The sequence below is a fragment of the Homalodisca vitripennis genome, chromosome 5 (assembly GCF_021130785.1).
Source record: "Homalodisca vitripennis isolate AUS2020 chromosome 5, UT_GWSS_2.1, whole genome shotgun sequence".
In the NCBI taxonomy this organism is placed as follows: Eukaryota; Metazoa; Arthropoda; class Insecta; order Hemiptera; family Cicadellidae; genus Homalodisca; species Homalodisca vitripennis.
The window spans coordinates 154394494-154466582 of NC_060211.1; the positions used below are offsets into that span (position 1 = coordinate 154394494).

Sequence of the window (72089 nt, forward strand, 5' to 3'; positions counted from 1 at the left end):
TAACATAATATTAATAAACTTTTATCACTTTTAAACATTTATTTTACGTACGATGTACATTTCGGAATCATTGATTCCATCTTCATCTACATCGTACGTAAAATAAATGTTTAAAAGTGATAAAAGTTTATTAATATTATGTTATTACTAAACATCTAGTTTAGATCAGTTTGTAAATCATAATGTAAGGGATGTGTTGTCCATAATTTTATTTAAAATCTCACATTAAACAGTATTAGATTAAATATGATGTTAACTTAGATTAAGCACGATAAAACTTTCATGTTATTTTAATCAACTTAGTAAAGTCTAACACTTACAGGCCAGTAATATAATTACTAAAGATAGTAAAATTATAGACACCTCACCAAGGTTAGTACTACGGCCACTAAAGAGAATTGGCTAGTGCGTGATAATTACTTCGGTAATGATCTGTAATTAATTCCATAGCGTAATTGGTTGACATGGCCTTGTATATATTTTAAGCAACTATGTTGAAAATTATCAGACAACTCTCCAAGTTTAGGTAACTTTGGAGTTTATTTTTCAGTTTCAATTGAACTCATATTATTGGTGACTATAGAAGCAAAGTGGACGACACTCTCTTTAAATTTTCTCCGCAATGAAGTATACCGATTTATCCATAGCCATGTGGTAAGTAATTACAAACTTATTTGGTAACAACAATAATAGTACGTGACTACGCATTAGTTTACCAACCGCCTGTTGTCACTAAACATCTCTATACATGAAGAAACTACGTACTGTATGCAATTTGCACACATAAATGTTGATAGTAAATAAAATTACCATTTATCTCCCTTATTACATTTTATAAATTAATGTATAAACAAACCCTCCACTATTGGATTTTAAATTGCAGGTTGGTTTAATTGGCAGGTTTAGAAAATCAACTAAATATTTATGTAGTGGGATAACATGTAGTATTTTCTTACTTTTATACAGTGAAAGAATTAAATATACTTATCATAATTTGCTATTAAATGTTAATTACAGTTCATTTCTTTAACACCCTTGTTAATTATTGTTTGATATTTTTGTCTAAGTAGTGACTCCTGTTCCACTTATACAATTTAGTATAATTTGTTAAATAGTTTTACTCTAGACATCAGGATAGTTGTAATTTAAATTAATCTATTTTCAAAGAGTCTTAAAATAGGCAGTAAACTTCAATTTTATATAGATACGGTAACAGTTAGTGCTAGTTCAGGTAATAAAAAAAAATATTTTTCTTAATTGTGCAGTTACATGATGTAATCTGATATTGGTAAATTAAATTTTTTAAATTATAATAATGATGAAGATGTATTATAATGTCTATTAAATAATGTAAAAATAGAAAAAATAACAGTAATGTAAAACAGAACACTTTCAGCAATTCAGAAGCATTAAATCCTATTATAGAAATTAGAGATAAATTATTATTTACGGATTCACAGCTGCCCCCCTCTCCACCTCATCCACTCAACGCCCAATCTTAACCCCGCAATTAAACATCTGTTGTGCCGAGGTTACGAGAAAAACAACTTGATTTATCTTTGAAATCCGTTTGGCGCTTCAATTTTCATTCAGGCCATTTTCATTAAGCGAGCATTAAATTAACATTTATTTCTAAGCCTTTAAAACTTTTAAATAGACAAAGCTGTGATTTATAATACAAGTTTAAGATTGGTTATAAAAACAGTCAATTTTTTATTTATATTTTATGTCTCGTATTTCATGTCTTCTGAATGTTCCATCTTGGTCAGTAGTCAAGAACTTTGCTCTTGGTTGTAAAGACCAGACAGTCAGTCAGTCAGCCTGGGCACTTGTTTAGTCCATTTACCATAATTTATACCGCATATATTCCCTTCCTGCACGCTGTGGCTCTAGTAGAGAGGGTCTGGGACAATCTGGAGGGCAGCCACACCCAAGGAATATTTTTTGCAGGTCCAGATATCCGAATATTGAACCTTTCACGAGCCATTTCATTCAAATAAAGATTCTCTCTTTCTTGAAGTTCATGTCTCCTTATTGAGGATTAAAATTGATTTTGTCCTAAGGTGGAACTTTAAATTGATTGATCAGGTTTACGGTAGGCTTGCCAGGGTACTCTACTGCCTTTGGTATATATCAAATGTATTAAACAAAGAAACGTTAAAGATTGCATATTCCGGTAAAATTTACCCTGTTCTCAGCTGTGGAGTCACGTTGTTTGGGGCGTCTTCTGATTCCTCTTGGTTCATAGTGTTTGTATCAAAAAGGGTGCGTAGCATTATCTGTGGCATCAGACAAAGAAACTCTTGTAGAGCATATATTCGCAAACAAAAAATCTATACTGTGACATCTATATTTTACATATCCGTTTGTTTTTAAAAAGCCCTATTTACTCGACATTCCCATGAGTATAATATAAGAAAAACAGTTTTATAATAAATACTCATCTAAGTAATGTAATAATATTGATGGTATATAAATATGTAATATTATAAAAAAAATATAAATAGCACTGCCATTCAATATACTTTATTAAATGACATATAAGGACGTAAGAGTAATGGTTGGATTACATTAAATTGTATTATTGATTTTTTGAACAATGAAAAAGATAAACGAGTTAAATCATTTCTTTTTTAGTGCGACATGAGCTGGTGATGTATTATTGGTCAGTACTAATGTATATCCCAGTGTAGTTAATGTTGGGTAACGATGCAACGCTGCAGAACAGGGTAATATATTTACTGTTGTTTCACAGGCGTTATAAGATGCTGATTAATTATGAGAGGGTTTAAAGTTTACAAGGTATATTACATATATATATATATACATATATATATATATATATATATATATATATATATATATATATATATATATATATATATATATATTATAATTTGTATCTGGTAACGCGATACCTCTAATTAAAATTTTATCAATAAATCAAAATTCAAAGCTTTTTTATACCAAGGGCAACTTTGTGGAATGGAACTAACTCAACTTATTAACTTCAGCACAGGACAATTTACATACGTAGGTAAATTTACAATGATCTATATACTCAATAATAAAAATGACACGTTATTGAGAGTATAGATAATTTAAGTTGTATATTTTGAATAACTTTATTTTGTACAAGACTATTTTAGGAAGCATATTGTCATCACAGTTTGGTGAACCTTTTCTAATTTTTATCCTATGTTACTGTATATTACTAATATTCTAACCAAGATGTACATGCTCTCCGAATCGTTGTAAAACCAAAAACAATAGATATGCAAAATAACTTATAAGGGGAAGTGTACAGTTCTTAGGTTAATCAAACAAAATTCTAAAAATTAAAATTTTATAAACAAAAAAATGTATCAGTGAAGGAAATTGTGTTGTTCAAAATTCGTAAAAAGCGTCGTAAAAATATGCAAAATATATTATTTACAGCGATCACAGCCACGTTAGTCCGTAAAGAACACCGGTTCAACAAATGGCCTACAAATCCGTCAGAGGAAGTGATAATGCTCGAGGCTGATCAGTGGCCTACTGACAACATGTCAAGTATTCGTTTGACAGAAATTGGAAATCAATATAAAAGGTTCAAGTTATATAATATATATTTTATGCCTGTCGATTTCGGTATTTGTAATATTGTAATATAGTTCATAATGTAAACATGTACAGCATAAAACATCGTAGTACGTGCTCCTTAACCTAGATCAAACTTTTTATTCTTCTTCGTGAATATTTTTGGTTCCATTCTGACAATCATGCCTCTAAATTTCAGGAGTCAAGATGCAACATCATAAGATTTCATATTTTGTACTTAAGGGGAAGGTGAACTGGAGCAAAACTCAACATTCGCATTGAATCAGCCCTTCCCACCATAACTGCTTTATGTGAAAGTGAATTAATCATAAAACTATCTTAATAGCCTCATTATTTCAAACTTTACTACGAAAAAAAACAATACTGTGGTGAAGAACGACAAAAGAAGATGACACGAAATCTTCAAGCCCTACCAGAGTACCAAAAGTGCTTTTTTTAACTGATCAAGACAATCATGAAATTCCTTTACAACTGCTTCATTCCTTGCTAGGCTTTGATTAGGTAACTCTATCACACAGAATGAGCAATATAGCTAAGACAATATATCTAGTTATTTAAAAAGCTAGAGGTAGTACTGTTCTGAAATGCTTATAACAGATTCAGATACGTAATAAATAATTTTAAATTGATTCCTAATAATTATTGTTCTCAAATCCAGCACACTCTTTCATATTGATTACGTTTGTAACTATACTTACTTACTTACTATACTGAGTGACAAATAACGCCAACAAATTTCCATGGTTAGACATGCACCATAATAGAATTCATTATTATATTAAATTTCATCCAACATTTAAAACCTATAAATGAGATAGATATATCTCAAGTTAATTTTCAACATGACAGATTTGAAATTTTCTTCATTAAGTTATTTTTCATGGCAAGGTTCAGTAAAAAAAAGTCTTTAATAAGACAGTTAAGCCACGGAAGGTACCACGACGCAAGGGAAATTGTTTAATATTTGTTCCAGTCAATGATTGTTTTATTTTAACTCTATAAAAAATACTTTTACATGTTTAAATCTTGTATGATTGTTACCGTCAGATCTTCACTAAAAGGTAATCATTATGTACAGACTTCTTTACCATCTAGCATACTCATATTAATTACTATTCAAATTAGTCGAAGGCGAGCACTAAAGCATAAAGAATTTACTCTATAATGAGTCAGTATTACATTATTAAGTCAGTCTTTAAACAATTCTAGTAAACACGTGAGTTTCGTCATATATTGTTGTTTCTTTATCGTGCTTTTTTTATATCTATTTTAAGCAAAATGCATTATAAACATCTTTATACAGGGCTTAATTATTTAAATTTGTCTTAAAGGTGATGCAAACTTTTAAACTGAATGTTTTACTCAGGATATACTGATTAACTATGATTATATTATAAGTTCACTTTTGGTGACTTCATTACCATATTTTGACTACTTTACTTTTTGCACCCTTAAATTAATATCTTAGTATTTGACATGCGAAGAAGTGGATCGCAGTGAATAAGAACATGTAAACAAAGGATTCTTCTATAGCGATGACAGATTACCGTAATCCTATCATCCCTTCTAATCATATATAATCAATTATGAAATATGAACAAATAAGTTCAAATTAATCTTCTAAACCAGGACACAGAGTGGAGAACGACCTGCTGTAAAACATAATATAAAACGGAAGCTATGGACTAATTAGACCAATTAAATTAGAACGTTCTTCTTTATTAAAAGTAAATAAACGCGCTGCGAAAAGTCCTTACATGTTACAAAGAGCAGATGGAGTACCACCACCATTCTTTCTGACACTTAAGGACTGTTTTGTTAAAGTTCCAATAAAAAAGGTCTTAAATAGATGTAACTCTTGTGGCAAGAATAATAGGTTAAAATGTGTACTTGAGCGATCAGTAAGAGTCTAAAATTATGATTGATTGAATAAGCAAATCCAAAAGAGGATTACAAAATTCCACTCGCTTTTCCGTCTGTCCAACGATAAATTATGGGCTGAGCGTTAGTATCACTCTTAATGAGGGAAAAATTTTATTTCGTCTGCCCGCAAAAAAAGAACAGACCTGTAGTCTTGAATTGATGGAAAACAGTAGTTTTTTTATATATGAGGAACACCGAATTTGAGGATAAAGCATGTCAAATCCGTTGAATTTGCATTGGTCTCGTGGATAACCTAGATGGTAACGAGAAAATACAGAGTAAATAAATTTGTAAACAATCTAAGTATAATAAAAATTTCCTAATACGCCCAACACCATTTAATAATAACTTGGTGTGAAAAGTTTTATTGTTGAGACACTGATATGAAGAAGAGTGGAGGGCTACAAAATAAACTATAGACTTTGTAGACATATAAATGTTGATATCAGAATAAATAAACCTATTTCTTTTAAATGATTTTACTTAAATCTTCAAGTAAATATAATGAACAGTGAAATAATATCTATTAAGATATTACTGAACAGGAAAATAATGTAATGTTTGAAATGCAGAAGAAAAAGAAGACACTGATAGAATCCAGGTACTAAAAGTAGGGAACAGTAGGCTATATTCCTACCCTATTTATTAAATGAAGTAGCTTCAATTTTGTACTTTAGTAATTTTATGTGCCTGATTGATATTATTTAATTAGCTTTTACCAGTTGCGTAGTCAAATATCGTAGCCCTGTTCAAATCAATATCTTGTTTCTAATCCATAATGATTAATACAATTGTTTAGTTTTTATATTTTAAGGTTTCGTGTCATTAAAAGAGTGCGTAAGTTAATTAAAAGCATGTAGAGCAGGAGACCTGATTCGACCTCAGAACAAAAAGTAATTAAGAACATTGATTAAAGGGAATGTTTTAACGAGTCTGTTATTGATTTTTTAAGCGTTTGGTAATATGAAAAATATATTCAATTCTTATGAAAACCTACTGAAACGAAAGGTGATGAAACAGTGTACTATAAATCTACTATTACTTACTAACCCAATTTGCAAATAGTAACCTGCGAGTATTGTGGCTACAATTAATACGTAAATGTGTTTACTAAAACATTCTTAACTTTTCCTTATTAACTTTTTTATTTGCAAAGTCCATATATCCGATAGCTAAATAATTAGTTACTAGTTTACTGTTTTGTAAATAAAAAAACAAACCCAAGCACCTAGGCAATAATAATCTATGTTGCAAAATAATGAATCCAACGTTACCTAATTATACATGAATTGAATTCTTATTTCCTCTGGTATTGTTAAAGTTGTGTGGTACAATATAACAGTAGTGTTTAAACTATTTTAAAAGTAGAAATAGAAAAACTTCCTAATGGCTTACATGTGCTAACTTGTAATCTGGTACTTCTAGTCTCGTGATCACGCTTCTGTCCGTCTGTATATCTGTTTGTCCACAGTTCCGCAATTTAGTCTCACAAGGCTTAACTCGGCGACGAGTTAGAGGCTGTTTCTGAAACTTTGTACGAAATGGTTTCTATAATAGTTTAAGCTACTCCACACTTTTTGGCATTTGTTTAAACCCATTAAAGTAGAGAAAGATAGTAATTAGTTTCTTTTATACCTTAATTTCGCTAACGAGTATTATTATAATTATTTACGGCCGGCTCTCTTAGCGTAATTTAAAATGCTAATTATATATATTTTTAGTCTCATTACCTTAAATATTAACTTATATATTCTTCATAATCTTTGTTAAAACGGTTAATTGTATTTTACATATTAAACTATATAGATTATTAAGCTTATAGGATTAAGAAAAACATTAACACTAACCAAAAGAGCTATCTCCTAACTACACAGAAATTTACAGTTAAACTCTATCCTGTAACTGTCAACTCCAAAATTAAGACCATACTGGAAGTCTTGGAATTCCTTAACAAATAGAATTTACAGTTGACGAAACCTTCTCTTAGTTCCAACCCCAAAATTAAGGCCATGCACAACTTTGCAAATTGCTTTTAAGTCATTTTCTGTAGGTGACCACTCATTCAACATACAAAGAAACTGAAACATTCTTGACCAATACACGTAATTGAAACTTTCAATAAGGCGCCTGAAAAATATGTCCCAGTGGCTTTCGAAGCCGTCATAGCTAAAATGCTGAGGCTTAAAAAGGAATAAAAATATATATTGTTCTAAATTTCTTCCATTTCAGCCTTGAAGAGAGAAAAAACTGTGACATAAATATATTTTTATAACACGTACTTCAAAACTCCTTTCTGTGAATCAAAAGTGCAAATAAATGTAAGCCATGATTCAATTTGATTATATACGTAAAACAACTGAGAGCCTTCAGAGATTTAAGATACCAATAGAACGATTACTTGCCTTAATTCATATAACGCCGTATATTAACTATCTTCAGTCATATTGATAATAATATTCCAGGGAAGATGTGAGTTAATCTATTTGGTATTTTTAAACCATGGTCTTTTACAACATGAACCAGAAACTATATATATATATATATATATATATATATATATATATATATATATATATATATAAAGTTATAGTAAAATAGATGTAAGTGTATATTAGATAGTAACGGTGTGAAGTATATATTTAATGTAACTAATTATAGTTTTTAACGTTTTATTTTTTATTGGAAGGCGTTGACATCTGTTCGTAAGTTTTGAGTGATAATGCCGTCCTTATTTTTGTAAAAGTTTGCATTCATTAAATTAATTTTAGTCCTTGAAAATAGATGAGGTATTATTAGATTACACTTAATTTAATTCCACATTTCATTATTCAACAGTTAAAGATCACGGAACAAAAATAAGTTGCTCTTATAGTATGATTATTTTAAATACGCATAAACTTTCCTATTAAAAGATAGGATTTCAAAACAGTTAATTAATCGGAATTCTGTCTCAAGAAGAGGAATGTAATAAGTGAACAAGAACCGAGATTGCGTTAACATTGTTTACATGCTTTACTGCCTTCATAAATGTTTTCAAATTCAAGACATTACAAAGTTACCTGTGGGGAACTAGAGAAATTATAACATGCTCAAAATTTAATTAGTAAATTAGGTTTAAAAACTTTATTCCAAATAAACGCAACATCTAGAAAAATTTATTTCTACTACATTTTTCTGTAAATAAGTAGTAAAATAGTTTAAAAACTTTTGCTTTGATAAGGTTTTTACATTAAATACACCATAAACCATTTAAAAATATGAATCAGAACAACCGAAACTCATTGAATAAAACTATTTTAGCCGCGTTCCAAGTTGCGAATGTATAGTCAAGCACGTTTGATGAACTTGTGTTCTGTTAAGTCGTTGAGAAATTGCACAGTGCAGTGTAGTTATATTTTTATGTAGCTGAATGTTATGGAAGTTTTGGTTCAACAGCAGCTGATCGGTTACGATTGTCTACCATTCTGGATATGGAATTTTTAGTAAAATAACCTCACGATTTGTTTCAAATACCATAACGTGACAGTATTTAACGCAGCTCTATTTTAACTTAAAATCTATGAATAAAGATATGTTTGTAGAAATTTCATTTTTGAAATGAGTAAAGTATGTCGGAAGCGTTAATAAACCATAATTCACAAAAGGAGGTGCAATAGCTGCTCGTGGCTAAAGACAATAGGGATTTATAATTACTAGTAATGTTGCCGGGGTATTCAGCATTCCTACAGTACAAACAGTTCGGTCATCAAATAACGAAACAAATAACTACTTCAATACTATGGATCATAGTGAGTTACATAGAACTATTTGCAGATTCAAATATGTTTTAAAAATTTAAATTTTATGTTTAATTTTTATAAAAATCTGATCTCTTTTCATGTTACAAAATATTTAGTAACACGTGGTCATTTTAATTGTTTAAAAAATACCAGCGTGAAAGCAGCGAATACATTTTTCTACTTACTTTAGATTCTACGGACATACACAATACTACCATAGTAAGATATACCGTAATAAAATACCTTGTAAATTGATAACTTCTACCATAAACGTTTTCTCAATAAAAGCAAAAAAACATGTACTATTTTTAAATTTATTAGGATCTAATTTATGTTTTGATTTGACAATCTGACAGATAAGTTTAATCGCTAGGTACATAAAATGAATCAGATAACCAATAATGTCTTTATTAGTCAATAGGAGAAGACCTTTCCGTTAACTAAAACTTTTTAAAATCTTACCGTATCAAATTAAGCTGATGATAAGACAGATTTAGTAAACAAAAAATTCTAGACGTAATTTCATGCAAAAGCCTACCCCATTTATTTAAAAATATTCGTTAAAAATACCCAAGTGACTGGAATCATATACTCCGTTTTGTCTTTGAACGTTCCCAGGAAATCATAAAATGAAATCATATGGTATTCAAATTTAAAATAAAATATTAAACTGTCAAATTCCCTGTTTTAAAATGTCGAGGGCGAATCTATGACAGGGGTTGGGAATACTGCTGCTAAAATTATATTTTAATTATTATTTATAATACCTATTAGGGTTTCCGTAATTCAAATTGCTTCTACCACGGTGGAAATCAAAATACCAAATTCTCAGAACGATTTACCTTCTCCAGATAAATTGGAAGTGTCAAAGTAAAATTAAATAATCTCATTTTAGTCTTGGCAAAAATTCCTGAGAGCCAAGTTTGTGCCAGATAGTTAGACCCTAGCTATAACTGTTAATCTCGTAGAAATATTCAATCTGTTTGTTTTGTCCGAATTCTTGGAATGTGCCAAACGCAATTTCATATCTTTACGATGTTACATTAAATGTTACTAATACGTAGCCGAAATCTGCTTCACCACAGTTAGTAAATAAAATATATTAGAATAGGCAATACCGAAAACCTAAAGCAGTAATGTAAGTTAAATTCCAAATCCTAAAAAGTTTATCTGCTGGTTATATCAGAGGAATTGAAAGTTACAGCAATATTCTTTAAAGGAAAGAATGCGGACATTTACAAGTTCTTAGAAAACTGTATTATAGCTTGTAAATTTACGTGACATGACTTTTGCATGTCTATATAAAATTTACTTTGACCCAGTTATTAAAACTTTCATAGTACCCACTTCTATAGCTTAATTTTATAATAACAAATATAATGTCTTCACAGATATCACTGTTTGAGATAATTTGCTTAAAACCCTTAGAGATTGTTCACTTCAATGTGTGATGACAACTCAACAGAATTAACCACTTTTTCAAAATTAGTATAATACGTGCAACTTTCAAACGTATCCTTTAACTTAAAGACTGCGGATATAAAAACTAAAACTAAGAGTAGAGTATTTAAACAGTGTTGTCTAAAATTAAAAATACTCTTAAACTGTTTTTGTATTATTTAACTTTTTACTGTGAATTTAAACATTGGTTGTAAAAATTTATAGTTTAAAAAATATATATTTACTATTCATTTTCAAGTATTCCAGAAAAATAGTCATATTTGAATGGAATTTGTGGATTTAAAATGAGCTTAATTTGGAGTGAAACTAAAAACATTTTCAATATTGATTAACAACAAAAATCTTTCACCAATTAGTAGTAATAGAAAATCTTTCAAGCTGGATATTTTTTTTAGTTTTGTTCTAATATTATCAGTTTTCTAATTAATATTGGCATGGATTCAGAAGTTTTAGACTAAGGCTGTAACATGTCATTTTTACAGGGGGTTTAAATAAGGCTTTTTTTTATTTTTTTTGAGAGGAAAATATGTTTTTAGTTCAATGACATGTTATGATTTTTATTTCTTCTTCCCCCTACAATCATTCTCCAGTAGCCCAACATGAACGCAGGAGACGTCAGCTGGCGGGGTCCGGCTCGACCGGGTAAAGCGGAGTTTCAGGATACATCCGCCGGAGTTCGCTTCAAGGGCTGAAGCGCCTTACAGCGGACAAATCCAGTACTACAGTACGTAAGTACGCTGTGCCTGGCTTCCTCGCTCTCTCGGTCATCCTCGGTCGCTGTCCTCTCGGTCGGGTGCCTAGCAGTCGGAGTCGGAGTCGCCGCCCCCACGTACGCCACGATAAGGTTACAAGTAAGTAGGTACTTTATTTACCTGCCAAAACACGCTTTTTACCTGAACTTGCCTAGTCACTAACGATAGGATAAGTACATGACATTACGTACTTAAGCTGCTAACAGAATATAATTATAGATATAAAGTGTAGCAAGAAAATAGATCAGTACGAATAGGATTAGATTCTATCACTAGTAAAGAAGAGTTTGAATTTAGTTTTACTTAATTATCGTTTCTTTTCGAGGGCCGCTGGGTCGCTTGACGTACGTTGGCACCGGCGTTCCTTAGCTTCGAGCTCTAGGTGAGCTAGGCGCGATTCCGAGCAAGCTCGTGTTTACATTTAGTTTTTATTTAGTTTATCGTTTTCTTTTCGAGGCCACTGGGTTGCTTGACGTACGTTGGCACCAGTGTTTCCTGAGCTTCGGGCTAGGCGTAATTTAATTTAGTTTTTACTTGTTTATCGTTTCTTTTCGAGGCCGCTGGGTCGCTTGACGTACGTTGGCACCAGCGTTCCTGAGCTTCGGGCTAGGTTAAATTTAGTTTAATTTTATTTAGTTTATCGTTTCTTTTCGAGGCCGCTGGGTCGCTTGACGTACGTTGGCACCAGCGTTCCTGAGCTTCGGGCTAGGCGTAATTTAATTTAGTTTTTATTTAGTTTATCGTTTCTTTTCGAGGCCGCTGGGTCGCTTGACGTACGTTGGCACCAGCGTTCCTTAGTTTTGAGCTCTAGGCAGCTAGGCGCGATTTCGAGCGAGCTAGTGTTTACGTTTAGTTTTTATTAGTTTATCGTTTCTTTTCGAGGCCGCTGGGTCGCTTGACGTACGTTGGCACCAGCGTTCCTTAGTTTCGAGCTCGAGTCGAGCTAGGCGCGAATTTGAGTGAACTAGTGTTCGCATTTAGTTTTTTATTTAGTTCATCGTTTCTTTTCGAGGCCGCTGGTCGCTTGACGTACGTTGGCACCAGCGTTCCTTAGTTTTGAGCTCTAGGCGAGCTAGGCGCGATTTTGAGTGAACTAGTGTTTACATTTAGTTTTTATTCAGTTCATCGATTCTTTTCGAGGCCGTTGGGTCGCTTGACGTACGTTGCACCAGCGTTCCCTTATTTCGAGCTCGAGTCGAGCTATGTGTGATTTCGAGCGAACTAGTGTTCGCATTTAGATTTAATTTAGTTTATAATTTCTCTTTTTTGGCCGCTGGGTCGCTTGTCGTAAGTTGGCTCCAGCGTTCCTCGTTTTCGAGCTTCCAGTTGAACTAACAACTGTCGTATTAGGGGACGTTTAGGTAGTGGAACAGTCATCCTAAAGCAAATGCTGACGCCTTCCCTTTAATCCCTTTCGTTTTCCGAGTCTGCGATGATGAAAGCATGTTGATCCGTTGATCATCGGTGCTGTATTTGCTTCGGCTTTTGGTTTTACATTAATTCGGTTCTGAGCTGAACTTGGAAACTACCTCTCCCTTTCGAACCCTGGATTTTACCCCTCTCGACTGTTCTATCCGGTGTCTTAGGGTTATATAATTTTATAAACTATCCCCTGACCCGATTAAACGTTATAAATTTGGCGCCCGAACAATTGGACGAAATTTTCTAAAACGATTAAATTTTCTAAAAATACTGTATATTTTAAGGAAATTAGTTTAAAAAATGTTTGAAAACGTTATATTTTGCAAAGTTCTTTGCAGTTTTACGCTGGCTGTTGGGAGTATTTTATATTTTGCCAACCTCAAACAAAAGGGTCGATTTAGATAAGGCTAACGATACTAAGGGTGATAAAGATACCCCCTGTACCATTGTCAACAGAAACTCGACCTTCGGCCACACTTAATGTCCCCACTAGGCAACCGGAAACAATAAAAGATAAATCCCCAACGGAAAATGACCCATATGTTGGATGGGTCTATCGCTTAGAACAAAACCCAACTACGTAACGAATTAATTAAAATAACAATCTTGATAGTGAGGGAAAAGTCGACGAATTAAGGAAACGATACGTAGCATATTTACGGTCGGATAAATTAACGACTTCAGAGCGTGAGGTCGAGAACGAAAATAATAGGATGGACTATGCGGGCGTATTAGGAGGCAATTCCGTATCTCACACCCACAGGTACTGAGCAGCAACGATCAAAAACGAAAGCATGGCTCTTCGTGAAATTCTTGGACTCCTCCTCCTAACGCTGACAGCAAAACTCTAAGGGAAATGATTTTATCGTTAAAAAAAAACCACTAGAGAATCCCGGCCTTCAGCTAATGGCACGATGGGAACTCCGCACACAAATGTACATAGCCACCAATCGATGTTACCGGACTATTCACTTCCGACTTACAAACAAACGAATCCGGTCGGACTATACAAAAACGATCAGGTTGTTTCGATCTGCAGAATGACTCGCCTAACTTATGCAACCTAGTAAGAAAATGGGAATTCTTCGTTTTGACGGAGTGAAAGGACCGATCTCGTTCTTAGAGAGATTGGATGAGCTACTCGACGCGTACGGCATTGAACGAAACGACATCCTTACAGCCTTGCCAGAGATTTTCCAAAACTCTGCCACTTCTGTGGTATAGGAACAATAAGGACTTATGGAACAATTATGTGGATTTTCGGAGGGACTTTGAAACACAGTTTCTTCCTCCTGGATACAAACAAAAATCTTGACGACGAGATCCGGAAGCGTACACAAGGTCAAGAGGAGCAATTTAAAGACATTTGTCGTGGCTTTAATGACATTAATGCGCAGAAGAGGTTCGTTAACACTAGACGAAAAACCTCAATATTTTATATTCAAAACATGCGTCCCGAGTATAAACTTACGATGAAACGACAAGAATGTAGGACCATATCGGATATGATTCACCAGGCTGAGCAGTATGAAGAATATTTGAGGGCCCGAAACACTTACCGACCCTCCTCCACTGCCATCACTCGCCCTAGTGCCAGAGACGGCATACTATGCAAAGAAGAAGTGTGATAAATCTCACGAAGCGTCTGCGGTTAGCAAGAACGGCGTTACAAAGACAAAACCCGCTTAAGTAGAAAATGAAATGAGTTTGCACCATTCATGGCGAGGCGAACCACACGCAAAGACGGACGACAGAAACCAAAATTGTCAAACCTAACGTTCAAAAAGATAAACGTGAGCTTAACGTGAGGTTCCAAACCCCAGTTAACACGGTGAGGCGTATACGCGACGACACCATATGTTGGAACTGCGAAAAAAAGGGGGCATTTTTTTCGAGAATGCCAGAGGCCCAAGACCTTGAGGTGTTTTTATTGTAAGCGACAAGGTATAGCAACCACCGCTTGCAATTGCCAGACGGGAAACGGTCGGTGGACTCAACCGAGAAGGGGTCACCTGAGTCCCAACCGAAGGAATTAAGAACGACCCCAGAAGACTGGCAGAGTTGGCTTCGCACAATAGCGAATTTTTCTGGATCAGTACAGAGTAGCAGAAACAATGGACAGCAGACCACACACATCGAAATAGAAATCTACGGTAGCATATTTTCTGCTCTAATAGATACTGGAGCAACGATTTCAATGGTGGGAAAGAGACTAGCTGAGCATTTGCGAAGAAACGGAAATGTACCATTTACACGCCCGATGAAAATCCGGATGGCTGATGGCTCACAGACATCGTTAGAAGAATATTATACGTTCGAAAGGCTTGATCTCCTATAGAGATACGACGCATACGTTCGAAGCACACTTTGCGTGCCGTCACTTACTTCGGACCTGATAGTTGGTGTCGATTTCGATTGAATCGTTGGGGTTTGCTGACATATGATTTCCCTTCCCAGACGCGACATGAACGTAATATCTTCTTAAAGAGGAGTGATGTAGGGGATGTTAGCGGATTGAATCAGCTATCAGAAGATGAACAAGAGTCTTAGAAAAATTTCTAACAGAGGAGTTGCCTAAATTTGATGATGTTACGGGTAAAACAACACTAGTTGAACACAAGATTCGCCTGATCGATAATACACCTATTAATACAAAGGTACTATACAAGAAATCCGGCAATGCAGGCTGTACTAGAAAAAGAGTTAGAGCGTATGATCGAAGCTGAAGTGATCGAACCGTCTTCGAGTCCGTGGAGCTCACCGATTGTACTTACCAAAAAACCATCTGGTGCATACAGAGTATGTATCGATTTTCGCGTCTAAATGCAGTCCACGGTGAAGGATGCTTACCCCTTGCCACAAATCAACCCCATTCTAGAAAAACTCAAGGAAGCCCGCTATATTTCGACCATCGACCTCAAAGATGGATATTGGCAGGTCCCTTTATCAGAGGAAAGTCGGCCGCTGACAGCATTCACTGTACCTGGAAAAGGATTGTTCCAATTTCGCGTCATGCCATTTGGTTTGCATTCGGCTGGGGCTACCTTCCAGCGCCTCTTGGACACCGTTATAGGACCAGAATTGGAACCTAAAGTGTTTGCCTATCTGGATGACCTGGTTATCGTGAGCCCTAACTTCGATGCTCATCTAGAGCTTCTTCAAGAGGTTTTTTCAACGACTAAGAAGAGCAGGTCTGAAACTTAACCCTGCCAAATGTCACTTCCGCAAAACTGAACTGAAGTATTTGGGTCATGTTGTGAACGACAGGGGCATTAAGACAGATCCAGAAGAAAGTTCGAGCCATTGTAGAATTTCCTAGGCCGTCCAATTTGAAAACTCTAAGAGGCTTCCTTGGTATGGCCTCGTGGTATCGGAGGTTCGTCCCCCAACTTCGCATCTCTGACCACCCCCCTCACGAGACTGTTGAAGAAAGATACTAGATGGCAATGGACGGAAGAACAGGAGAGTTCATTCAAGACTTTAAAGGAAAAATTAACGACTACGCCTATCCTAGCCTGTCCTGATTTTGGACAAACGTTGTTTTAAGAGTAGACGCCTCGGGCGATGGCCTTGGAGCATCGTTAACACAAACACAGAACGGAAAAGAAGTTGTGATTGCGTACGGTAGCAGATTGTTGACGGGAAATGAACGCAAATTCTCAGTCACAGAAAAAGAAATGTTTAGCGCTAGTCTGGGCCGTAAAAAAATTTCGCCCATACCTAGAGGGATATCACTTTATCGCAGAATCGGACCCCATCAGGCTTTGAGATGGTTACAAAAGTTAGAGACTCCTTCTGGTCGCTGGCCCGCTGGGTGTTGGAACTCCAGCAACACGATATGGTAGATACGATACCGAAAAGGAGGCCCTAAACAAAGTGGCAGACGCGCTGTCTCGGAACCCGGTATATGAGCAAACAAATTGAGCATATAGGATCAATTTACGGCTGAAAATTGTTCAGCTCAGAAAAGAAGGCAGGTAAACAGAAGACCACGTCAGGAAGAAATTACGGATAAATCCAATGATGTAGTGATGGTTGATAGGAACCTATGGTATAAAAGGCTATACAAGATGGCCACAAAGGGTGACTCAAATCTAATTATAAAAGATGGGAACCTCTATCGTCGAATAGTAGTAAAAGGAAATAACGGACGCAGACAGGCCCACTGAAAATGTGCGTTCGCGAAGAAGACCGCCCGAAAGTACTGCAAGAAAATCACGATAAAGAAACTGCAGGTCATTTGGGGGTTAGAAAAACCGCCTTAAAGCTCTCACAATGTTACTACTGGCCAGGTTGGTTTCGTGATGTGAAGGCATACGTTAGAAAATGTCTTACATGTCAACAATATAAAGTTTGAACAAACCAAGCCCGCCGGGAAGATGTATTTTCGTAAGCCCCAAGGTCCGTGGTACACGGTTACCGCAGATATAGTCGGCCCCTTACCAAGATCGAAGAGTGGAAATCGGTTTATACTAGTATGTCAAGATTACTACAGCAAGTGGTTTTAGAACCTTAGTCCACTTAGATCGGCCACGGCAGCTAATGTGGTAAAGAATTTCAAAGAGATGATTTTGTTCAGATACGGTGCACCCAGCGTTTTAATAACCGTTAATGGGTCCCAATTTTGTTTCGAAAATTTTTCGGGATCTTTGTAGGGAACTGGAACGTCGACTGTCAACTGACGGCCCCTTATAGTCCTCAGAGCAATCCAGTAGAACGTTCTAACCGCGTCATCAAAACCTTGATATCGCAATTCGTCGGTGAAGACCACCGATTGTGGGATGCTAAACTAAGTGAGTTTAGGTATGCATTAAACACAGCCGAACCATGAATCGACAAACTTCCACGCCAGCCGTGCTTAATTTTGGACGTGATCTGAGACTGCCGAAAGCAATATGTGGACCTGCGTTTGAGTACGTCCGGCGACCAGGAAACGACTACACGAGAAGAACGACACGCACAACGAATGGAAGAATTTAAAAGGATTTATCAAAGATGTCATCGCAACTTAGCACGTGCCTTCCAGAGGCAGTCTCGATATTATGACCTCAGACGACGAGATCATAACCTCCGGGTTGGACAGTTGGTCTGGAAAAAGACATCATACCCTGTATTCGGCTCCTGACGCGTATGCATCGAAGCTGGCGCCTCGTTTTGTGGGCCCATTTGAAGTAATTAGGTTTAAAAGGCCCAAATATCGTAGAGTTGAAAGACCGCTCGACGAACAAAGACTCAAACGGCCCACGTAAAAGACGTAAAAACGTATACGGGATCCAACTGATGGAAATCAATCTGTAGTTTACAGTTATTCGAAAAGTCCTTATGTTTAACTTTTTTCTCATTTTGTTTCCCCGAAAGTGGGTGGGGGATGTAACATGTCATTTTTTACAGGGGTTTTTAAATAAGGCTTTTTTTATTTTTTTGAGAGGAAAATATGTTTTTAGTTCAATGACATGTTATGATTTTTATTTCTTCTTCCCCCTACAATCATTCTCCAGTAGCCCAACATGAACGCAGGAGACGTCAGCTGGCGGGGTCCGGCTCGACCGGGTAAAGCGGAGTTTTCAGGATACATCCGCCGGAGTTCGCTTCAAGGGCTGAAGCGCCTTACAGCGGACAAATCCAGTACTACAGTACGTAAGTACGCTGTGCCTGGCTTCCTCGCTCTCTCGGTCGCTGTCTCTCGGTCGGAGCCTAGCAGTCGGAGTCGGAGTCGCCGCCCCCACGTACGCCACGATAAGGTACAAGTAAGTAGGTACTTATTTACCTGCCAAAACACGCTTTTACCTGAACTTGCCTAGTCACTAACGATAGGATAAGTACATGACATTACGTACTTAAGCTGCTAACAGAATATAATTATAGATATAAAGTGTAGCAAGAAAATAGATCAGTACGAATAGGATTAGATTCTATCACTAGTAAAGAAGAGTTTGAATTTAGTTTTACTTAATTATCGTTTCTTTTCGAGGCCGCTGGGTCGCTTGACGTACGTTGGCACCGGGCGTTCCTTAGCTTCGGGCTAGGCGATTCCGAGCAATTTAATTTAGTTTTACTTGTTTTATCGTTTCTTTTCGAGGCCGCTGGGTTGCTTGACGTACGTTGGCACCAGCGTTCCTGAGCTTCGGGCTAGGCGTAATTTAATTTAGTTTTTATTTAGTTTATCGTTTCTTTTCGAGGCCGCTGGGTCGCTTGACGTACGTTGGCACCATCGTTCCTTAGTTTTTGAGCTCTAGGCGAGCTAGGCGCGATTTCGAGCGAGCTAGTGTTTACGTTTAATTTTATTTAGTTTATCGTTTCTTTTCGAGGCCGCTGGGTCGCTTGACGTACGTTGGCACCAGCGTTCCTTAGTTCGAGCTCGAGCTCGAGCTAGGCGCGAATTTGAGTGAACTAGTGTTCGCATTTAGTTTTTATTTAGTTGTCATCGTTTCTTTTCGAGGCCGCTGGGTCGCTTGACGTACGTTGGCACCAGCGTTCCTTAGTTTTGAGCTCTAGGCGAGCTAGGCGCGATTTTGAGTGTGAACTAGTGTTTACATTTAGTTTTTTATTCAGTTCATCGATTCTTTTCGAGGCCGTTGGGTCGCTTGACGTACGTTGGCACCAGCGTTCCTTAGTTTTTGAGCTCGAGTCGAGCTATGTGTGATTTTCGAGCGAACTAGTGTTCGCATTTAGATTTTATTTAGTTTATAATTTCTCTTTTTTTGGCCGCTGGGTCGCTGTCGTAAGTTGGCTCCAGCGTTCCTCGTTTCGAGCTTCATTGAACTAACAACTGTCGTATTAGGGGACGTTTAGGTAGTGGAACAGTCATCCTATTAAGCAAATGCTGACTTTTTTGGCCGCTGGGTCCCTTTATTCCCTTTCGTTCAGTTGAACTAACGAGTCGTATTGCGTTTAGGTGATGAAAGCATGTTGATCCGTTGATCATCGGTGCTGTATTTGCTTCGGCTTTTGGTTTTACATTAATTCGGTTCTGAGCTGAACTTGGAAACTACCTCTCTCCCTTTCTAACCCTGGATTTTACCCCTCTCGACTGTTCTATCCGGTGTCTTAGGGTTATATAATTTTATAAACTATCCCTGACCCGATTAAACGTTATAAGTCATCTACTAAATAAATCAACATATGGAAATTGCAAATATGCCATGGTTAACCTATTTAAAAATAAGTAAGTATAAGATTAGTTCTACCGTACCTTAAAATTTTTAGCATTTAATTAAACTTTTTAGTACATTCTGCACACAGCATTATTAACAAAACTCTATGTTTTGAATACTATGTCTTGGAATGACTTTCAACAGTCATTGAGTTATTTGTCTGTAAGCCTCAGCAAATGTTGAGTAATCCAATGTAATCCAACTACCTTTTACTGTTACGTGAGTCTCTCGATTTTCTAAATGTGTTAGTCAAACTCTAATGGCACAGTTGTGTGGTGGATCAGAAAAGACGGTCTCCTTGGCCGTCTGGGTCTAATGATTTAATGTCCAGTCATCAATTTTTCTGTGAAGATCTATGAACAAATACTTGGAACAATATTTCTCACACGTATGGTTCTAAACATATGATTTACTCTTCTACATTGATATCTCGTAAAGACTGAAGATTGTTATTGAATAATGGTTTCAAGAATCATATTTTTTAACAAAGCAAAAACATTACGTGAAATACATAATAACAATAAGTGGACACTATTACTAATAAAATTACCAATTTTATTTCACGTTTTAAATATAACACGTTACTATCAGAAATACATGACAAACATTTAGAAGTGTTTTATTGTCCAAAAATTCTAATAGGAATTTCTATTTTATAATCAAAGGCAACAAAAAACATATACTGTGCAACCGACATTTGCAAACTCATAATGTATTATCACTAGAGTATTTAATTTGACAATTTTTATCTATAAGGCTATACTTAGGATTTGTGGCACATGATAAGCTTGTTACCACAATTGAAAATTTGTAGCCTGGACATTTCGACCTGCCTAACTTCAAATTGCAACAATTAAAGGTTCTCAAATGACTGCCATCTAAGGTCGATAATGAGGCAAATCTCCGCCGCGTGGTATTGTAACCAAGCAGCAGAGTGACATTAACAAATACTAGATTTTCTTGCTTTATAAATCTGAGCAGTATGCATCACCACATTGATGTAGGTTGTGATACACTTTTAATTAAACATTTTCTATTATATCTAGTGAGGGAAATATTCTAAAGAATGACATTATTAACATTTTGCATCCATATTCATATACCGGGTGTCTTAAAAGTCTCACCCCTTCTCCCTCCCTATTACCTTTATTATGAAAAAAGATGGAGTGATTTACTTTTGGGAATGCTTAAATGACCAACTAAGCAGGTTTTCGACAAAAAAAATGTTTTAACTCTAAAAATGTGGTACGGTATTTTGGAGGTAAGTCAAAATCTTTTAATAGGAACCCCTAACAAGTGACACCTCATTTTAAAGGTATTATAAAAAGAAGAAGAATGACACAAACTAGAGGTCTCTAATTTTGCTCCGTCAAATTTGGAGGCCATTTAAAGTTTGAAAATTTTAAAAAAACCCCACGGTATAAATTACACTTAAAGTTACTGTAAGGCAAATAAAATATTATCTGAGTACTTATTTTGAGAACCTAGGACAGATAATCAAAAACAGTTATTACTAGCATAAAAGACATCAACAACCATGATTAACAACATAACATTTATTAGGTTTTGTTTTGTCTGCCCAAAGCACATTAGGGCGTCCTGGAATACAAATAGCACATTCAGACCACTTTGACCCAGTAACAGGACTTTGTCCATGTGATGTGACGTACTTTCATACTTTATTTAAACATTTGTTATTAATTATGTACTTAAGATTGTATAATATATAAATATTTCCATATATTGCGCATATTTAAATATTTATACAAATTTATCTTCGCACGTTAAACATTTATTACACGAGAGAACAATTAAATATAGCAGACGCTCTTATTCGCCCTCGGATCAACCTACAATCGGCTTATCTATCGCCAATCCATGAAATAAGTGATATCTATTTATAGTAGCCACACTCACTTCAGTAACAATGAACCAGCCAATGTTTCCAGTATTTTAGTTATAAATTATATATTAAGCAGTAAAATTAATTACTTTCAGTAGTATAGTTTGCCCTGAACAACTTTTGTTTATTTAGTGTACTTAATGTTGTAAAGTTAATTCATGCAATGTGCAGAATGAAACGCAAACAATTTTAGTGACTATGAAACAAATACTAATGACTATAATAATTATTAAGATGATTATATTTTATATTCTAGGGATTGTGTACTGAAATTTTCGTTTAAGCGTTACAAATTTTTGTTATCCAAGGTTCGGTCCTGTAGTTGGATGGTTAAGAGAGCGTTTACTGAATGCTTTTATCTAATTTGAAATAAAACCTGACTAGATCAAATTAAAATATTAACCCTTTTTGCCCTAGGTTAGGGAGGAAATGAAAAGTCATTTGGATTCCGGAGAGTGAAATAGTTAATTTAGAGTATTATGTTAATTTACCCAATATTAGTGTTCTCTAAAACCTAAGCAATTAAACACATTTGATAAATTCTGATCAGCTAAATTCAACATAATTTAATTGTGTTTGTTGCGGAGATAAGAATGATCGTCGTATTGTAAACGAAGGATTCTATAAATATTCCAACTTTTACCTCCCCTCTATCCCTGCACCCTTACACACTGAACATGACTGGGTTAATAATAAAATTTGTTCCCTCGCCGAGGAATAAGTTCCTGACGTGAACAATACGGGCGGAATTCAGCTTCATTTTAACATTCGGTGAACTACACATCAATGACATAATTTGTTTTTCTATTTAGAAAGTATTAGAGATCCAATGTTTAGCTTTTTATTTCTAACGATTTATTATAGGATTTCATTAATATTTCCAATGATTTAGTTAAAGATTTTTGGTTAAAATTTTTAATACAATATATAAAATAATGTGTTCTATAATGGTGCATATATATGGGATTAGTCTGAACGGCAGACGATTATTATCACTCTGTAGAGGGACAAATTTTCTCTTTTGCCTGATGGGGGATGTAAATTTTCTGTTATGATATCTGCCTATGCGCAGGACATCTCAAGAATAGAATTACCCTGTTGCGCGACCCACGTGATGGAGTACACATATCCTGTCATATAGTATTAATGTGAAGCGACTTTTATAGAAAAGGTCATAAGCAATGTCAGACAAATATAGGTTAGCGGTCAGACGAAAACATGCATGAAAATTTATAAACCTTCTTATCTATTATCTTTAAGAATAAGTCATTGAAAATAGGATACCCGTTGCATTTTAATTATTATTGTAAGGATTATTTTGGCAAAGGAGTAAACATTTGCTAAGTCTGGTTAAATACAAAAGAGTTCAAATTTTAGCATAAGAGGAAAGAAAATTAAAGCAAAGATATTCAGAACACATAGCGAGAGGTGTATTCAATGAACGCCCCACAGTAAGGCTTGTATATTGAATGAGCAATCTTCCACCAAACTTTGTTTTTCCTCTCTTTGTGGGCTAATGCACTCAGTCTGTCTTACTCTTTGGTTCACAGAGAGAAAATTCTGAGGAAATAGCGTTCGTGATTTATTACCTTATTTGATCAATACTTTTAGCGGTGTTCCACAAAAAGCGGCGATAAATATAATTTTATAACAAAAAATACGGAAACAGATAATTAGTTAATACATTTTTTATAAAACACGTAATAAATTATAATGAAATATAAGAAAATAAATGAAAGCTTTTTTAATCAAATAAATTTTAAATCATCAGTCTTTTTAATACGAAAACTAAGTACTTAGATTTCAGGATTCCTCGACACTGGGCTAAAAATTTTTAAGTGTTTCTGTAGATATTCAGTTATATATTTTTGAATATGTATTATTATAGAATAATAGAATAATTATAGAATGTTAGTAAGAGAAACAATTTTATCTCATTGGTAGTTATAAAAAGTGTTTTATTCCCGACTTCATGGTTACAAAACACTGTTCTTTAACTTAAAGTCCAGGTATATTTCACGAGATTAAAATATTGGAATATGTTCCAGTGACTATGGCTTACCTCAGGAGTTACTATTGTGTAACTTTTAATGTACTTGATACGTATGTAATTACGTGCAAATCTGAGAGTATCTGCAAATAATTTGTTGATAATGAAATCTATTATTGTTGGAATGCAATACTCTGGGACTGCTTCAAAGGTGTCTGTTACCGACGTATTATTAATTAAATTTAGAGTAGATTATACTACAGACATGTCGAGGTGGTTCTGTAACAAGCGTTTGATTGAAAAGGTAACCTCTCCCTGTTGATTCATTTAGTAGCTGCATTTGCTTGAGCATTATTGTGTTAATGATGTATTAACCTGATGATCTAAATTCATTTGGTATTCATAACCTGTCCATATCAAATAAATTTTTTAAGTTACTATAATAGTTTTATAACTACCTCTATGTACCAGGTGCTGGAGGTCTGAGAGACGTCACCCTCCGCATGCCTGTGGCTGTCCCCACGGGCTCTACCGCCTCCCTACTCTGCCTCTACGACTTGGAGGGAGACCAACTCTACACGGTCAAGCGGTACAAAGGTCGACAAGAGTTCTTCAGTTACGTCCTCAAGGAACTCCCGCACACCAGAGTGTTCGCACTGCCTGAAATCAATGTCGATGTAAGTTCATTTTCTATATTGACTTTGTTGAAGGAAGTCATTAATATGTTCACTATTTGTTACGCGTACCAGCCTACAAATAAGAAAATAGTTCTATTTTTTTGTACGTTAATACGTGGAAACCCGAAAACAGGTAATCTCGTAATTGAATACAATAAACAATTTACATTAATGTATTTGTTCAATTAGAACAGTACTTCTTTTTCTACTTTCTCATTTTAACTTTATTGTTAACACGAGGGTTTTCTTGTATCTGATTTATTTTCATGTTGTACTATGTAATAAAGTAGTTGGGTTTTATAAAAAGAAAGTAGTCCTATATTAAATGTTTTTGTAAAATAATTAATTATCTGTTATTACATCCATTAATATGCTACGGATAGTTCATACTCACTATGGAGTATACTGAAGACTGCTTCTCAGGAATAAAAGTTATTTAAAAGTTTTTAAATAGCAAATTCTTTCCATTAACCCGTTTTGGTGAAGGTACACAAATATCTATTATAATAAAAATATCTATTATAATACATTCAATATTTTTCAGCATTTAAATATTGGAATTTTTGAACCGTAAAAAAAAACAAAATTGGTATTATTATGACAATACTTTATCTCTAGGTGATGAATACACTGGTTTCAGGAATCAATATATCATTCCACTGTCAGTTATAATATGCGTCATAAAGATATGTACTGATGGCATTTCCACAAACAGCATATGTTTTATATATAATCTGACATGTTTTCTTAAAAATGCTACAGTTGAAATGTCTGAAATGGGTTAAAGAAAGAGCAGGCTGAAGTAGATCTAGTTTGAAGTACAAATTTCAAAGGCGACGATGGGGTACTTTGTACTCGAGTGTTTCAGCATCTTCGTGTCACGTATTGACTTCGTGCGCGACAACATTGTGAAACTTTCTCACAATACTGGAGTATTTAATACTTTCTTTCAACTACTACCTTAGTATGCCGTTTCGTCTGGGTTTTAATATTTTTAATTGAATTGATTAGCCTTGTACACTCCAGAAAGTTATACTAATAACAAATTTAGCCAATTTCAAAAGGAACTTAAAAATTACATGAAAGATATGTACATATTTTATAAGGATCACTACATACCCTTCTTAAAATCGTGTCATTATCTGACCGTTTTGACTGTGCGGTAACTCTTAATAGCAGGACCTAGAGCATGAAACATAACACAAAATTCCCTCTTGCTCCAAGTAAAAAAACTATTGATTTTGGGATTAAAAGGTCAAAGAGCAATGTGTTCGTATATCAGCCGGTTTGTGCGATAATTCCTAATAAGTAAGGTTCAAGATATTCGACTATTGGCAAATGGTTTCCTGTTGGTTCAATAGGCTCAATCCTTCCACTGTTTATACTTCTTTGCGATAACGCTTTCTTTGCGTTCTCTCGTGTTTTTTTTTATAACCAGCAGAATCGTTTTATTGTAAATTCGTTTTCTGTCTCAAATTTGGTCATAAAAACTATTAAAAATGGATTTGCATGTTAAATTGTTAATTCTTAAATGCAAATATTTATTTTCGAAAATGCGAGAATCTGACGATGCTTTGAATCTTAATGTTTCCGGTGGGGTTCTTCTAATCGGTATCATTGTCATTGGTATTGCATTATTTTCCTATTAAAGGGTATCAAAGATGTGTAGAAATAGGTCATAGCCTCAAAAATAATAGAAAAAGCACTAACAAACATAAACTTCATACCGATTAAAAATATATTTGCTAATTTTTAAAGATATTTTATAGCAATATAACGATCCCTATACTAATAATAGTGTACTAAAGATTGTTATACTACCCAAAGTACATGATTAATTGAATTTCCCTACATTTTCAATCCTACTTTTTATTGATTCGGGTTTGTAAATTTTGTTGTATGTTCTCTACTTTAAAAAAACCGTAATCAATACTATGACTTAAAACAAATGTTATTTTTAATGCCTAAAAAAATTTAGCAATTAGTAACGACGAGCATTAAATAAAAACTATAAACATTTTTATATTTAAATTTTAAAAAATCTGAGTTTTTTAAGTGCTTATAACATAGGTTTATCAAATATCAAATTAAATATCACCAACAGGAGCCCAAATGTGACCGTCGAAGACGTGTTGCGATTGTGAAGAATAGTTTTGGCAAGCCGATGAGCCCAGACACAATAAAGTGATCCTGTGACAGATTGACAGGCAAGCTCTGACGTCACAGGGTCGATACCACAACTGGGGGGCGACTGCCAAACATGTCATCTGTCCCTATGTGTCCCCACTGGGCCTTGGCGTGGTGGTTATGTTATATATCCGGGCAAATATTTACTCTCCATTGTTGAAAATGTCAACATTGCATCAACTGGAACACATATTTGCACATATTGCTATTTGTTATAAAATAGTTCTTTTATCCCAAGACGTACCGAAATAGGCTTGTTGAAATAAAACAAGGCAATGGATTTTTAAGTTATTCCAAAGAATATTCGATAGCTTTTTAGGATCTAATACCACTCGAGACAAGGAAATAAGATTTTCAAATTTAAGACCTAGCATAAACTACTGAAATTTGATTGGAAAAGTGTTATGAATGATTACAACTTTATAAAATAACCGGTAAAAAGTGAGTAAGTGACTGATTCATATACTTTTATCCATAAAGACTACAAATGTTTGTTAATCTATACATTATAGTTATCAATTCACTGAATATATTTCACATATCTTCCAGTGACTCACATGCATGTCATATTATAATCTTAGGTTTAAGTACAAAGAATAGGGAGTAGTTATTGTCGTATGGTTGTAATACAGTTTTATCTTAAAAAGAAGGTAAAAAAATTAAAACTGGTTTTAATTTATGATATAAGGGTATATTAATATAAGGATTATATAATATATTATATTTTATATTATATTTTTATAAGATACGGTCCTGACTAAGATGGGACAGCGCTCCAGTCACAGCTGGCTGCACGTAGGAAGTGAGGAACGAATTATCTGGCTCGTAGAGATAGATGAGTAGATAATCAGCAGCAACGGTGAAATTTTTTCTTACATTATTTTATTATTATTCATTATTATTTCGTGTAATTTAGTGACAGTTTTAGGAAATTTGTACTTAAGCACAAGATAAAACATTGCACACTATAAATGGGACAAACAAAGTTGGTAATATCAATCGATGGTCGGTGTTACGAGTGTGTAAGGGTGTCCACCCTTGTGAAAGTGATATACCTGTGTCGTTTCACAGCGATTACAAGTAAAAAGTAAGGTTATTAATTTGTAATTAAGATTTAATTAATAAATTCACATTCTTCACACAAAATAACATAATTGTATCCACCTACAACCAAGTTACGTTTTTAACCCTTTAAATATGGTATACACAATTAGACGAATACACACATTCAAGAAGCTACATATAAGCTACAAGCATAAATAAGTGTACTTACGCAAAGTTTATGGTACGCTGTGGTAAAGCACATTCAAGATGATGTATTGACCCTGTTAAAGCAGTAGCATTGCCCATAGTAAATGTAACTATCTTGTTTAAACCAACAAACATTAGTCTAGTTTGAATACAGGTAAAGGATAAAACAATTGCACACTATACATGGGACAAACAAAGTTGGTAATATAGAATCAATCGAGTATCGATGGTCGATGTTACGAGTGTGTAAGGGTGTCCACCCTTGTGAAAGTGATATACCTGTGTCATTTCACAGCGATTACAAGTAAAAAGTAAGTTTATTTGTAATTAAGATTGAATTAATAAATTAACATTCTTCACACAAAATAACATAATTTTATCCACTTACAACCAAGTTACGTTTTTAACCCTTTAAATATGGTATACACAATTAGACGAATACACACATTCAAGAAGCTACATATAAGCTACAAGCATAAATAAGTGTACTTACGCAAAGTTTATGGTACGCTGTGGTAAAGCACATTTAAGATGATGTTATTGACCCTGTTAAAGCAGTAGCATTGCCCTTAGTCTAAGTGTGATTTGTGGGCCAGTTAACTGGAGATTACTTTTACCTCTGCTCTTTCCCTCTACATCATCTTACAAACCCCTCGCTAGTGGTTTGCTGATATATTAAAAAATGAGTTTAAACAATTGACTTGGTTTTCTCTGTAACATGGAAAGTAGTAATATTTTGTTATTCTGCTCACTCCGTGGGTATATTTCTGAATATACATGCTAAAAAGAGTGTGCGTATCTAACACATCTGTAAAATCTATATAAGTTTACTTTTTAAAAGAGGCTGAAAACTAAATAGGCAACAAAATGAGAGCAATAATAGTCTAGAATTGGAGAGTCAGTTATCAGTGCATTAACACACAACGTGTACAATCAACTGATAAAATTTCCCTAAGGAAAAAATCAATCTTCAGCCACGCTTGCTTTATTGGATGTAAAAATAGAAGGGTATAAATAGGAGTATAAATATAAAAGGACAATTTTTTCCAACCATATTTTTTCTATCTTGAAACAAACGTAAATATAAGTTATGAAATTGTCAAGCAACTAGATAAAAAGTCTGTGATACACCTCTCTAATGGTCTGTTTATCATTAGTTGACGATTATTTAACATTTATTTACGTGTCTGCAGGTTGGTCTTAAGTACTAAAAGATATCAGAAATATGATAGGAGAAAATCGATGAAGATATAATCATTTCATATTTTAACCCTCATGATACACTCTTATTTGGTCAACGACCATTACCAGTGTGATAGGTGGTCAATTTTTTTTTAAAGGTAAATTTTTGTATCGATTTCATGAAAAATCAGTCTATGTGTTTATACAATGGAACAGCCTATGTCCCTCGGCTACTGGACAGTAACAAATATAGTTTTGCCTTTAATAAGGACTGAAAATCTATTTAAACTGAGCACACCACATATTTACAATTCTACTCTTTGTGATAACAAGCTCAGAAAGAAATATCTTCAATGATTTACTAATATGTGTCAAATTTAATATTAAGATTAATATCTCCCCATCGATTTGATGAAATGGACATCTCAAAGCACTCTTTTGTTCTTAATATCTAGCCTTATTCGAGGTGTTACTCCCAGTATAACGCTTTTAAGCAGAGATATTTTGGAACGTTAAATTTAAAATGTTATATAAGTTAATTTTTAACATAAATAAATTTACAAAAATCGTAATCTACACCATTAATGCATACCAAATGTACACAACAAGAAACTTGCTACTGCCACCTAAATTTAAAACTGAAAAGATAACAAGTATTTTTTCTTCCATCGTTAATGTTTCAAAATAGAACACTACCTTTTAAATGTTGGAATGTATTCTCTTCTTCAGGCGTAAAACTCCGTGGGAAGTAAAGTTAATAATACTCGAAGACGTACAAAGAAGTCATATTTAACAACATAATGCACTGCACGTCAAAAACGTAAGCATATGGGTCAAAGATAACTAGAGCAAGCACCAACCACGTCACTGCACAGAACATCGTGTCCACACCCAAGTATAAAAGTTAGTTTATATATGACAATAAATATTTACATAATTTATAACTTAATGGAAAAATTAAAGATATATTGATTCTTTTAAAAAACGTAGTTGAATGAAAAACATATTTCGCTATAAAATACAATTATGCTTTTCATAGTTATTATTTATTCATGGTGTGATCACAAGATAATATAAAATACTTTGTCCTATAAATTTTCTTATAACAGACTACCTCCTGTGCTGCTAGACAATATTGCTACGATGTAAAACTTGTATAAAGTAAGGTAAAGTAAGTTTTTTTATAAAATTTGTAATCTAACTTATCCCTTTTGCCTTGTAAATTCTTTTTAATTTCTATATTTATTCACTTTACTCTTTAAATAAGAGGGGTGATATCGAATTTTTGTTTATATGATTATGGAAATCACCAGATAAGTGCATACAGCGATAAACTCTGTTGTTTACCACGAAAATCCAGAAATACTCAATCAAGAGCTGAGCAAGTCCAAGCTTATTTTAGACTGTATTACTACTACATCTTCTCTTTAACTTTGCTTTATTCATAGCTAATGTTTCATTTAAAATAAGCTTGTTATTAAAGAACGATTAAAAACATGTATGTTAATGTAAGTTAGTGCGTAACTATTAAACGTTTTGAATTCCAAACTTTTCGTGACGAAATTTAAGAATGCCCACTATTTAATATATATATATATATATATATATATATATATATATATATATATATATATAATTCAAATTTCATGTTTCATTTATAATCTTTCTAATTCGTATAATTTGTTCTCATTACGGGTTTAAAGGTAAAGGTTACGGATAAGAAAGATGTTCCGTTACCATTTCTCGAAGAGATATCAAGAAACTGCTATCAAAGAGGTATACAAAGATATGTCTTGATTTTTCAGATGAACTTCTAGAAGAACCTGTCATTCAGCTGGAAAAACAGCTACCCTGCAGGAGACTCCCAAAGAGCCAAGTGCAGCCCTCCTCCCTCCTCCCCAGCAGTCAATGCCACGTTGTATTTCAATGGTGAAAAGGTCTGTTGTAATAGAAATAATAGTTCAAATATTATTATTAGTTCGTTAAAGTAATAAATATACAGGTTATTCATAATTACCGTATAAAACTTCAGTATTTGATTTATAAGGTTAAAATAATTTTAAAATTACGTAAAAGGTATATTCCTCCTAAGTTGCTTCTTTAAAATCTGTGTCTTTGTTTGTGTTCTTTAGAAGTATCTTATATTTCAATTTAATAAAGGTATACAGCTCAAACTTTGTATAATTTTTAGCCCAATTAAGACCTGTTTTAGGAAATTAAAACAACTCCCATTAGATTCCAAAATGGCGACCATACAAAATCGTAAGAATCTAATATTTAAAATACCTGAGACTATATTATGTAAAGTTTATAAGAGTAGTAAAATATAGGTGACTTTGTAATGATCATTTTCAAACTAAATTTATTTTGCTATGACAAAAACAACCGAATAGTTATGGTTATTAAAATGCACTAATCGAGTTATAAATGCATTTTAACTGATGATTTAACAAATAAGACTACTAGCTAATCCTTGAAATGCTTTACAATCATTACAAAATTTTGATGAATTAGACATTGTTCAGCGGAAGTAATCTTTAAATTTTGTTATATTTGTGTATGTACTGTGACTAAAAAGCACTTTAAAAATACAATTAGTTTCTTTATACTGTTGTATGCAACAATTAGGAGATTAATAATCAACAGTTAAACAACACTAATGACTCCATTAGTAAATTATCAGTGTTTAAAACCGACAAAAGATGGTAGAGTAATTTATGGACACCTTTATTTTTAAAGCCACTTTAAATGTTTAGATATTAGAATAGCTAAATATTTCGGCTTGAAGATTAACATACTTTTAAACAAATTTAACCCTTTTTGATGAAACAACGGCATTGTATCATAACAATGAACAGTACTATAGCTATTGTAGGTAACTCATTGGACTGTAGAGACATGATGCTGATTGGTCTGACAGCTACGCAATAGCACGGACATCGCAATATTCGGGTTAAAGCTGCCGACCTAATGCTAATAAATTCCATGTCCATTACAATGTTAGTATACAGGGTGTACATAAAGTCCTGCACTGGTATAATATTTTCTAAACGATAACAGATAAATGAACAAGATTTGGTACATCAATACTAAACCTAAAAATCTACTTTTTGAAGGAACTATCAGTTTTCTGTAATATCATGGGGACGTCTTGCAAGGAGTCAGAAGGAAATCTTAAATAGGAGCATAGGTCAATATGCACATCATTTTAAAGGGCTTATCTAGCAGAGTTTAATGCCGCAAACCGCACTCAAAAAGATTGATCCAGTACAAAATGGCGGCTGTTCAAAGGTTTTACTTGGTTACATTTCATTAGTAGCCATAACCCCGGTAAAGCAAAACTGCAACTAAACGAATACTGCAGATAAATACTACATTGTGATTGTCAGTTGTACAGAAGTGAATTTTGACGTAGGGTTACAAATTTGGTCCTAATATATTGGTAACGGTGTTTAAATAGGCTCTTACGTCAATGCCGTAGTGTGGGAGTGCTCCGTCCTGTTGAAACCAGATATTCTAGTAATGTTCTCCAAACATGTTTCGAAGTGCTGGTGTAATTTCATTTTCTAGCAAACGTTGGTATGATATTGCACTTAAATTTCCTTCAATAAAGAAAGGACCTACCAACTGGGTACCTATCACACCAAGCCAGACATTCACCCTTAGTGGATACTGCGTATGTGCCTCCCGCATCCAGTGAGGATTTTCGCTACTCCAGTAACGGCAATTGTGCCTGTTTACGCTTCCATTCAGCATAAATGAACACTCGTCTGAAAACACAATATTGTTTGCATCAATTTCGTTGCAATCTATTTTGGCCATCATAGTTTCACAAAATTCTATACGTCGATCAAAATCATCTTCGTTGAGTTCGTGCACCAAATCAACTTTATAAGGCTTAAAATTAGACCCTTTCAGAATCTTTTTAACAGACGTAACAGAGATGTCATGAGTTTGTGTTGCTGAGCGTAGGGACTCTTGCGGATTCTCAATAAATGACTGCAATACATCTAAAGAGTTGCCTTCAGTTGTCGTAGTAGCGGGCCTTCCTGTCCTATGACGATCGGAAACACTTCTTGTTTCCATAAAGCGTTGAACAGTTCTACCTACAGTTTTTCTAGAAATTGGCTGCCTCTCGTGAAAGTAGTCAGGAAATAAATGGCATGCTTCCTCGTGTGATCGTCTGTTGTTTCCCCAACCAACCATCATAAGAAGTGTTATACGTTCACGTTCGTCAAGCGACATAGTGTAGTTGAAGAACTACAAGCAATACGACAAACTCTTTTGTACTAAAGTGCACTGATAGAAAGGTTGGACAGCACTACTAAAACAAGAAAACTAGAATAGCCTACTATGAATAGACTGGCTAATTGGAAAGTCCAAACTGCGACCCAAAGATAAGAGCTTTCTAATTGTTACTGTTATCAGGTTTTCCCCGTTATCAATATGTCACTTCTGTACAACTGACAATCACAATGTAGTATTTATCTGCAGTATTCGTTTGGTTGCAGTTTTGCTTTACCGGGGTTATGGCTACTAATGAAATGTAACCAAGTAAAACCTTTGAACAGCCGCCATTTTGTACTGGATCAATCTTTTTGAGTGCGGTTTGCGGCATTAAACTCTGCTAGATAAGCCCTTTAAAATGGTGTGCATATTGACCTATGCTCCTATTTAAGATTTCCTTCTGACTCCTTGCAAGACGTCCCCATGATATTACAGAAAACTGATAGTTCCTTCAAAAAGTAGATTTTTAGGTTTAGTATTGATGTACCAAATCTTGTTCATTTATCTGTTATCGTTTAGAAAATATTATACCAGTGCAGGACTTTATGTACACCCGTATAAAGCCCTCATTGAATTCATTGAATCTATTGCAATCACAGCCACAAAAATTTAATTCACCAACTATAATAGGATTCAATGTTACGAAATACATTGCACTTTGTTTTAACTTAGTAATTATCTAATCAGATACTTCCAGATATTCAATCGGATATACAAAATACTTTGAAGTACTAAATATCTAAATGTACAACTCAAAGGGATAAAAATGATTCATTTAAGTAAATTTAGATTTTTCTTTAATATGTTTCGTAATTTATTTTCCTTTTCTATTTATCGTCACTACCAATACTGTTCTATATACTATTATAACACTATTTTCATCTAAATTTGTATGTTTAAGATAAAACTCTTGTAAAAAATAATGACTTGGTTAGTACATTAGTGGCATTATTCATAATTACGACAGAATGGGGAATATATTGAAGGTATGAATTAAATATAAATGACGAAGTTTACTAAATGTAATTTTCAGACGTTAGAGCACTATGTATGTTGCTTTGGGGAAGAGTTTGTTTAAATTTTATGCACAGAACTACCAATGGTTGTATATTATTATACAAAAAACCAAAACTGGGCTTGAAAAATGTAAAAAAAAAACTTAGATGTTCTATAATTCATGCTTGTATAGTATTTAACTGGAGGCAACGCCTTAAGAAATCAGTGGAGCCATCAACTTCTGAAATCATTTTTTTTTCCAAACACTAAACGCGCCACATTGTTCATTCATAGGAATGATAATTACATTCAGCACCATGTGATCTGTGATATCAAAATAAGTTGGAAATTGCATAGTAAAATATAGTCCTAAATACTACCTTTCTTAGTTTACTGTCTGTATGCATGTGCTTTTTAGAAATGTTTTAATTCAACAAATGTATGAAATTATGCTTTGCAAGAGGTTTAATTTAATTTGGATGTTTTTTTAATTTAGATCAAATCTAAATCTTAAAATTGTAGGTATAAAAAATATATGATTTTTTATTGAAAACTTTTTACATTCACTTAGAAAGAATAGTAAAATATGAGTATACTGAGTTACACTATGATATTCAAATATGAGTTACTTATACATGAAAATTTTAATATAAAAATTATTTTGCTTCGATCAATGATAACGGAGAAAATAATAATGATTTCAATAAATACGAGTCCTGACTGAAAATACGAGTACACTAGCTGAGTTATTATTTTTAGGTACGGATATTATATTATATTTAAAAGGTATTAAATAAAACATTATTCAAAAAGTGCTTGTTTTAATTAACGACAGATGATTAAGGTAATATCCAGAATAATACCTATGAACGGTGCTTTTACAGGCTATGAGATGATTTATAAAGACATTTCCTTAGCAGTTCCTTTTGCTTTTTAGTAGATACACCATACGGGTATCGTAACTGGATTTTGAAAACAAAAAACTACAATTTTCTTTTCTTTTATCGACTTTGAATAGTAACAGTTAATCATGTTATACTATTCTTATTAATGTCTCATTTTCAATGTAAATAGTGTTTTCTCAAAATCATAGTATACATAGACAGCTTTTAAGTACCAATAATAGTTTATATTTTCTTATTATTATTTCTTAAAGCTTCCTCAATGCTGGGAAATGTAAAATAAAAAATGAAAAATTTACTAATATAGCATGGTTAAGAGTATTTAGAAAATATTTCACTTTGTTTGGAGATCTGATATCTTTCTCGTGTGGATAATTAACTCATCACAGAGACTAATAAACTATGTTGAAGAACAAATTATACATTTAATAAAACTAATTAGTAGTATAAAATAAGGCTGAAGCACGTTACGAGTAAAGTCCTCGTTAAAGTAACACATAATATAAATATTCACTAACATTCAGACATTGAGTAGCATGCCCCAGCTTTGAACTCTATATTGCCTATATTGAAATGAAGATGCATATAAATTTCAACTCTATAGGACAGGTCTTCTCGAGATATCGTGAAGACAAATAGATATAAATTAAATTTATCCAGCCCCTCAAGTTATAGGTAGCACTAACGCTCAGCCAATTTTATCTTATATTAATGTATTCTGGTTGTCACTTCCATATTAAACTAAAAAGGAGATCAATCCAAGTAGTTAAACGGTTGCTTGAATAATCTATATAGTAAAACTGACGCCAAGTAACTTTTCTATGACAACTTGGTTTAAAGACTGTCCCCTTAAAATACCTATTTATCTGAAATTTAAATATATAAGTATTTAACAGTTGTAATGTTTTCAAGAAAAGAACACATTTTAGGAACAGGTTTTAGACCTTGGTGACTAAAACATAAAACATTTTTAGTTGCATTTATTAAATGTATTTTATATTTTGTAAATAAGAAAATAAAACATTCGTCACAATTATTGCTTTAAACCCACTCTTCAAAAAACTATAAACCTGGGCAGAGAATTTAACAATTAATGTATATAAGTCGGCATAATATGAAAGCCAGTACATAAGATATAAGCCACTACAGTACTGATACAAAGTACTCTGTATGAGTACTGTATTCAGTGTACTGTAGTAAAATAACTCAATAATTTATGTCCAATGCGTTGAATGTGCGGCTTTAAGTCTTCTAACATACCTTATGATTTTATTACAATGTTAATTGTGTTATCTTTAGCTGATGGAGCCCAGAGCTTCACTTGCCTATTACAGATGGCCCTGAAGACAGCTGTACTATACATCAGGTACTGCAGCTACTATCGCTATGCCTATCTCTAGACTGTGTAACAGAGTCTGCCAGTTAATTTCAGCATTACGAGTACAATTTTCCTCTCCTTGCTGTAATTTATCAATGTTTTTCAGGATGTTAAAGTAGTTTATTTAAAAAACAGATTGAGTTTTATGTATTCCCCGACCATGTTTGATTTATTCACTCGTATCTCCGCCACCTTATTTTTGAAGATTGTAAATATGCCTGATGGTGTAGGAATAGTTTTCTTAACGAACCAGTTACCTTTAATACTGCTACAGCATGATAACTGATAACATTAGAAGGATATCATTATGGTGACACACTCCTTTCGGCACTCAGAAATTGTTATATTAGCGTAAGAAATTAATAAACTCTTAATGCATAATCAACTGTGCCTTTTTCTAGCGTACTTTTAAGACCACAGTATAAATTCTTTACTCTAAATGCGTGTTAATAAGGGTATAAAACATCTTTAAAGAGCAATTCAATTAGAAAAACTTATATGGATCCATAACTTATGAAACGCCATAATGCACATCGTATAAAATTAGATCGGAACATTTTGTATCATATCGTTGCATATTTTTATGCTTTGATTGAAATGTATTGGATTGTTTTTCTTCATTGAATTGTACGATGACTTACATCTCAACAATAACAAAATATGATCAAATGGACAAATCTGCTTTGTCATCCATTTAAAATATTAATATTTACTTTATGATTACAATAAGTATTTTATAAGAAATAATATTTAAGGCCACATTAAAACACATTTATTTCTACTATACCAACATAATAATCTTGTCTATGCCTAGTATTGAGTATATTATGACAATCCATAACTTCCCCGTAGTTACAGGTACATTGGAAATTACCATCTGCAGGCTATTAACTATTCAGTAATGAATATGTGATATAATTAAATGCTTTAGTGTCAGGATTGTGTTTCCTTACTTACACAAAGTCCAGTAATTAATTACAATTTATTTTATGTCCTTACACAATATATGATGTGAATAATATCTTATGAGGTGATGTTATATACTCCAAGTTAAATTTGAATACATATTTATTAATTGACTAAAGTAATAAAAATTTAAAGAAAATTTAAACCTTTCAAATCGGCACGGAAGTAAATTTATGCCAAACAACCCGAGATTGTGGTAGTTACAATTAGAAGTTTAACATGTTTAAGGCATCCGAGGAAACATCCTGTGCGGGTGGAGGTGACATGTATTTGGTATAAGCAATCTTCTTCTCAAACTTCTCTCCGTCCGCCTTCCCTAACTCGTTTTACAATTTAATATCCTTAGTTAAGTTTAGCCATATTAGCTACACAGAAGGAATTTAATATACCTACTTCAGAGAGAGACGTACAATTGTATAACTCTGCCTCTTTGCGTGATTCGTAAACATATTTCTACTTTTCGTCCAGAGAGAATCCTTGAAGTTAATTGGACTACCTTTTGCATAAAAAGGAGGTAATATTACAGTTGCTGTAATGTTATATAATTTAAAGCACTTATTTTTACTTTTTGCTCTCACAAATAAGATATTTCATAAGTTCCAAAACAATTACTTAAATAAGACTTATTTACATTTATTAAAACAATTATCTGTAGGTTTTATAGTTTAACCTCAAATATATGGTTTTTTCAAACGTTTTATCTCTTTTGTTTACATTCATTGTTAGTTTCTGTTTTTAAAATAGACATGTTATAGCTTTGTTGGTTATTTAGTGTTGTGATTCATTCTAGTTGTTGATTAGTTAATTAATTTATAATCTGCTCCACTTAAAATGCCAAAGAACAAAAAGATATCCAGATAATATATACTATAAATAACCATTATTGACTTAATATCTGTGAAGATAGGGACTCTCTATCAAGTAACGCTCATGGATCCAATAAAACTACTTAGAATGGGCTATAAGGCCAGGGATACTTTCCCAAGTTCATCGTTGATTTCTGAATAGGGGAAAGGGGTGGATTCAGGAGACTCAATTGCATGTAAAAGATTAGGCCCTCAATATCATATAGGAAATCAAATATATATTTCTTCAAGAGAAATGTTACAGACTCAGCAAAAACAGCCTCCTAAGCCCTTGATTTTTATAAGCAACAGTCTGTAGTATATCATATAGTTTAAATACTTTTTACAAGATAAAGAAAGAACAATATAGTTGAATGTTATTAAAAGAGGCAATATCAGCAAATTAATTACGTATTCTTCTCTTTGTTAACCTAAAACTAACCAAAGAGGTTTTTTCACTAGTCTAGTTTTAATCCATAGGTTTAGGCCCTATAAATAGTATTAACATTGATGTGTTTGTATGAACTTCTTTGATATAATGTTTTAGTTGTATTGTGAAATCTTATCCTATAATATAACGAGGCCATTCGGCGAATTTTATTTTATATTGTACATTAAATATGGAATGTACCTCCGTATCTTGAATGACTGACAGAAGTTCCTCTGTTTATTTTAGATTTAGTGTAGGTAAGAACAGCTAGGTAGAATTAAATCTAGAAGGCGCATAAGCAATTAATCTAATAGCAATATCACCATATCTTAAACGATTTCATAATCTAAGCCACGGCAATTAATTGTGGACGAAGAAAATCAAATTTACAGCTGTCCCGTTATTTGCATTTTTAAATTCACATAAAGACGTGGAGCCTCCTTTCATACAGTCTCTCACTTCTCTACATTCTCTTATTTATACAAGTTATGCAGGACTAATCAAGTAATGAACAAACATTTCCTCTCAGTTCACATCAAGTAATTCATTTTAAACGTATTTTAGAAAGAAATGGTTTTTACATTTGAACTATATAACCATTTCTAAACATTTTCTGATTAAGGACTATGTATTGTTTTTTAATCTTGAAAGTTAAAATTTATCCAATGCTATTGCTGTAAATTATAAGCCGTGCATTTTCATACTTGTTTTACACAGGATGAGAGTTTAATTTTATTGTAAAAATTATCACCTTAGTGAAATGTTTTCTTTTATATTTATTCAATCCAAAATTATAAACCAAAACACATTACAATTTTTTTTGTTTGAAATTATTCCTTATTTTCTATGTTTTTCCAGTTCAAATAAAATAGTAAACATTGTAAATACTTGTAGTAATATAATATTATTATACTCATTGAAAATGTGTTACGTAAACAATTATTTTACAAATTACCCAAAACTTTAAAAAATTAATTTTTAGACATAAATGGAAATATAACTAATATATAAATGGTACTTAAAAACATTTCTATATACATACGTTTGTTTTTTAAAGTCGGTTTATGCAGGTTGAACATAATTCACGTACAGTAAAGCAGCAGATACCCAACAGCTTTCAATTCTACCTGGTTTATACCTTCCAGTTGGTCTCTGGACACCTTACACTGGACACAGCAAAAAACCGATGTGTCACTTAAATCTGGAAAACTTTATGGATTTCCAGGAATAGCACATAACTAACCGCAAATTTCAAGATTATGGGGCACGATCACCTCTAGTTAGAGTTGGTGGGCTTTCCTAAGAGTAATAGGGTTTTTGCCAGCCTAGGGCGTGTCACCTCCTGCCTGCTTTGACTGAAGAGGCTGGTTCAGAGATGGCTTTCCCTGAAGAGACATGACTTAGAATAATGACCTAAAATTTTCCTAAAGGGTCTCAACAGGAATCGCCCCTACCCCCACCTTTACCCATCCAGAATATCCTGTCACTCCGGAAGCAGCGCGAAGGTCCTTTTAGGACTGGGTGCAATTTCTAAGTTTCTGTCCCAAGAGAGCCAACTAAAGAGCAGCAGATGTCAATTTTATTTTTATAAATATATATTTTTAGAATGCTTACAATAATAAAAATATGTTGTAGGTTTAGTACATCTAGTAGAGATTCAATTGAAGATTTCAATTTTGTTAGAAGATAAAAACTAAGTTATATTCTGTTATTACCACTGGTATGCAATACAGAACGGTACATAAACTTATTTAGAGAAACTACTGCTAATACTATTATACATAGTAATAGTTTTTAATACTAATACTAAATACTTTATAAGTCGTTTTCAATAATTACAAACTGTTTTGAAGCACTTACACAAAAACCTTCTCATACATGATAAAGGCACTCCTTCATATGTTAAAAACATTCCTTTTGCCAAACAATTTAAAGCCGCGATTAGAAGTGATAGGGACATTTATAATATAAGTTCATATAACTATTTATTTCTAATGTCTTCGAAATATAATTTTGTTCAATCATTATTGAATATTTTTAATCCAAGTTTCCAGTATTTTTAATTTAGAAAATTAAGCATTTTTAGTGTTATTTGTAGTATTATTGCTGAACTTGTCTTTTAGGCACAGTAGGACAATATAAACTATAAAATCTCATTTAGTTGTACTCTTGTTGTTAAAATAATTTATTTATTTGCTATTTTCTCATTTCTACCAAGATAAACCTATTCGCTAACGCTAAAAAACCCCACGGAGTTAAATGCACCACCATCAAACTGTGTGTTGCTTGTACGTAAATCAAGTTTCATAGAAACGTTTAAATCTGAAGGTCTTTTTGTTTTCGATATATCGTGCGTACAAACAAACAGACAAATGAAAACTCCAGCCTCTCAAGTGATAGAGTTCGCTGAAGCTAAACCAATAAAATGAAGAAATAACAATTGTTCGAACGATACAGGTATTATATAATTCTCCTGATGAGAAACGAGAGATGAAAAAGATACAGGTGATGAATGAGAAGTGGGAAATGTGAGAGAGAAGACAGATGATACAGAGTGTCTTCGAGAAGACTAACAATGGTAGAGATTAATACCGACATTGTCTGCTAAAAGGTCTCATTTGTTATATACTTCATTTAGCCGTATTGAAACTGTATTTGAAGTAAAAATAAAATATAAGAAAAGTTTAAAAACATGCGAAACATATTTGATAAATTACAATATTTGCCAATACAGTTATCAATGAGGATGACCTTTCTTATCACTCGAGGCTGGAGAACTTTAATTTCTGTCCATCTCTTCTGTCTGCACGATATCGGGAAATCAAAATGACCTTCAGCAGTTTATATTATTTTAAAATATTCTGGGCAATGACAAAATTTCACCTGAGCGTTTTGAGTAAAAGGCTGCTTTTTATAAGATTATAATGATGAAATACAGTATGATATTTGCATATTTCCTTTTAAAATTTGGTCTATATAGGAAAAAAATTATTTAAGAAAAAAACACTTGTTTAGTAAACAATAATGAATTCGTATTAGTTAAAATAAAACAAATGCAATTATCTAAGTTATGCAAGTTTACATATTCATTGAAATTTCATACTACGGTTACAATATAGTAGCCTACACAATTTAACATTTTCAAAACAATTAATGCAAATGATAGTATTATCTTATGCAAATCCGATAGTTGTTTCATAAATAGTATAAATAGATGGTAAGTCAAAAAACGTTTTGTTAGTTGCCCGATGTTCATCGATCATTATAATCAGTCATTAAAACATATGTTAAATTAATTATTATTGTAATGTAATTACCAGTTAGTTATTACCATATCTTGAATCAAAGATACCGCTAAAGGAGTAGAGATATTTTGTAATGACTGAATGTGATAATTAGGAAAGATCAATAGTTTAAAGTAGTAGCATCTAATAACCAAATTAAAAATTTGAGAAAATTTCACTTATAACACTGCCCTTTTATATGCTGGATAAGATTTATCCAAATTTAAATTTTTTAAATCAACAAAGTAGAAAGGTGGGAAGAAAGTATAGTTACTTTACATAAAGATCACAATTAGTGATTGTACTGAACATCAAGTAACTTTAAATTTAATTCTAGTGGGAAAACTCTCTGGAGGTTTAGATCTGTTGGATAGCCGAAGTAATGACATACTAGTTTTTACGCTTGTTGCATTTACTTTCATCAAATCCTTTTGGTCACAAACGATCCCTCGTGGGACTGATTTTTAATCAAACGTCTTCAGACCTGGTAGTCTCTCAATTGGACCGTATATTTTGTAACTTATATCCCTTGGATAAAACGAGGAGCTTATAGTTTTAATTTTAATATTAATTAATATATATATATATATATATATATATATATATATATATATATATATATATATCGTATGGGGGACAAAGGCAGCTATCCATAAATAAATAAATTAAAAATTACAATTATTAAAATTTGTTTTAATTAATGTGTGCCTTTAATGTATGTATTAAAGCATTTAAAAGAGGAATTGTGTCAGGAAAATATTTATCATTGGCTGAACTATAGCGTTACCCACTTGGAGAGCCTGGAAAGACTTCATTTCTGTCTGTGGAACATACCTGTAGACTTCCAATTTGGCATGAAACTTCATTTATATCCAAGGAATATCGAATTCATTGATGGTGCATGTCAATTCATGGATGTTAAATTATGGCGTGAGCATTAAAGATCATTTTAGAGGGATTACCGAAAGGTAATAAGGGTACGGTAACTATGATGCCAACGAGATTATTTTACAGTAAAAAATTTGAAACAACAGAGCTCAAAAACCTTTACATTTGATATTTGGTATCTTCGTTAGTAAGAGTTTCTGTACATTCTGTTGGCTCCTTATATTAGTCCACTGTTTGTTTGTATGTTGTAGAATTTGCTACATTGGCAATTTAAAAAATTTATTTTATTAAATACTGATGAAAAGAAAATATATGCGAAGATCTTTTAGAATTTAATCAGTGATGTCAAAATATAGGTAAAATAAATAAATGTAATTTCTCAATAAATGGTCTGCGGATGTGGAATGGCACTGTAAGACTGCAAGCTTTTCTGGTAGTCGACTTTATAAAGGGATTAAATATGGGTTGTTTGAAGATTAAAAAATTGTTTTCTCTGGCCTTTTGATTGGTTTGTTTGAGGCAAATCAAAGACGTCGTTGTTTATAGTTAGCAGGTTAGGGGAAGGGGACGGTATAAAAACCTCCGACATGCGCAACACGGCGTCTTTTTTAATATATTTTTGCGATTAATTGTTGGTGTTTCGATTAACTTATTACTCTGTATATTCTATTCGGGATTTAGCTCTTTTATAGTCGATCTATGATTTACAAAAATTGGGTTTTTTGATGTCAACTAATGTTTATAAAAAATAATTAATTATTTTTTAGACTGGATAATTACGGGTAAGTAGACTAGTCAAAAAATTATATAAAGACATTTTTTAACTTGCGGAACTCTCTAAATTTTTCATATACAAAATACAGCTCGATGAAGATGGAGGCATGTAATTTGGCTGATCCCTATTGTTGGTTTTGTTATGGTATCTGTCCGCTTGTAGTTGAAGGTCAACTGAGGGATAGTAAGACATTGTAGTATTATGATTCAGTATATGAGAAGTAAATCAATACAGTTTTCATATTTATTTGTGTATTCGTTATACAAAACTAACTATAAAAAATAATACTAAAATAAAAAACTTAATATAGCAAAAATTGTAAACAAAGTTGTGAGAAACAGCGCAAAGCTTTGTATCCAAAAGGAAGTCGGAGTGTGGTAGCTGAGGTGAAGTCGTGCGGCGTGGTCGACCAGTTTTCTTTGGCGTACGAGCTCACCTTTGTCTCCTTACGTTTAGAGTTGGCGGAAGAAAGGTAGCTGTCAGATAATTATTGTTTTTATTGTATCTCCAAATATATCATAGCTAAGGTCAAGCCCTCAAAAATGTTATTGCATACAAAATTTAATGCTGAAAATTTTATCTATATAATGTATTCTCTTAAGTATTCGTGATTATGATCCTTAATGAGATACAGGTTATCGTACACCTTCATAAATAAAACTTTTCTCAACAAATTTTTTTGCAGTACTTTTAGCTCCAGCACCTAATATCTTGATCCGCAGAAACCTGTTAAAAGAAAATTGTAAAGGATTAAACTGTCGCCAATGCGGGATTTTGATTTAACATTGTATTGGTATGAAGATTATCCAAAGAATTCAAATAAGTGATTTCGGTAGAAAATAGCTCTTATTAAAACGTGTTGTTCTATATAAGTTCAACTTGGAATATGAAGAAGCCGGGTAAGGAATATATATGAAGGGAGTTGATTACTGTACGAATCTACATAGTCGAACTCATTTTATGAGTGCATAATGGGTCTATTCGGCAGAGTTTAACAAGTGTAAATACATTCTATTCATTCTATTAAACCTTTTTGTAACTCGGTCTGTAGCTAACCGAGGAGAAATACGACCAATTAGTCTGTGAATTGTACAAAAGATAGCCACGTCAAGACTCTTCATCATCATTACCTTAAGAGGAATTTCACTAATGCAGCTGAAAGCTTCCTTTCATTTACTTCAAGTTTTAAAATAGTTAGTGGACGTAAGGGGCCTTTTCCTCTTGTGGATAAAAAAACCTTCATAGGTAAGTTGATCCTGGATTATTTCAAATAAAAAAATTAATTGGGTCCCGATAAATTTAAAGGTAGATTTACTTTTATTTCCAATGATAAAACGCTTATGTTAGAAAAGAAGCCACTTACAAGGGATTTTCTTAATGTATATCTTGTTATGGGAGTTTTTTTTATATCAGTATAATCTAAATTGAATCTAAAAATGCATTTACTTTTTAAAACTTTTTTTCAAAATTTCGATTATCATGCTACAGAATATTAAACTCAAAAATGTAAAGATATAAAATTGTGACATATTATATTATACTTGGATACAAACTTTTAAGATCACAAATAGGTCTTCTAGTCTCAATATGATCTATAAAGTATTAAATTAATTAATTGCTGAACGCCCCAAGAACATTGATTACTCATAATAATGAAACCCTTTTTTCTCACTCACTAGAAACTATTTCACTTCTTACTGTAAAGCTGGTTTTCCAAGTAACCATATTTAATACATTTCTAAATTAAAGTTATGTTTCCATTTCTGATTCTTGATAGAGTGTAAGTTGAATAGGTTTTTAAAACATTCTAAGCAAACTTAAGATTATTCCAAACGTAAGCTGTCAGCAACTTCTGGTTAATTTGTAAATCGTGAGGTAAAATTTTACTTACAATTACCAATCCGAAATGGCGGGCTATCATAAACGAGTAGCAACTGCCTGTTCAAACTTATTCTTAACTGGCATTTATTCAAGTTTTGTAAGAATTGTATTGTTTTTATGTAAGAATTTAATTATAACTTTTCTGTATCCTGTACTCGTGATCATCTTATTTTTAGCACCTCAAGAATTGTAAGCAAACTCTTATGCCTATTTTTAGCACCGATGTTTGGAGGATAAATAATTTTAAAAATATATTTAACTTAGACCAAACCGTTTTTTATGTTTTTGTTGTATGGCTGTTCAGAAAAATATGAAACAATTATATTCATCTTTTATTATCCGTACTTTTTTTTAAATTACATAGTTAAGAAACCAGACCACGCCACATAATTCTATGTCCAAAAAAAGGGTATTAAAGTGTTTGAGGATTAAAATGTTCTTATGATGTATACTTTAAGATCGTTTTCTAACATTAGATTCTTTAAAATCCTGCTTTACGAAACGACCTTAAATTTTAATCCGTAAGTTAAATTTTGAAATACTAACACTTTTATGAGTATATTTTTGGTCACAAAACTATTTATTGTGTCTCATTTTTTAAGATATAATCAATACTAAACCAAACGCTTTTTCATTTTTCTTGTACAGTGTATAATTTTTGAGTATCTGAACGATGAAATGGAAAAACGTGTTTCAGATTTTTTCCTAAATAACCAATAAGAATTTTCAAAAAAACTAAAATAACCTTTTAGACGCGTATTATATATATCTTAAAATGAGACATTTCCTATAACTCCATTATTAAACGTTGTTATTTCACTAATGACATCGTAAAGTTGTTTGATGTTTTAGCATCAATATCATGGGCCCAAAAATGATTATCGTCGCCATTACAGCTGGATCTTCAGGATGTGTTTACAATATACATGAGTACTAACGTACAAACAAAATCACTATCATAATATCTTTTTATCTTTTAAATGAAAAATTCATGTTTTCTCTTTTATAAGATCCTATTATATTTTACGTTATGTGCGGTTGCTTGGTTATATCAGGCTGTTGTCGATGAACGATTTTCTGTATTTTGTGTCAAGTTCTCCAGGTTGGTCTACACCTTACAGTTGAACCAGCACTGGTTATAGCTGAAACCGCGTCCCTTAAATCTCGGAAGCGCTATAGAATTTCAAGAGTGGCACATTACTAACCGCAAATGTTGAGATATTGGAGTACAAGGTAGATCGATAGCTCTACTGTGAAGGATGACTGTTGTATTTGGTGGGTCCCTAAGTGTTAAAGGAAGTTGCTAGCTTAGACATAAGGGCATGCCACTCTAGCCTGCTTTGACTGGAGAGGCTGGTACAGAGCTCGACTCCCCTTCTTCAAAGGACACTGAGAATAACTGAAATGAATGTCCAAAATCTTTCATCGTGGGTCTTTACAAGAGGCGGCCCCCAAACCCAATCTAACCTATCCATGAAAGCCTGACACTGATTAAGCAAAGAAAAGTTGCATTTAGAAATAAATGCAGTTTCTTATCTTCTTGTCCTAATATAACAAAAGTTCAGAAAATCTGCCTTGAATATACACTCGCAAGTGGCTAAAGATGAGTGGATGGTCAAGTTCCCTTCTTTAATAAAAATAATAAATTTTGATTATTAGAATTTTAATATTACAATAATTTATTACGTAAAAGTAAAGAATGTCTTATTTTACCAGGCAAAGTTAGGGCTAAGAAGCCCTCTCTAACACTTAACCTGGTATTTATGTACTTTTGGTTGAAATATTAACGAAGCAAAATGTAATACATAGTAACTTTTTACAATGTTCTCCTATTTATTGAAAGAAAACTTAAACAGAAATAATTTTTTTCTAAACTGGAGTTTATTTTTATTACAGGTTTTTAATCAATTTTATTGAGAATATTTTGAGTATAAAATGTTAATATGATAAAACATATTATAATTTCTCTCGTTTCCCACTGGTAACTTTGGAATGTCTTGAATGTGTAATATGAAGGAGCTTTCTGCCATATGCAGGCAATAAAGTACGTAAACAATGTTAACACAATCTCGGTTCTTGTTCAGTTATTACATTCCTCTTCTTGATATAGAATTCAGATTAATACACTGATTTCAAATCCTCTCTTGTAAAGTTGTATTAAATACAATTTTAAGGTGATTTTAAATATGCATTACTGGTTGATTTTTTATGACTATGTACTAAAATATAAATAAACACTTCTATTTTTGAATAAAAAATTTGCAATTCTTGAAAACAAATATAATAATAATATAATGTAATAAAACGTAATTAAAATCTGTTTTTTCATAACTAAGACGTCCATATATTAACAGTTATACAATCATAAAAGCTCCAAGAGTAAAACTAGTGACTGTTTGAAAACTGTTGGAAAATGTTTGTAAATTAAGCTACACTTTTTAGAGTAGTTTAGTATAAAAAAATTACAAAATCCAGTTACATTCACTTAAATCCATATAAATAATATCAGTGTTTTAATAAACTGTTTTAGTGACTAATTACTGTATTTAGTTACAAGTCCAAACCTATTGGTCTGAACCGAAAAGATCGGAAATTCTCTATTCAACTATAAACATATTATTGTGAGTTCTTGGTGGTTCTAATGTTCTGAGAACCTTTAAATTATATTTTAGATTTTAAAGTACATTGTAATTTTCTCATTCAAAAATAAATACTTTAAAACATTCTTCCCGTCAAGTTAAAATATTTAAATTTAACTTCATAGGAATTCTTCAGTAAACATTAGTAATAGGGTTAAAACATTTATATGAAACTAGCAGTTACCCGAGGTCGCACACAATTTTGTAGGCGTTTAAACTAAGAATAAGCCTATATGTTAATCAGGTACCTTCGAATACACAGACACACTCCATTAGATGTCTAATTAATAGTATATAAATATATATACTTCAATTTGGTTTGATAAGAATATTATGTATATTTAAACATAAACACACAAGCAAACAATAATTTAATTTACATGGACAGATATGAGAAATATTATCTCTAAAATATATATAACAAAATGATTATACTTATAAAACGAATAAAGAATACTTGTGCACAAGATAATTTAAAATGGTATAACACTGTTATCATAAAAATGCGACGTTTCATCAAAATGCATATGCAGTGAAAATGCTGTTTTAACTGTCAAACAATGAAAATATGGTTAGAGAATGAGATTAATCTTCTAGACTTCGCAGTTTAACGGAGGAACTATAATTTGTGAGGGTATTGAAGCATTTAAGTGACGGTTAATAAATCTTGGTTTATATACTAAAACGTTATTACATTCCTCGTCTTTTGTAAAGTGACTCCTCACTAATTTAAATTTAAATTTCAACACTATTATGTAAACTGTACGCAAACTATCATTATGAAGTGGTCTTTATTTAAAAACTCATTAACCATCTAGGGTACACGTATTAATTAATACTCGAATTACTCAAAGACGATCCACTGTAGCGTTAACATTTTGATCTAGAGATAAGTCAATTTTGAATTTATGTTACTTAAAATACAGTTCTACTTGAATACATAAATCTGTTTAAATATATGTGTTTCTTATTCGTACCTTTTTAATATCTCTTTAAATAAATCATCATGGACCGTCTTTATAAAAGTCAAATTATTTCAATGTTTTCATAAAGTTTATATCTTAACGCTCACTTTAAAACATGTCTGAGATAGGATATAGTGAGTAATTATGATTATAAAGTACATAGATATGATTATAACTTCCACTTTAGTGGTTTCATTACCATATTAGTTTACTTTTTGCATCCTTAAACGAATATTTTAGTTTCTGATATCTCAAGATAAGGGTAATATTGAATGGGAACATATAAACTAACGCTGCTACCACTGCAACAGTAAGCGATGACAAATTAACTTCATCCGTCAAAATAATACTTATTTTTATAATGGTAACCGTAAAATATGTTATTTAAAATGGGTACGTAAATATTTTTAATAAGAAAAATACTAATTTTTTGTTTATTCAACTTGCAACATAAGGAAAATTCATTTATTTATTTTAAAAGGCTCAACCTTTTAACCACTAGATAATTTATTGTTTATTAGTTTCTTCAAATTTTGAAAATAAAAAGCAGCAGCAATAATGAGTCGATAATAAAGATTTTGTGGCAAAATATTGGTTCCAGCATTACCTAGTTACGTAATGAAATATAAATATAATGAAATATAAACATGAAATATAATTCTCATTTGCTCTAGTATTTTTAAGTGGGGTGGAACAAAATATCATTAGTGATTAAATTATCTTAAAAGTAGAAATGAGTTTATAAGTAGTAAAATGAGTATGTGATTGATGAGTAGTTAATAAGTAGGAACGAGAGTGATGGAGAACTTCCTAATGACTTACATGTGTTAACTTGTAGTCCTGTGATCACGCTTCTGTCCGTCTGTCTATCTGTTTGTCCAAAGTTCTGTAGTATTAACCTCATCAGGCTTAAATTGGTGACGACCTATATGGCCGTTTCTAAAACTCTGTATAATTTCAACCATACTTTAATCTATATTAAAACTTCCTGGCATTCGTTAAAAATGAATAAAGTAGGTAAAGATAATAATTAGTTTATTTTATTCCTTAATTTCTCCAATGAGTTGCCATTTTAATTATTTTATCTCAAGTTTTCTGTATTAATTTTAAATATTCTTTATTTTGTACTACAAATACCGTCTTATTGCCATAATCATTAACTAAATATTACATTATTAAAATTTTCTAACGTGGTTTAAACTTTTTGTACGTAAAACTATTGACATAATAAGCCTAGACGAACATGAAAAATTACTAATAACTAAAACATATTTTCCAAGGAAACAGAGAGTTACAGTTAAATTATATTCTCCTACTGCCAACTCCACAATTAAGAACTTACTGCACAAGTCTGGGAGTTTATAAACAAATATAAAATTACAGGTTACAAAATAGTCTCTGACTGCCAATCTCAAGATTAATGTATCATTGCATCTGTTGCAGATTATCTTTTCGTAGGTGAGATCATATTTAAATTACAAAGAATCTACGACATGCCTAAGACTACACGTGCATGCAAAATTTAATAAGCTGCGTGCAAAATGTGTGTTTATTTCTGTATCCACTGTAAAATCCTGCTTATCATTTCAACGTTAAATATTATATTATTTTAAATTAATTCTAAGACTGTAAAAGTGAAAATCGCTGAAAAATATATTTGTACAAAAGATAACTCTCTCCTTTATGTGAATCAAAGATGATAAATAATTCTATTTCTTAACTCACATTTTTTTACATACGTACATCAAAGTGAACGCGTTTAGAAGATTATAATATCAATAGTACTCAAGGAAACATTTTGTGTAAGATTAATTCATATTATTCTACAGGTACTTATATAGTACCCTATGGTATTTTATATTAACTGCCTTCAGTCATACATAATACTCTACAGAAAGATGTTAGTTAAACTATCTTGTGTGTACGTTTAAACTTTAAACATAAAATATGAACCCAAGTTTTTTTTACGTTATTAAATGTACAGAAACCAAGATATCTGTTATTCAGGCTTCCAAATAATCCTATGCATTTTAAGAGACATTCACGATTTTAAATCAAGTGTAATGTAACTAATTGTAACAGTTATTTAACATGTTTTAATTTATTGAAAGAGTCAGAATCTGTTCAGAAATGTCTAATGATAATGTTCCTCCTTTTGTAAAATGTGTATTCATTACTGTTATTTTGGGTACTGAAACTTGCTTAGGCATTTAGTATTACACTAGATTAAATTCCATATTTCCTTGTCTTCAACATTCAAATGATGAAAAAAATGAACAAAATGTTCTGTAATGAACAAAAGTAAGCAGCTCTTACAGTCTTTATCTTGCTTTGAGAGCCGGTAATTAAAACAGTCTCCACAGAACAGATGACTCGCACATGGCAGATGGTTTCAAACCACTGCTTTGAAATGTTTAGATGTGCTCTACTATTTAAATACTTTGATATATTGAGAATTCTCCAGGATCTAGACTTTTAGGTCGCTTGCACAATATAAGCTAAATACTTTAAATACATTTTAACGTACATTTAAATTTGCGATATTAACTATTTTAAATATAAAAGGCTTATTTTGATATTCTTTTTGAATTTTAATTGACCCATTGTACTTAGTGATGTTTGTTTTGTTTTATTTAGTAGTATATATAAAAGCATCAGAATATATTTTTGTAACAATTAAACTTTTTATTATTATTATTTTTATTTTTCAAAGAATTAGGAGGTTTTTTTATTTTTTGTGTTTGATTGGTAACAACTAGGATAAAACAAATTATTTCAAGGAAACCATTATTATTATAAGAAAGTATACATATTTTCAAACAAATATAGAAAACATCATATGAATATCTTCAGAAATAAAGTTTTTGGAAATATTTTTCTAGAAAACTACAACACAGCACACCATGCGAATCAACATGAAAGTTTGGTATAACAAGTGTTTACCTTGTAACTCCTTGTTTGTCCATAGGCCATGTGTATTACTTTACAATGGTCACCTTATAGTTTTCTCTTGTTTACACAATTGTCTTCAAACACTTTATACATGAACATTTAAAAATGTATAGTAATAATAATTAAAGTTAACAAATCTATATACACTATTTACACGGTTTTTTGTGTTCTTAATGCACATTTGTGTTTATGGAAACAATCTGCATGTACTCCTTTGGTACATTTTTAAACAATGCAGTCTTGTTCTCCTGCTTTGATTTTTTTGTACTGCAGACACAGCAACTCTTTTCTTTCTTTTCAGGAATCTTATCCATTCCAAACCGACTAAGGGGCATTTGGCCATCACCTCCTCCTAAATTAGCTGGAATGTTCTTAGCAATTAGCCAGTCTTGAGTAAGTGTCTCAATAACATTTATTGTGAAATTCAAACGTGACTTAGGTTTGTCTTTGCAGTTCATTTTGTATAGAATATAAGAATTCAAAATCATTCTAGACAAAATATTGAACGAACTCTTACGCCAATATTTTACGGTACGCCTCTCGTCTAGATATGAATATAACATCTGGTCCATGGTGTCAATCCCACCCATAAATTTATTATACTGTTTGATCATGTCTGGTTTTGTTTATATTACCACTTTTGTTCCCTTATTCTTGCTTACTTGTACGTTAGCAGCTTTGCTATCAGAAGACACAAGAATCACCTGACTTTTTTGAAATGACTTATCTCTATAAGCTAAACCTAAAATTTCCTTACTCCTCATGTATCTATTATCCCCTACCTTGTATTTTCCTAACAATTCATCAGGGATTCCTCTCCTATTCTTCCTGATTGTACCTGTTACAAATGTCATTTTGTAATATAAATATTCAATTATAGGAATGGACGTGAAAAAGTTATCAATATACAAGTGATAAGCCATGTTCAGATAGTTCCCCATGTCCAATAATTTTGTAACTACAGTAAAAGCTAGACCTCTTTTTCTTATGTTTTCCTGGTCTTCATTGCTTTTAGCTCCTTTATGATAAAAGAATGCTAAGCAATAATTTGAGACGGAATCACACAGCACCCAAAGTTTGATCCCCCATTTGTGGTGTTTTTTGTTAGGCATATACTGCAATAGTTGGGTATTATAGGAAATTATATTGTAATATATAATTTCAATATTTATGTAAAAAAAAACACCAGAAGTGCAAAGGAAAAAAGTGTTGGTATTTATTTGATGTGATATAATATAACCAGAAGTTAGAAAAATAATAACCTACCGCGAAAAGCTCAAGAATAAAAAGGTGGGAGTATGTGTAAAAACTATATAACTTGTTACTAACTTATTTTTAAAGAGGATTATTATTAATCCATAAAGTTGAAAAACTTTCACATTCATTAAGATGATTTGGACAATATTAGAAGATACGTTTTCTGTACACTAATACATTTTTAATTTAAGAAAGTAGTCGTAGTACATAGCAGTAAATTATTATTCCGGCACAACCGGAAATTAAGAGAACTTTAAACAGAGCCCGATACGTAGATCGAGATATGTAGCTGAGGTACGAAGTAGAAGTAACAGGTGGACAGGGTTCATCTTGAGGATAACACAACAACAGCATGACAAATACAGTTCTGGAAAACAGCGCGGAAAGTATAAGACTCCTTAAACGATCAAAGCTAAAGTGGTGGGACTAGGTGAGCAAGGACGTGAGAAGATTGGGAAGAAGGAAAGAGGATCCAGGTACATCTGGAGGCATCGCGTTGGTGAGTTAAAGTACCACCTGGGGCACAAATAGTCACAAGAATAAGTATTGTGCTCCGTTTAATATATTATTACGTATGCATTTCTATGCATTCTAATGCATTTACAATGCAGTTCTGGTTTTTCCTTTTTAAATTCTCCCCCCCCCTCTCATCCATTAATCCGTCACATATCCAATAAAATAATTTTACAATTGTCATACATCGTAACAATCTTTTATACACCTTTGATATTAACTTGCACTTTATAACCACAATTCCTGGCTTTTCTTGAAATTTATAGACATTTCTCTTACACATTAAATCAAACGACAGCCGCGATAGTTTTGTAAAGGTCAAATTGGGAGGTTATCAAAAGGGTTACAATATGAAACCACAATAATTTTATTCTCTGATCATATATTTTAGGATTCATTTATTTAATATTAATCGTCAGACATACAAAGAAATGTAAAATTGAACTGACCAGATCTCTTGGCAGCATGTATTACAGCTATACAATTATTGTACAGTAGTTTATCATGTTCATTACGGCAGACTCTCTAGTGAGCTTGCTGTCTTATTAACATACTTTATCATCACTCAAGATAGAGCAGCAGATAAAGTGTGAAAGTGATTAGTTTAAGTCTTTTCAACTATTTGTCTGACTGTTATACAACTAATGTTTGTGTGTTTGACGATCGGTTTTAAGTGTGTGAAACTAAGAAAATACAAATCGAAAAACATTATCATTTCATAATTTTAACCCTTTCAATATCCACACATTCCACCTCCAAGAAAATCAGTGTGGTTTACAATTGGTTTTATTCATCGAAACATAAATTTTTACATCTAAATAAAATCAATTTGTGTGCTTATACAGTACAAATGATTGTTATGTAAAAAGTAAAGATTTTTTTATCAATAAATATAAGTTATCTATAAATATATGAAAAAAATAGTACACAGCATATAAAATATGATATTTTTATTCTGTATCTGCAAACTATGACTATAAAAGAGAATAGACATCCCATATATATGTAGTTGTGAGGCGGGATTTGTGTTCAGTTAAGCTAACTCTGTTTGATGACGCGTAGGCAGCGCTACCTAAAACATTGTTTACAATTATAATTTGTTATAATTATAACCTGTGTAACGAACACATTTTATGTATTATATTTAAACTTTTCAGTACTACCTTTTCATTATTTTTACTCTATACAACTCAATGTTTTTTTTACATTTCTAATAATATATTTATAATCACTTTTTTCGTTTATTTGCCGTTGGATGGCGCGCACATCGCTTTTTGAGTGGCAGCGGTTAGCTAATACAATATCTTATCATAGGTGGGTATCTAATCAAAGCTACAACTAAAATAATTTCTGTTCTTCCACTATAAAGAGCAGCTTTCATAAAAATTAATTTATGTCTTATGCAACTTATGTTCCCTGTTATCTTATTAAAACTGATGGCACTCAAGTGCAATACAGCCACTAACAGGATGAACAGAGAAGTTACACAATCATTACTCACTACCTCACTACACTAATGGTAAAGGAAGGCCGACGGTTCCTGTTTGGAGATTACGGACTCCCAATGATACCGCATCCCGGTCATTAGACCAATCACCCTTTGGCCAAATGTACCTCATCTCTACTAATGCACTTGACTGTATTGGCATGTTCGTTCTCCATTCGTCCTTTCATTCATCACAGTACCAGTTAATTGGTGAAGTTCATTTAAATTTCATTCTTTTCTCTATTTTGCAACTATGGGAATTTAATAAACATAGCATTATAGGCATTAAAATTCACCATTCCAACTAAAAAAATTACAAATATTTTTACATATTGAAATATATTTCTCTCAGCACAATGAAGCAGGTGTTTTACATTTCCTCACAAACAAATATAAATGTTGTAGAAGCAATTTATTTACGTATCTCAATCACTAATATTTTTAATTGGTTATTTCTAAATCCACTAATATGATAATTTTTATTTGACTCTGTATATTGCAATATTCGGTGATTGTGAAAATAAATAAATAAATCCTGGCATTTTAAGTATTACTATTCCTTTTATGTTAAAACTTATATGAAGTGGTTTAAACAGGGTTAAAAATTTTTGAGAGCACTATTTTAGTTAGAAAGACAATCAAATTAACTAAACATCCCTATTAGATTAATATTACTAGAAGAAAATATAATTTATGCTGCAGTAAAATATCAATAATGTAATCAATTTAAAAAAGAGACAAATATGTAATTATACAGCTGTATGTCTACAGCTAATTTATATTTCAAATAAAATACTTGAAACATTGATATTTGGATAACTTGCCAGGGTTGCCGAGTTAGCAAGACCAATATTTGTCTTTCTTATTGGCGATCAAGTTCCTCCTCTAGTTTTTAAAGGTCTGGTAAAGGCTTTGTATTCCAGAAATCGTAGCTACTCTTTGAAATTTACAATCCTCCTTAGCTCACGACATGTTTTGTGGATTACGAACCAGAATAAGCATAACAATGGTAGCATCTCCAAGAAAAGACTACAAACCAACATAAAATGTACTGGTTTTAATTTTAACTAAGAGAATGATTAAGACATCTAGTTACTTCAGATTTATTAACGGTTATTAAAACTAATGTTTATTTATTAAGTACATAATTAGTACAAGATTAGTTCAATCATAGTAAAGGTTTCTACATTATTTCATTCTTATTCTTATTTACATTATTTTTAGCTATAATAATCCGCCAGTTTTTATTATGTATAAACTTCCATTAAAATAGATGTATTGTTCTGAAAACATGTAAGACTTGATCGTTGTTATTGCTTAAACACTAGCAATAAGCGCGGAATATACCACATGTATTTATAATAATATACGTAATCAACAGTTATTGGAGATGAATCGTATTGACTCCCAGACAAACAGTTATTTATGTTTTATTTAATTAAATTTTCTCCGAAATTTATCGTTTAAATTTTCGTATTAACGTGAAATTAACATGCATTTGGCGCCTTGAATTGTACTGTGTTGACAACTACTTTCAATCGCTATTACCCTATATAATGAACATTAAATAAATACTTAGTAGAATGAAATATTTAATTATAGGATAGGATACTAATAAATCATAAACTTACATTCTAGGCATCAATAAAATTAAAACATATTACAAAAACAGGAATTGGAAACAGTTTATATTGTCAAGAAAATATTAAATTAGAAATTCCAACACAACATTGTTGAGCAGGGGATCACAACAAAATAAAAACTGTTTTAAATGACTAGGTAAATGATACTTTATTCAATAAAATGGAGTTATAATGCTTTATTAACTGTATAAATGTAATGTTATGCATTGCAAGGCATAGTTCAGACACAAAGCCTGAAATGCTTACGTCGTCTCATGGGTATAATGCACGCATTTAAATGCTTCAGTTAAATATTTTTCCAACTGAACACTTTCATTAACGAGAATGTGGCAAAAATAATGAGATTTTCTTTTTATAAATATTCACATATTCAACTCCTTCCAGAACGTTTCGCGCCAGTTTAATCACAGATGCAATATCCGGTTTTATCATCGATTTTTCTATTTTGTAAAGTAGTTACATCTTTTTCGGTTACTAATTTTAAATTATACATATATTTTAGTGGCTCATTAGGTGTATTTTCTGTGTCGTTTTGCTATATTTTTAATTATTTAAGGTTCTATAAAATACGAGTATTTTACCACTGATAAATAAATATTACTTTAAGTATTATAACATAATTTATTATTCTTATTAACTATTATTTATAACAAGGTTGGGATACGCAGTAACAGTCTTGACTACTGGAATCTGGAGTCATGTTTATTCAAATTCCAGATGCTGCAATAACAGGAAAGTGAACTGAAGCTAAACTCAATATTCATGTTGAATCAACCCTCTCCACGATAGCTAAGTTATGAGAAGAAAACTCGGTTTCTCCACCGTTTTTAATTATCATGTCTAAAACGTCGTAGTGCACTCACCTGTGCATCTGATGAGACATTGATCGTGGTCTTCACCTCAGCACCACACTATACACCATACATAATATGCACCATACACTATAGTATATTGCAGTCTACGTGTATTTGATGTCGAATCAATGTATATATATTTTTTGAGCTTCTTAGTTGCCAGTTATTTTGGGCCTTTTCGGATAAACATAACTCTAAATTATAAGAGGGACCACGTCATATGCAAAACGATGCACTAAGAGAAAATCTAACTGAAGATAAAATTAATTTTCCCATACAAAGGTGTATTTTGTTGTAAAAGTACTATTTTCACAAAATAAATTCGGATATTTTTTTCCTTCGTAAGTTTTCTATAGATATAAAATATAAGATCAAAACAACTGAAATTGTTTAATTTTGAACAGTCCTTTTGTACAAATTGATTACTTTGATATATTTCGACCTTACTATTATAACAGTGTTTATAAAATATTAACGATATCTTTAACTTATAATCAATATAGTGTTAAAAGAAACATTCAGTATAGTTAAAAATAAAATTCAGACAGTGCACAGTTACATAGGAAGTCCAAAAACCTTTCTCTTGAGGCTTTTATGCAAGAAATGCTGCTGCAGAAAGATGATTTGGTCGTTTGTTCTCTGATAGAATTTGGCATATTATAATTGTCACCCTTCTGTACTGTTATCTCGATATATTAGATTATCCTCCACAGCAATAATTCAACGAAAATTATTAAAAGAACGATGTTCAGTATTGAATATGTATTGCAGGAACATGTTACTACACGTTTTTACAACTCCAGAGAAACTCAAGTACCAGAATTAATGGAACGTCAACGTCTCTCCGTGTCACAATGTTGGTGACAGATGAGTTGCACTGTCGCCGCCTTTATCCACTTTAGAGATGTAACTCCAACTTCACTCTGTCGCTTGCAATCTGTCTTGGAAACCACAAGACATTTCCTCATAATGATCAGTTATAACTTTTCTAGTTTGTTGAATTTCAGACGCTAGCTCTATTCACATTCCACGATTTTGTCTCATCAAGTTTAGGACTTCCCAAGTTAGTTTGCGAATGCGGAAATATTCAATATGCTCAACAGTGCATATGCACACTACGTACTTGTACTGAGTTTATATCGAACTAATATACTAGAATTTTTTTTCATTTTAAATAAATAGAGTGATATTAGTTTCATCTATAATTTTCATGGACTACTATACTTTGTCTGAATAAGTTAATGTGGTAGGTAAAGCATAGAATATACTTTTAAAATCTTTAAACAGCCGTTATTTTTAAATTATAAAAGAACTAAATATTTGGAAACAAATTGAATGCAATTTTGATGAAATTAACCTATACTAGAAAAAATATTGCATAAAATTAAGAGGAATAAAAAAGAAAATGCATTGCATACGCTATTTAAACTTTTCAACGTTTAAGGCACACGTGTCTTTTTACAAACACCATACCAATTTCTATTCAATTAGAATTAATATTTTTTTATATTTCTGAAAAACTTTCAGTATCCGCAAACCTGACACCTTAAGAAGTATCAAAAACTATAGTTTAGCGAGTACAAGTAAAACCTTTAGCATTTATTAAGATATGTATATGTGTTGAACATTTTTTTAGAATTTTTAAGAAAAGGTATTTTGACTAGCCTAAAATTATCAAAAGTTTCAAGTGTGTTTTAATACAGACTACAACAATATGACAGAAAGAAGTCAATTTCAACAATTATAAGTTTTATTTTCGACCTAAAACCGTTAATACTGAATCAATTGCACCGTCTTAGATGTGAGATCGGTTTTAAGTTTTACGAATTATTTTCAATTTATCAGAGAAGAAACTGATTATAGTCTTATACATTGAATAAAATATAAGAAATCAAAGTTTCTGAAAAATATTAAAGCTCTGTTGTAAAATATCAATATTCCGTATGAAATTCCATTTACTGGTTCCAGTTACTGATACCATTACATATTTTAGTGAATTTATGGAGAATTAATTTTGGAAATAGATAAAACCACTATCATGTAAATAAGAGGTGGCAAAATATAAACAGATCATATATTGTTTTTTCATAAATATAAACCACTAACATTACGTGTTTATTAAAAAGAAGGCAACATTAATAACTCCAGGGTTAATAAAATTACTGTTATATGTACTTTACATATTTCGTTATAACTTTTTAGTTCTATGCTATAGAAATTATAAAACCACAAATGTAAAATAAAAGTTAACAAAATCTATTTTACTTTTAAGTCTAATTGGAGCAAAAAGTTATAGAGCAGAAACTGCTAAGAATTTTCATAAAACTACCCTGGATATCTTAGTGATACGTGGATTTTCCCAAAACTTGCTACGTATATCACGGTAAATTTTTAAATAAATCTATATTTACAGACATGTAGTAAATTTTGCTTCTCTTCGAGTTTCTTTGAGTGTTTAGCTAAAATCAGCAACGTATCAAACTCTTCATCTTCAGAGTATTTTGACAGTCATGAAGTGAGGTGACAGAGCCACTGTGATGGACAAGTGTTTTAGTGTAAAAATGTGAATATATGTGAACTGAAGATTAAAAACTAATTTTATATTTTTATAAAATAATAAAATTAAAATTAACAAATACATTACGATTATTTGTTAATTTCCTAACACAAAATAATGCCATTGTCTTCTTGAAGTAGTTTTTCTCGAAAACTAGTTATTCATTAGTAAGATTGCTCTTTTATAGATGGATCAGGGGGTACCAGAACCTCGCGAGTAAAATATATGGATTCATACAAAGAAAGCATATTGCTATAGGTTAGAGAGAAAGGGGTTGTAAAGATCTGGTGAATCCTAGCGATTCTGTGATTACAGTTTTCAAAAGTTCCTCATGGCCCATGACGGAAATCATAACTTTAGGCCAGTGTGTGTCAATAGTTGGATAATATCAATTGTGGACAATAGAGTAAAGATGGCTTTGCAACTTTGCTTTTAAAGGTGTTTTAATTAAAAAATATAAATTATAAAACCAAACTTTAAACTAAAACATGAATCACATATCTGGTGATTTCCAGTTAATGTGAATGTTATGAAGTGTTAGGCGTTATTTTATTAAATTATCTTTTGCAAATATTCTTTTCTCTGCACATAATGATATTTTATGTCTCTTTCTTTTATAATAAAAGAGTAATATGCTTTATTTAATTTTTAAAACATTCAAACAGCGTTATCTCACAAATCTAGCATACTCGTAAACTGTGATATTTCCATTAAAATATGTGTTGAGAACCATCAGCATGCAATTTAAATTCACAAAACACCCCAATTAAAATGTTCCATATAGCTCAGTCCCACTAACAGCAACGTTGGGGTGAAAACAATTCAATTCATTCACCTCGTCTCACATATTCACATATTCAGTCTTCCCCAGCTCGTTAGGTGTCCCTAATATCAGGTCGGAATGCGGTGGTTTTGTTCATTCAAACTGAGTCGGGGTTTAATTTACATGCTCCTCACACCTAGCTCTTGACTTATCTATAATTAATGGTCTCAGACAAAATAATTTTTGATGTTCAAAATGTTACTATGTACAGTATTTACTCATCAATCAGTACAATGCTGAAATTCTTGTTTTGACAGTGTTATAGTGGTTTATATTATTAAAATAATATATAGGAATCGGTATAGTTCGTTTAAATTTAACTGTATCTATAATTTTCTGTTGTATGAAGTGTATAGAAATTTATATTTCCATATTATGGTGTATTTAAAAGTGGTTTGAAATAATGTTCATTTCCATACAATTTTAGTTCCGTTAATACAGGAAAATTATGTTATTTTTTATCTTATTATAACGATTTTAGGTTGAAAAATCATCAGCTATTGTGAAATCTTTCAATTTCATTTATTAGTGCAAGGGGTAATGATATGAAAGTTTCTTACCATAGTAATCCCAAGAGATAAGAGCAAACAATGTGTGAAAACCTTATTTCAGCTTTGAATTACACAATTGGTTTATTATCTAAATATTTTAAATTTCTAACTTAAAGATATAGGATAGTTAACAGTCGTCTTAAAATAAAGGTACAGTCTGATGATATTGAAACTTGCTATTTCTACAGGGAACGACTGCAACTAACTAATCATCTGCGGTAACACTAATTGCACAAAACCCCCTAGAGTCGAGATGTTGACCAACCTCTATAATAATTACTCTTCATAATTCTCTTATTGACTCTTATATTCCAAATGTGCGTAAATTTTCTATTTTATGCAGTATGATATTCTATGCAGTATAAGATTTTTACTATTACGATAAAATCCAGGAAATCCAAGAGTTTTATCACATTTTATATATAATATTCAACTATGTCTTTTCCTTTGATCAATGAAATACAACTTTAAAGAGAAAAGAAAAATATAAGTAGATTGAAGAGTGTCAAGCATTTTTTTTTGTGTCACTTGAGCTTTGTTTGGCAGAGAAAATATTTGGAATCTTCTTTAACTCTTCTGTCAGTCTTTGTCTTACCTATGAGATTAATGTTTTATTTGGAGTTTTGACTAAACTAAAAGCTTATAAATTAAGCAAACTTTATGAATGTATATGACCGTATTGAAATACATTGTTATAGTTTACTTGAGTTACTGTCAAACATAAAATATACTTAAGTTGTGTAAGTTGCCAGATTTTTAACTGATACTGAGGAGCTTTCTGAAGAGATTAACTATGAAATTTAGAGAAACTTTTGACTTAGACGGATCCGAAATGAGTGACGGTGTTATTAATGTAACATATTAGCGAAATCCTAGAGAATAAAAATAACTTTTTTCGGATATCCCTAACTAGAGGAACTGCATTCCAGTTCAAAAACTGGGACACACTCTAGCAGTTAAAAAAAATTGTATAACTCAGTTGACACACAGTTCTCAAGTTCTGATTTACCTGTTATCACTTTATTTAATCTGTCATTGTATTGTTTCTCAGAATAAGAAAACAATGTTTAGTGCCTTATACATTAGTTTTCAATGAAAATTCATAATAAAGTTTTAACAAGTTCTAATGTATTTTAAGTTGCATACAGAAAAATTTAGGACGAACACTCCATACATTTACAAAGTTCTAAAAGCTATTTTGAAGATGAACAATCATAGGTTTCGATAAGATGCTCCTGATAATTAGAGTTTCTTCTTTTACTTAGACACTGCGCTATTAAATAACTATCACATGGATCTCAGTTAATAACGAAAGTAAAAACATTTCTGTATCCTTTAACTTTTTCTAAACCTATACTCGTATATACAATTTAAAAAAGGTAAACATTATCAAGGAACAGTTGTTTGGAATTAATAAAATTGAATTTTGTACGAATCCAGTCGTAAATAGTAACTCTCTTAGTAAATACTAATTACTGCAAGATGGTACCAACTTTAATACCACAAGGTCACGGATGATATTTATTATGCCAGCACAAGGCGATCATAAGACTAAGAAAGAGGATTGCAATTGAAGTTATGGTTAAAGGGCTGTATTTGTCTTATCGGGTGTGTTCATAAATTGAACTCATTATTAAGGCATGACTGTCATTTGACAAGAACATGAATAATATATTGTGAAAATATTTTGCACTGAAAGAATAGCTGTATATATGCTTCTGATGTATATGAAGTATAATTAGACAAATCTCCATATAATGAAATGACGGGAATTCAAAATATTACTGCACAATATTATATAGACACGTTATTTATCTGGTTTATGCTTGGCCAAGTAATTAAAATAACCTTTTTAAAACACAAGACAGGTTTTTATTCTTTATTTCTTAATTCCAATATGAAACATTATACTAGAGCTAAGTTTTTAAGTGTTACATATTTTCAAATGTTTAGATTACGCAAATGAACTGGAATTCATAAAAAATTAAAGCCAAATTGGTGTTAAGCCGACAAAGTAATTAACGCCCTTAACTCTAAGTTAATAAGGGTTTAGACCTTGTATAATCTTCTCGTCTAGAGCTTCTAGATTTAAGTACCCAATACTCTCATTCGTATTTTATGGACTAACAATATTTTACGTTCAGACTAACTGCTACTTACAAATCCCACTCAAAAACCTTTAGGCAGCAGTTGAGTATGATAATTATTACAGTCACAATTTTTACTTATTGATAGTAAGCTAAACTGATCTTAGCGTATAACACTTTTTTGACCAATGAGAAGGTTTTATGTCTTAGCCGTATGGTAAAAAATACATTAAAACTATTATATCAATTTCAGACCTCGGTCGCTAAGTAAAACCGCCAATACTAGTTTTTAACGTAGTCTAGTATAACGTAGTACATATTTAATAAATCCTTTAAATTCAGTTAGGGCCAAGTAGTTTTCTACTCAATAGCTGCGATAGTTGAAGAAATTTAAATATTTATTGTCGTGTAATCTATATTTCGAGTTTTAAAACTATGATAACCAATAAGATATAGATAGACACTAGACTCTCAATGGTAGGCGGCCAAAGTTTCTCGTCAGGCTTTCGTACAGGGAATGTTGGCGCAGGAAGATAATGTCACCTTACTTCGCTGTTGAATGATGTATTGCAACTGTAGCAGGATTGATCTAGTATCTACTGCAACTAAAAAGGGACATTCAATTTCAAATACACAATGAAGAAACAAATTTAAGGTGCATTATTACTAGCATCGTTATCCAGGGAAACTGAAGTACCAGAATTAACGATACGTTAACGTCTCTCCGCGTCACAGTGTTGGTGACAAATGAGTTTCTCCGATGCCGCCTTTATCCACTTTAGAGATGTAACTCCAACTTCACTCTGTCGCTAGTAATCTGTCTCCGTCACCACAAGGCATTTCCTCGTAATGGTTCGAACTTTTTATTTGGTGAATTTCAGACGATAGCTTTACCCCTTTACTATGATTTATTTTCATCAATATTAGAACTGCCCAAGTTAGGAAGAGAGTGTCGACTATACTATTTTCACTATACTCCATAGCCAACTATGGAAATCTCAAGATACAATACTTATTGAATAATTGTAAGATGAGAAATTTTAGATATGTCTTAGATGACAGTTTTAAGTTTATACATTTTTTCCACTATTTTGATTCCCTGTTATGCATGAATCCATGCATTGCAGTTGTATGGAAAAATCTTAATCAAGATTTCCAAAGTTTAGTGAGTATTGCGTCATTAGTTTCATCACTATTTATGGCTTAGACGAAAGGAAGATCTCTCGGTTCGTACCAATTGTGTGTCGTCTAACATTCAAACTGGAAGTTTAATTGCGTTTGGTTTGCCAACCATTTTGATGTTCTCAATGTGTAAAAAAATTCTTTATATGTACACATGTGTAAGTATTTATGTTCAATATTTGTAGCATAAATAATAATTCGAAAGAATGCCGGACAAAAAAGGACGGCAAGTCAAGTAAATAACTTTTATTTTTATTTTTTAACGGCAGAACTTCTAATAAATAAGCATGTATTGGAAACTCTTGTTCAAGTAGCTATAAATGACGTTCCTCAAATTTAATATTGTCTTTGGCATTCTGGTAGTCAGGCAAATTTGTCGAAAATCTAAACAATATCGGATTCAGTTCTCGTGACAGCATTAGGTAACTGAAACCTAGGCTCCTAAAATATCAATACTGAAATCTTATTCGTTTTTTACGTCAAACTAATGTTAAAATATAAATTTAAAACGCAATCGGTTAAAATAGTTACACTAATTATTATATTTCAGTATAGTTTATGGCCAATTATAACCAATTATAAATATAGACAAACGCACCAATCATGAAACTCTCATATAAATAACTTGATTAAATATATAAACATTACGTTGTTTATGTCGAAATATAGAAGACAACATAAACAATACACAACAAGCTTGTTACCCCGGGATTAATAACATTTCTGACATATAAAATGTACTGTTACTTCAACATCTGTCACTATGGTTTTATGCTATTTTTTTAACAAATAACATAGAGCAAAGAAATAACTCAAATTGAAGCGCTACAAATGAATATCAGTGTTCAGTAATATTGATATTGGTTTTGTTTGTAAAATTCACATTTCTGAGTAATTTGATGTACCATCATCTGATGAAAACATCTGTTACAATTTTACATTGGATACCAAAAACCAATTTACATGTGAGTGGGTACTGTGTGTATAATAATACGACGAGTTAATCATGTTCCAGATGGACAGACGAGCATTGTTTATACATATTGACGGTAGATGTTCAAACTATCGTTTTTTAGTGTATTACAGCTTTTTTAATATTCTCCTGCCTATTTTAATTTAATTTCAGTTAAGAATTTTGATTTGCCTTTGGAATAACCAGGTTACTTATTAATTTGTTTAAAATTATTGTCTAATATAATAAACTAATTATTTCCTGAAATTCAACTTCAGTCTTCCTCATATATTCATTACTAAGTAAATATTTGTTTTTAAAATACTTTTTCACTTTAGTAGCTTATTTTCTCCGAAAACCTTAATACTAACCTTATTATACAATAATTTCCAAAACACTCAATAATATACTTTCTAATACAAAATTTGTTTATTAGTAAAAGTCATTTTACCTCTCATACTATTAATAATTTTTAGGTTATCCAGATTTGGGAATCAAGGACTACTTTAAAAAAAATCTAAAGTAATATAATTTTAAGCAAATTGTACATACGCTGACTAATTTTTTAAGTTCAAATCTACCAATTCTTGCTCAAAAGTCCAAAATTTGAGAATTCAATATCTTTATTTACAACTTTAACAAACTAGAATTTTATTTCATACATAGATGAGAGCAACATAATTAATATACCCATATTATACTTAAAGCTTAGCGGATACATCAAAATTAGACATTTAAACAGTGTCTATACATAGTTTATTAATAAGTAAGTTAGAACCCATGGTGGATCTAGGAATAGATTCTCGTAACTACTAGGAATCATATTGTAATACTTCACAGTCGGAACCTTCCAGGGACCAACCATGGAATGTTTGGTGTAATAAAGTGATAAAGTACACACAACCGTACACACAAGTTATGGAAATAATATAAAAAACTATATGACAACTTCTTGTTTAAGTTTTCAAACTATAATACGCTATCCACTAGGTCTTTGGAGCATGTAAATCTAATTTCAACTCTGTTTGAACGAATAAAATATGACATTCCAACCTGATAATAGGGAAACTAAACGAGCTGAGGAAGACTGAATATGCAAGACGAGGTGGAATGCAACTCATTATATTTTCACCCCACCTGTCGTTGCTGTTAGTGGGACTGAACTATTGGGGAAATTTTTTAATTGCCTTGTTTTGAGCATTTTATTTGAGAATATTACGCTTTAAGCTTATAATTTATATTTTTGAAAGAAAATATTGCTTAGTTTATATTTTTTATAATAAAGAACAGTACTCGAGTATTATAAGTACACAAAGTATGTAATGCGCAGTATAGTAAATAAAAAGTAATTAAAAAGATAATTTAACTTCATAACAGGCAAAACAATTAATAACAATCAAACTAGTTTAAAACCTTTATTCACACAATTTTTCAGTTTCATGGCTGTTTCTGTTCGTTAAGTTTTTCATTTGAAGTACAAAACCATCCATCGCGAAGGTGAAAAGTTGTTGCTTACTTTCAGTTTACATTTACACTTCTCCAAACTATAAACACACTCTAGTTAAAAGATAAATATAAGTTTCCAAGAAGTGCCATGAAGGACTTTATAACCTTCAAGTTCTGTCAATGTTGTTACTAAAAACAGGTGTTACGTGGAAGCGCCCGACTGTGGAATATTATGATCTGGATCTTCGTCCAAAATTATAACTTAATAACATGCCAAAGTACTTAATAACATTAAATATTTTTTTTACTCTTTCACTTATTGATTTTTATTATTTTATTTACTTCTAGATCCACCAGGCTTCTGATATGCCTATTAACCAACTACATCTGGACACTGTTTTAATCCTGTGATTTAATTACTATTCTTAAAACTATGACCGATTAATTTGTTTTTTCTAGTAAAATAATTCATTTATCTCTGATAATAGGGTAAACAAACAAAGTTTCCAAAATTTGGCGCAACATTTACTAAATAAGTCTATGTACATAAATACTTAAAGAAAGCAAAGTGAGGAGTGGACTTACAATGCATTTCACCGTTTTAATATGCGTTAGGTTTGATAATGGATTTTGTTTTTATGTATCCATATTTACTGAAGCCACATAAACTATACGTCGCAAATAACGGTACAGTCAGGTGACAGTTGCAGTAGCCCACCATACAGTCAGGGAACTATTTCCAAATTAACCACCAGTACAGAACAGCACATCTCCAAGAGATAGCATTTCAATCACCCTGTATAATTACTGTCCACATTTCTGTTATTATCTTGTATATATTTCATTTGCGTTAAAATCATACTTCTTTAAAATAAATTGGTAAACTCATTTTCAAATAATGTAGATTTACTAAATTTATCATTACTATTGTTCAGTGTATGAAACTCAGTATTATTTTTCAATTATATCGTTCTACCGTAAATAAACATGATTTAATACTATTTTTCACACAGGTGCAAGACAACTGTCACTATATAAACATAACCTCAAGGATAATAAGGATAAATAACCTAATTGATTGAACAAAAAATTGAGAATATAAAATGGAAGTCTCAGTGCATTATTTTATTTCTTTCAAACCCCGTATAAGCCCACTTTCTATTACGCATAGAAAATATAGACCATTACTTAGATTAAATAAATTTTTTCAAATATAAACAATGGCCGCAATGAGTTAACTAGTGCAATAACGTTTCGAAGAGAAAGCAAAGATGGTTGAAGTGTGTCAAGCATTTCGTTGAGTGGCACTTGAATATTGTTCGGCAGAGAAATATTTGGAATCTTCTGTAACTCTTCCGTCAGTATTTTTGTCTTTGAGAGCAACGAGGGCAATCTTTATTACTGTTTAATATTAGCTACATTACTTCGTATATTTCCGTCATGAAATGTCCACGATTGAAGAGAGTAGAACATTATTTGTTTATTTATTTATTTATTTATTTCAACGGTTCCACCATTTTTTACAAAAGTAATTCAACAAATCAAGTACTTAGCAATCAAGATGACAAATCATAATCAATATACACAGTCTTATGTAAGCTCTAACTTGAACAACATAGGCAATAACAGAGTGATATACTATAAATATAAATAACAAAAACAACAATAAATAACAAGGAATAATAACAATACAGTAACAGCAACGATAAATAAATAGTTGACCAATGCAATGCTATAACATTAATAAAATTTAGAAACTCAACAATATACTATCAATAATTAATACAATCGTAGCTGTTAGTTACTGTAATTTGTTCAGGAATAATGAATTAATTTATGCAACCTCAATGAACTTCTGTCGTTACTAAAGTGATTTACTTCCAAACATAAAATACCATTAGAGTAAGTTAAAGTTGGCGAACCTGGAACTGATACTTAGAAGCCTCCTAAAGAGATTACTTTTTAGCATTAGGGAGAAGTTGGAGTCTGACAGCTCCAAACTGAGTAATGGTGACATTAAAGTAACTTATTAGCGGATTCCTTCTGGGTAAATTTGCTGTTGCGGCCATCTTCTTAACAATATCAAAGTCCGGAGTGATTTTTATTTTTCTTGTTTCTAAATAAATTTCGATAAATAACGTTAAAACTAAAGACTGTATTGAGAAACTCATAAATTTAAATAGCAATTATCTTCACATTTAAGTTCTCCATCACTTTTATCACCAATATTTGTTTATAAACCAAATTCAAAGTTTTTACGTCTTTGAACTAGAATTCCTTGTTCAAATTTCTCAATTTCCTAAGCACTAAATAATGTATTACAATGTATAACGTTTAAAAATATGTAATAACTATTTTAATACAGTTTGATATAAACACTAAAAACAATTGTTTGAGTTAAAATGTTTCAGAAGACTAAATATTATAAGTCTAAAAGTTGTCTGGATATTTTGAAAGTCACAAATTTGGCAAATTTGCAAAAATACGACCTATCTGTGATATAACCACAACTTTCTTTTAATTTACTTCATTTTATTTGGACTTAATGTTTACTACACAGTGAAATATACACGGAAAAAAGTACTTATTTATTACATAGGACGTTATGTTTATTAGAATATTTCCCAGTAAAAATCTGAACACTGTTTTCCAAGTGGCAAAAACTTTGGCATTAATTGCTTCAATGGAAAAAAACCGGCGTGTATCGGTTATATGGATAAGCGAGGGTATTAATGGTCAACACCACAAATTTATCAATACACTCAGTCGAATGCCCAAGTGGTTATTAGCGCATGTTAAATTGCAGTTTCTCAGTTAGTTCTGTTCTATGAATTAATCATCACTCCGACCTTATTCAACACTGGACTGCAAAAACATCGAATTTCTTACGTAAATAAAGAATTTTCTCAAGTATTTCGATGTTCCTCACTGTAAAAGTAGTCAAAAAAGTTAACTGGTTAAAATAAGATGCTAATAAATCTGCATTTCAGAAGTAGTACTAAATACTTTTATAAAGTAGTTTTCAATAAATACGGAGACAGTAGGTTAGTCGATGTGCAATTGCACTTGTAGTTGTACCGGTACCGTTGAAGTTTTTCTCTTTTTTAAAGAAGTCTTTTTAGAGGCTCTAAGATTATCTACAATCATTAAGGTTGAAATAAATTTTCCTCTGCATATACAAAAACAAGTAACTTTTGAACTAATTGTGACATTTTCTGGATTCAAAAATCAGTTTTGCCGTCGTCTTACCAGTATTTTTTTATTATTAAATATATTTATGAAATATTACACCCTAACTTTACTATAATTAAAACTACACCGCTTATCATGTAATGTATCATGTACATACATGGTGTATAATACAATTAAAAATAATAAAGTTTTACAAGCATCACGTTTCAAATTAATAATATTAATAAATTTAGCGTAAATATTAATACATTTCTATTACGATGAGTTAAATATATTAGGAATCCATTTTAATATGCCGTTGAGCGTGTAATTTATGAATTGAAAACAGTTTATTGTAACTCTCGAGGACTGAGACTGCATTTAATTTGCTTCCCGGACCAACTAGTCTAACAATAACTCAAACACTTCTGTTCGCTTGTTTGTTTATTGTTTATTGATTATCACCGTCCTGTAGCTGAATTAACTTTCAGTTACAGGAGACACAAAATGTTTTGACTATATTCTGTACGAATTCTATTCTATTCAAATTCTATTATAGGATAAACAAAAAATATTTTTGCTTATTATACAATTACAAATTCTGCCCTATTGTAGGATTTTACGTAGTTTCAATGTGGCAATTTTAAAACTCAATATTATCTATGACGCTGTACTGTATTTCTTTAAAAAATTAAAAAATATTACCTATTTAAAATACTAAGTCTAATATAAGCCCTAAAATAAGCTCTACGCATAAAAGTTCTGACAGCGACTCTCTTTCGCAATCAGAAAACAGATAGTGTCCATGTCTGTAAAAGACTCTCCTTAGAGTTATGATTCAGATATTAGATTTGGGACATTAGTTCTCAGGCTGAGTGTATAATTTTAAACTAAGAGCGTTATGCTTCCACGATAAAATATTGTACAAACTCTCAAAAGTGTAAAAACGGACGAATTTAAATCAGCTATGGTGGGAAGGGCTGATACGATGCAAATTTTGAGTTTGGCTCCACTTCACCTTCTTACGTTCAGCATCACATTTCAGATACTGCAGGTAAGATGAAGGTAAACTGGAGCTAAACTCAACATTCGCATGAC

The 72089-nt window shown here is 32.0% G+C and overlaps 1 protein-coding gene across 1 annotated transcript; it reads left to right on the forward strand.

Annotated features, from left to right (window-relative positions):
• The first annotated feature begins 18444 nt into the window (after positions 1–18444).
• LOC124363675 lies at positions 18445–40284 on the forward strand. Its single transcript, XM_046818934.1, has 5 exons — positions 18445–18487; positions 24456–24661; positions 26861–26965; positions 31099–31218; positions 40156–40284. The coding sequence occupies exons 1-5, from the start codon at positions 18445–18447 to the stop codon at positions 40282–40284; spliced, it is 603 nt and encodes a 200-aa protein (XP_046674890.1).
• Positions 40285–72089: the final 31805 nt, after the last annotated feature.

Excerpts from the sequence above, each read along its gene's own strand:
- LOC124363675 (XM_046818934.1), top strand. The coding sequence starts at position 18,445 with ATGAACGCAGGAGACGTCAGCTGGCGGGGTCCGGCTCGACCGG. Across the intron at positions 26,966-31,098 it reads CACTGGGCCTTGGCGTGGTG|AAGAACCTGTCATTCAGCTG; the intron begins GTTATGTTATAT and ends ATGAACTTCTAG. Across the intron at positions 31,219-40,155 it reads TGTATTTCAATGGTGAAAAG|GTTGAACATAATTCACGTAC; the intron begins GTCTGTTGTAAT and ends CGGTTTATGCAG.